Raw genomic sequence first — 72,089 nt, forward strand, 5'->3', positions numbered from 1 at the left:
GCGACTTGGCTTGACTCATGGGGAACAGCTGCGACTTGGCTTGATTCAAGAACTACAGCTGTAACTTGACTTGATTCAGAAGTAACAGCTTTAACTTGATGAGGCTCAGGCGTAGTAGCCATCTTGGCCGGGGACTCAGATGGGGCGGCCATCTTGTGGACTGGCTCTGGGATGGCGGCCATCTTGTGGACTGGCTCGGGGATGGCGGCCATCTTGTGGACTGGCTCGGGGATGGCGGCCATCTTGTGGACTGGCTCGGGGACGGCGGCCATGACAGGTGCAGGCCCTGGAACGGCAGGCATGGCGTGAGCAGGCCCTGGAGCGGCAGGCATGGCGTGAGCAGGCCCTGGTGTAGAAAACATGACGTGAGCAGGCAGTGGCTTGGCAGACGTGATGAGTGCAAGCAGTGGCTTGGCAGACGTGATGAGTGCAAGCAGTGGCTTGGCAGATGTGACGAGTGCAGGCTGTGGCTTGGCAGACGTGACGAGTGCAGGCTGTGGCTTGGCAGACGTGACGTGTGCAGGCTGTGGCTTGGCAGACGTGATGTGGGCAGGCTGTGGCTTGGCAGACATGACGTGGGCAGGCTGTGGCTTGTCAGACGTGACGTGGGCAAGCTGTGGCTTGGCAGACGTGACATGCGCAGGCTGTGGCTTGGCAGAAGTGACGTGTGCAGGCTGTGGCTTAACAGGCATGAAGTCAGCAGGCCTTGGCTTGGTAGGCATGACATGAGGAGGCTGTGGCTTGGCAGGCATGGAGTGAGAGGGCTCTGATGCAACTTGAATAATTCCAGACATGACAGAAAAATTATTGGGTTTGGCAGATACTGGGGGATAACAGGATTCCTCATCAGCTAGCCCCACAGTAAATGGTGAACCAGTCAACCGGAGTGCAAAATCAGTGTATTGTCCAAGTGTCCAGTGTGGGGTATTGCGTGGCATGAAACGTGACAAATCCTTGCTTAGACCATAACGAAAAATGTCCTTCAGAAAAGTGTCATTAAAATCTACCTGGTAGCACAGTCCGCAGAAGTCTGCTACATAGTCCTCTATGGGACGGTTTCCTTGTCGGAGACCGACGAGACGATCTGCTGGGTTCATGGTTGGTTGTGTATAAAAAAGCTGCTGGATCTGTGGTGTGGCGAAGTATTCTGTAACGGGGACTCAACAGACAGCGTGGATAGATCCAAACGCAAGCTTTATTAGAACACGGCGTGGTAAACTTCCGGTTCCGGTCTCCTGTTGCAGAGTGGTGTGCGTTTGTAGCTCCCTAGAGTTTTATTCTTCTGAGGAAATCTCTATTTTACTATTACTTTCTGTTGTTTAAAGCGATAAAATATAGCTTTTTTTCCCCACCAGATTTCTGTTATTATCCATCAAACTAATCCGATCGCTCGCTTTTAATCTATAACCGCCAGTGCAACGCTGCGCTGTGTGTTAGCATTCCGTTTGCCGGTTAGCCTGCCATTTGCGTTCCCACTCACGTCTACTACCGCTTTCCTTTCTTCCCTCGCTCTCGTTGATCGCTCGTTTTTATTCTACAACCGCGAGTGCAGCGTGTTTGTAGTGTGTTAGCCGGTTAGCTTGCCATTCACTTTTAACTTTTCTCTACGCCTTTTTCTACACAAGTTCATCAGACAACAGTGGTGAGTTGAAATCATTCTACATCTACGGTGAGTAATGGCTTCTTCTCCTTTCCTGGTAACCTGCATCACCTGTCATATGTATAGTTTATCAATCTCTGTCGGCAGCCAGGGATTCACATGTGATAAATGCAGGGAAATAGTTAGGCTGACAGAGAAGATTTCAGAACTAGAGACACGCATCCAAACTCGCGGGTCAAAACACCGCTTTTCCGTTCTGATCAGAACATCAAACAGGTTCTCCCCACTCAGTGACGCACCCACTGAGAAACCTGATCAAAGTGCTCTAGTTATTGGCGATTCTATTGTACGGAACGTGAAAATAGAGACACCAGCCACCATAGTCCAGTGTTTACCGGGAGCCAGAGCGCCTGACATCTTGGCAAATTTAAAAGTGCTGGCTAATGCTAAACGTAAATTCAGTAAGATAGTTATTCACGTCGGCACAAATGATGTTCGACTTCGCCAGTCGGAGATCACTAAAAATAATGTTAAAGAGGTGTGTGAACTTGCAAGTATGATGTCAGACACTGTAATTTGCTCTGGCCCCCTCCCTGCGTATCGTGGTGACGAGATACATAGCAGACTGTCGTCACTAAATGGCTGGATGTCTAAGTGGTGCCCGCAGAATAACATAGGTTTCATAGACAATTGGACAAGTTTTTGGGGCAGACCTGACCTGTTGAAAAGAGATGGTCTTCATCCCTCCAGGGGTGGTGCTGCTCTTCTCTCTAGTAATATGGCATATAGTCTTAGAGTTTGCACTTGACTAACTGGAGCCCAGGTCAGGAAGCAGACAGACTGGCTAATCCGACCGTCTGCTAGCCGCCTCACGTCACCAAAATCAGTTAATTCTCAGCACATAGAGACCCTTACACCTAGATATCATGCTATAGAGACTGTGTCTGTTCCCTGAGCTAGACAATACAAAAGACGTCCAAACCAATTTAAGAGTAACAATCTAATCAACGTTCAACAAATAAAAAACTTACATAATACAGAGAAACAAATGATAAAACTTGGCCTTTTGAATATCAGGTCCCTCTCTACAAAAGCGCTTTTTGTAAATGATATGATCATTGATCATAATCTAGATGTGCTATGTTTGACAGAAACCTGGCTAAAATCAGATGATTACATTATCTTAAACGAGTCTACTCCTCATGATTACTGTTATAAACATGAGCCACGTCTAAAAGGTAAAGGGGGAGTGTTTCTACAATTTATAGCAATATTTTTAGTGTTTCACAGAGAGCGGATTTCAAGTATAACTCATTTGAAGTAATGGTGCTTCATATAACATTATCCAGAGAAACAATTGTTAATGATAAATCCCCTATGACGTTTGTACTTGCTACTGTATACAGGCCACCAGGGCACCATACAGATTTTCTTCAAGAATTTGCTGATTTTATATCTGAGCTGGTGTTGGCTACAGATAAGGTCTTAATAGTAGGTGACTTTAACATCCATGTTGATATTGAAAATGATGCGCTGGCAGCTGCATTTACAGACATTCTAAATTCTATTGGAGTTAGACAACACGTGTCAGGTCCCACTCATTGTCGAAATCATACTCTAGACTTAATACTGTCACATGGAATTGATGTCAATGCCGTTGAGATTCTGCAGCAAAGTGATGATATCTCTGATCATTATCTAGTCTCGTGTATACTTCAGATAACTAAAACTGTAAATTCAACTCCTTATTACAAGTATGGTAGAACCATCACTTCTACTACAAAAGATTGCTTTCTAAGTAATCTTCCTGACTTATCTGAATTCTTCAGCATGTCCAATAGCTCAGAAAAACTTGATGAAGTAACAGAAACTATTGACTCTCTCTTTTCCAGGACTCTAGATACGGTCGCTCCTCTGCGCCTAAGGAAGATTAAGGAAAATAGTCCGACCCCGTGGTATAACGAGCACACTCGCGCCCTAAAGAGAGCAGCCCGGAAAATGGAGCGCAGCTGGAGGAAAACAAAATTAGAGGTTTTTCGTACTGCTTGGCGGGAATGTACCCTATCGTACAGAAAAGCGTTAAAATCGGCCAGATCTGACTACTTTTCGACTCTTTTAGAAGAAAACAAACATAACCCTAGGTATTTATTCAATACAGTGGCTAAGTTAACAAAAAATAAAGAACCAACAGGCACTGACTATGCCCATCAGCATAGCAGTAATGACTTTATGAACTACTTTACTTCTAAGATCGATACAATTAGAGACAAAATTGTCACTATGCAGCCGTCAATTACAGTGTTGCATCAGATAGTGCGCTATAGATCTCCTGGGGAACAATTCAACTCATTCTCTACTATAGGTCAGGAAGAATTGTATAAACTTGTTAAATCATCTAAACCAACAACTTGTATGCTAGACCCTATTCCATCTAGGCTACTAAAAGAGATGCTTCCAGATCTCATAGATCCTCTGCTAAATATTATTAATTCATCACTGTCATTAGGATATGTCCCCAAAACCTTCAAACTGGCTGCTATTAAGCCTCTAATTAAAAAACCACAACTTGACCCCAACGAATTAACTAATTACAGACCTATCTCGAATCTCCCATTTCTGTCAAAGATATTAGAAAAGGTTGTATCCTCACAGTTATCTTCCTTCCTACAGAAATATGATATCTGTGAGGATTTTCAGTCAGGTTTTAGACCGTACCATAGTACTGAGACTGCTCTTATTAGAGTTACAAATGATCTACTCTTATCATCCGATCGTGGTTGTATCTCTCTGTTAGTGCTACTGGATCTTAGTGCTGCGTTTGATACTGTTGACCACAACATTCTCTTGAATAGACTTGAGAATTATGTTGGCATTAGTGGTAGTGCATTGGCATGGTTCAAATCGTATCTATCTGACCGCCATCAATTCGTGGCAGTAAATGATGAGGTATCATATCGATCTCAAGTGCAGTATGGAGTACCACAAGGCTCAGTACTAGGGCCATTACTCTTTACGCTTTACATGTTACCCTTGGGTGATATCATCAGGAAATATGGTGTTAGCTTTCACTGCTATGCTGATGATACCCAGCTCTATATTTCTTCGCGGCCTGGCGAAACGTACCAATTTGAAAAACTAATGGATTGTGTAGTTGAGTTAAAAAATTGGATGACAAGTAATTTCTTACTGCTAAATTCTGAAAAAACAGAGGTGTTAGTTATTGGGCCTAAAACCTCAGCGTGTAATAACCTAAAACACTGTCTAATACTTGATGGCTGTTCTGTCAATTCTTCGTCATCAGTTAGGAACCTAGGTGTGCTATTTGATGGTAATCTTTCCTTTGAAAACCACATCTCTAGTATTTGCAAAACTGCATTTTTCCATCTCAAAAATATATCTAAACTACGACCTATGCTATCAATGTCAAATGCTGAAACATTAATTCATGCGTTTATGACCTCACGGTTAGATTATTGTAATGCTTTATTGGGTGGTTGTTCTGCTCGCTTAATAAACAAACTCCAGCTGGTCCAAAATGCAGCAGCTAGAGTTCTTACTAGAACCAAAAAGTATGATCATATTAGCCCGGTTCTGTCTACACTGCACTGGCTCCCTATTAAACATCGTATAGATTTTAAAATCTTGCTAATTACTTATAAAGCCCTGAATGGTTTAGCTCCCCAGTACCTGAGTGAGCTCTTATCGCATTATAGTCCCTCACGTCCGCTGCGTTCTCAAAACTCTGGCAATTTGATAATACCGAGAATATCAAAATCAACCGCGGGCGGCAGATCTTTTTTTATTTAGCACCCAAACTCTGGAACAATCTACCCTACAATGTTCGGGACGCAGACACACTCTGTCAGTTTAAATCTAGATTAAAGACCCATCTCTTTAACCTTGCTTACACATAACAAATCCACATTCTTATAATTCAAATCCGTTAAAGGATTGTTAGGCTGCACTAATTAGGTCAACCGGAACCGGGAACACTTCCCATAACACCCGATGTACTCGGTGCATCGTCAGAAGAATGGCATCTACGCTAATATTAGTCTGTTTCTCTCTTATTCCGAGGTCACATTAACCACCAGATCCAGTCCGTATCCAGATCAGATGGTCACTGCAGTCCCCCGGATCCAGTCCGAACCCAGCCCAGACGGTGGATCAGCACCTAGAGACGACCTCTACAGCCCTGAATGTCAGCGGAGTCCACATCAACTAGATGAGCCCCAGAGACGGATCCACATTAAAGATTTAATAAATCACCATAAATCAACCATTCAAGATATTCCAAATCCGCTCACAATTTAACATCTTCAGTATATTGGCATCATGTTGACAAAGTTTGGTGTAAATTCATTGTTTTTTGTAGGAGTAGTATTCATTCATTCACAGCTATATTTTTCCAAAAATCCACATTTAAATCAAAATAGCAGACTTCCTGTTGGTCGCAGCTAATGAATGTAAATTAGAAAGTTGTCCGGCTTGATGAGACCAATATACATACCGAGTTTGGTGTCTGTAGCTAAAACTAACCCCCCCACTTTTGACAAAAGGTGACGCTATAGAGCGCCTCCTCCACGCCCATTTATGAGCCTTTGCCAGTGTCTAACTATCATTAATACTGATGTGTGTGTTGAGTTTCATGAAAATCCAACCTTATTAAGTGCCCCAAAAACACAGGAAACAAATGTTAAAGTTTGACACGTTGCCATGGCAACAGCATTTAATGTATCAATGACCCCTTTATAGATTCTCATCGGCTGTGTTTTGACATTATTCTGATGAAGTTTGAAGCAAATCGGGTAAAAATAACCATGTGATATCAAAGCACTTTTAAAAGAGACACACTTCCTGTTGCCAGTTGGTGGCGCTATAACTTTGACTGCTAATAGTCACATCTATGTGATCGGCATCATACAACAAACAAACCACTGAAGTTTCATCCGAATCAGACAATGTGTGCAATAGTTATTAGGCATTTCCTGTTTCTCATTTCTCGCCATAATTTTAATGCCTCGCCACGGCCAAACCGTTCGAGATATCAAAAATCCCCTCACAATTTTTGATCCCCAATGTCTTGAGATCAGCTTGACCGAGTTTGGTGGCAATTGGGTAAAAAACCTAGGACTAGTATATCAAATTCCAGAGCATGTGTTTTTCACAAAACCCAGAATAACCAACTTCCTGTTGGGATTAGCTAATGCCATAGAGAGCGAAAGTTGTTCAGATTGATGAGTTCTATATGTGTACTGAGTTTCATTTGTGTAAGTGCAAGTTTGTGTGAGATATGACCCTTCAAATTCCAGGGGGCGCTGTAGAGTCCCCTTGCCACGCCCATGTACCAGTCTCTGTCAGGCCCTAATGGCCGCAGATTCCAAGGTGTGTGCCAATTTTCAAGAGTTTTTGAGCATGTTAAGGGCCTCAAAACCCCCCAAAACCTTGACAAAAAATAATAAGAAGAATAATAATAAAAAATCCTAAGGAAAACAATAGGGCCTTCGCCCTTTTAGGGCTCGGGCCCTAAAAAGAATCCTAAGAAAAACAATAGGGCTCTCGCCCTTTCAGGGCTCGGGCCCTAATAATAATAATAAAGAAGAAGAATCTTTTGAAAAACAATAGGGCTCTCGCCCTTTCAGGGCTCGGGCCCTAATAATAAAGAAGAAGAATCCTTCGAAAAACAATAGGGCTCTCGCCCTTTCAGGGCTCGGCCCTAATAATCCTTAGAAGAACAATAGGGCCTTCGCCCTTTTAGGCTTGGGCCCTAATAATAATAATCCTTAAAAAACAATAGGTCGTATAAATAACAGTAATATGAACCTATTGAGTACTCCTGCCCCAAGAGCAGCGCATAATTCAGTTTAGTACTGTTATTTTTACTCCTGCCCTGAGAGCAGCGCATAATTCAGTAAAAATAACAGTAATACGAATATATTCAGTACTCCTGCCCTGAGAGCAGCACATAGTACATTAAAAATAACAGTAATATGGACCTATTGAGTACTCCTGTCCTGAGAGCAGCACTAATGTTAATGCTAGTGCTAACTGACTAATGAAATGCCACGGAGATTTGAACGAGTTCTGTTGTCGCTCATATCGGCTTCACAGACAACGCGGTAGCATTGGAAAAGCATGTTTTACTCAGTCTACCCCATAAGCAGTTTTGGTGCGATCGACTGATAAAGCAGTTGAATGAAAATGCATATGATATGATATGTAGTCGATGATTGCTTGTTCTGTGCATCTTTGCCGGCTAATTATCTCAGTAAACATTAGAGTTATGTTGATTTATTATTATGTTTTAAATAAAATAGCAAATGCCTCCCACGAAGCCTTAATAACGTTTCTGTCTGAAGTATTCCCTCCACACATCCAAATTTCCTGACCCCGCCTCTCCTTCAATTTCACTGGTTGAATCTGTAAACCGATCATTTTCCTTTCTGCCCTCAGAACATTTTTGTGTAAGTAAAACTCCTATCTGCGTGGTATAACGAGCACACTCGCGCCCTAAAGAGAGCAGCCCGGAAAATGGAGCGCAGCTGGAGGAAAACAAAATTAGAGTTTTTTTCGTACTGCTTGGTGTGAATGTACCCTATCGTATAGAAAAGCGTTAAAAACTGCAAGATCTGATTTACTTTTCGACTCTTTTAGAAGAAAACAAACATAACCCTAGGTATTTATTCGATACAGTGGCTAAGTTAACAAAAAATAAAGAACCAACAGGCACCGACTGTGCCCCTCAGTAAAGCAGTAATGACTTTATGAACTACCTTACCTCCAAGATCGATACTATTAGAGACAAAATTGTCACCATGCAGCCATCAGTTACAGTATCACATCAGATAGTGCGCTATAGATCTCCTGGGGAACAATTCCACTCATTCTCTACTATAGGAGAGGAAGAATTGTATAAACTTGTTAAATCATCTAAACCAACAACTTGTATGCTAGACCCTATTCCATCTAGGCTACTAAAAGACTTGCTTCCAGATCTCATAGATCCTCTTCTGAATATTATTAATTCATCACTGTCATTAGGATATGTCCCCAAAACCTTTAAACTGGCTGCTATTAAGCCTCTCATTAAAAAAAACACAACTTGAATTAATTACAGACCAATCTCGAATCTCCCATTTCTGTCAAAGATATTAGAAAAGGTTGTATCCTCACAATTATCTTCCTTCCTACAGAAAAATGATATCTGTGAGGATTTCCAGTCAGGTTTTAGACCGTACCATAGTACTGAGACTGCTCTTATTAGAGTTACAAATGATCTGCTCTTATCATCCGATCGTGGTTGTATCTCTCTGTTAGTGCTACTGGATCTTAGTGCTGCGTTCGATACTGTTGACCACAACATTCTCTTGAACAGACTTGAAAATTATGTTGGCATTAGTGGTAGTGCATTGGCATGGTTCAAATCGTACTTATCTGACCGCCATCAATTCGTGGCAGTAAATGAAGAGGTATCATATCGATCACAAGTGCAGTATGGAGTACCGCAAGGCTCAGTACTAGGCTCGTTACTTTTTACGCTTTACATGCTACCCTTGGGAGATATCATCAGGAAATATGGTGTTAGCTTTCACCTTTATGCTGATGATACTCAGCTCTATATTTCTTTACGGCCCAGTGAAACATACCAATTTGATAAACGAATTGTGTAGTTGAGTTAAAAAACTAGATGACAAGTAATTTCTTACTGCTAAATTCTGAAAAAACAGAGGTGTTAATTATTGGACCTAAAACCTCCATGTGTAATAACCTAAAACACTGTCTAATACTTGATGGCTGTTCTGTCAATTCTTTGTCATCAGTTAGGAACCTAGGTGTGCTATTTGATGGCAATCTTTCCTTCGAAAACCACATCTCTAGTATTTGCAAAACTCCATTTTTCCATCTCAAAAATATATCTAAATTACGACCTATGCTCTCAATATCAAATGCTGAAACATTAATTCATGCGTTTATGACCTCAAGGTTAGATTATTGTAATGCTTTATTGGGTGGTTGGTCTGTTCACTTAATAAACAAACTCCAGCTGGTCCAAAATGCAGCAGCTAGAATTCTTACTAGAACCAGAAAATATGACCATATTAGCCCGGTTCTGTCAACACTGCACTGGCTCCCTATTAAACATCGTATAGATTTTAAAATCTTGCTAATTACTTATAAAGCCCTAAATGGTTTAGATCCTCAGTACCTGAGCGAGCTCTTACCACATTATAGTCCCTCATGTCCACTGCATTCTCAAAACTCTGGAAATTTGATAATACCTAGAATATCAAAATCAACCGCAGGCAGCAGATCATTTTCTTATCTAGCGCCCAAACTCTGGAACAATCTACCCAACACTGTTCGGGACGCAGACACACTCTGTCAGTTTAAATCTGGATTAAAGACCCATCTCTGTAACCTTGCTTACACATAACACATCAACATATTCCTATAATTCAAATCCGTTAAAAGATTGTTAGGCTGCATTAATTAGGTCAACCGGAACCGGGAACACTTCCCATAACACCCGATGTACTCAGTGCATCGTCAGAAGAATGGCATCTACGCTAATATTAGTCTGTTTCTTTATTATTCCGAGGTCACCTTAACCACAAGATCCAGTCTGTATGAATGTCAGCGGAGACCACATCGACTAGATGAGCCCCAGAGACGGATCCCCAGTGAAGACCTCGTCACCTAGACGGCCATCAGCACAAGACCACGGGAACCAGATGAGTCCTCTGCGTCTGGCCAGAGGAGAACTGGCCCCCCGACTGAGCCTGGTTTCTCCCAAGGTTTTTTTCTCCATTTGTCACAGATGGAGTTTTGGTTCCTTGCCGCTGTTGCCTCTGGCTTGCTTAGTTGGGGACACTTTTTCTTCACACAATATTGTTTTTTATTTGAACTGAACTGAGCTAGATGATGACATCACTGAATCCATTAATGAACTGCCTTTACCTGAAAATTGAGTGTTTACTGTTGTCCTTTTGCATTATTGATGCACTATTTCCTATTTAATACTGTACAGCCGCTTTGTCACAATTCTGTATTGTTAAAGGCGGTATATAAATAAAAGTGACTTGACTTGACTTGACAAGAATAGACATGATCGCGTCTCCGTCCGCCGTCCGCCGTCCTGTGTGGTGCTGCAGTCTGTCTGTGAGTGAATTAAAAAAAATGCCGCCAGCCTTTCGACAGTCTTGTTGTGAAATGCTATTGGCTCTTGGGTGTCTTGTGACCGATTGCGTTATGCTGTTGTGAAATGTCATTGGCTGTTGTGTGTTTCGTGACCGATTGCGTCACGCTAATGTTCGGGAGTATCTTTTTGAATAAGATGTGAGCGCGTGAGCGGGATCGTTTTAGCAATTAAAACCTTCAATCTTTGCATAAAGAGAGCGTATGGCTTCAACAGACTTGGAATGCAATAGGACTTGTTTGTAATGCTTTTATACTGCTTGTTTATGGTCAGTTTTTGCAATAAATACCTGTACTTATAAATACCTCTACTGTACTTATAATTGTCTGCTACGTCTTTTATATTGTTTAGAAATGGGTAGGTTTAGGGTAGGGGTAGGTTTAGGTGCTCCAATGAAAGTATACATTTATATAAAAGTATTTCTATTTTTTACAAATGCATGCAAACCATTCAATTAAGACAAACAACTTAAAACAATGGAGGACGCTGCGTGTCGAAAAATGATGCAGAAAGGGGTACCATGGGCATCAAAAAGTGATGCTAAAGGTGTCCTGACCAAGTGTCAATATGTGACGAGTTGGGAGTGAGAACGTGTTGGTTCTTTACTCACTGCTGTCTGTGTACTCTACTTTGAAATGGTAGTTATATGAGTATTCACAACAATGAACACATTTTTCCAGATGTATCATAACAAAGTAAACAAATTTTGTACCCAGAAAAATGCCAATTAGCAAAACAAAAATTAATAACAATTAATATTTTTTCTATTAATTGCTAATTGCCTGTATAATAATACCTGTATATTTATAACTAATATTATTATTACAGTTTTTCTCAATTACTTAAACGCATTTCTTGAAATTATGCCTTTTTTTTGTGAAACTCCGTAAATCCGTAACTTCTAACTCAATTCCCCAAACTATATTCAGGTCAAAATGAAGTTCTCCACTCAAAACAACTCAATCTTGCTGAAAAAACAAACTTTGCTCTCAGACATGACACACAAACCCTCAAAAACACACACACTACAACACAGTTTTACACTAATGAGATCAATTCAAAACAATACTACGAAAACTGGTAATAAGTGTAGCTTGGGAAAAAAAAAATCACATAATGAACATAACAAATGTATGCTTTTGCAAGTGTTTTAATCCTTAATTTATTGTACTGTTGAGTACAGCACAAAACAGCAAACAACAACAAAATAATTATTCTGCCCCAGCATCCTGTCTTTGGTCTGGGACAGGCCAAAGAACCTCCTCAACATCACAGACGGCATTGGCCCTGGACAGGCAGTGGGGGTAAAATCCTCTTGCATGCCTGATTCAACCCTCAAGTCAAATCAAGTCACCTTTATTTATATACCGCCAAAGGCAACAGTAAACACTCACATTTAAGGTAAAGGTAGTTAATCAAAAACAATAAAATAGAATGCAATATTGTGTTAAGAGAAAGTGTCCCCAACTAATCAAGCCAGAGGCGACAGCGGCAAGGAACCAAAACTCCATCGGTGACAAATGGAGAAAAAAACCTTGGGAGAAACCAGGCTCAGTCGGGGGGCCAGTTCTCCTCTGGCCAAAGTTCCCGTGGTCTTGTGCCGACAGCCGACTAGGTGATGTGGTCTTCACTGTGGATCCGTCTCTGGGGCTCATCTAGTTGATGTGGACTCCGCTGACATTCAGGGCTGTAGAGGTCGTCTCTAGGTGCTGATCCACCATCTGGGCTGGATTCGGGCTGGATCCGGGGGACTGCAGTGACCATCTGATCTGGATACGGACTGGATCTGGTGGTTAATGTGACCTCGGAATAAGAGAGAAACAGACTAATATTAGCGTAGATGCCATTCTTCTGACGATGCACTGAGTACATCGGGTGTTATGGGAAGTGTTCCCGGTTCCGGTTGACCTAATTAGTGCAGCCTAACAATCCTTTAACGGATTTGAATTATAGGAATATGTTGATTTGTTTTGTGTAAGCAAGGTTAAAGAGATGGGTCTTTAATCTAGATTTAAACTGACAGAGTGTGTCTGTGTCCCGAACACTGTAGGGTAGATTGTTCCAGAGTTTGGGCGCTAGATAAGAAAATGATCTCCCGCCCGCGGTTGATTTTGATATTCTAGGTATTATCAAATTGCCAGAGTTTTGAGAACGCAGCGGACGTGAGGGACTATAATGTTATAGGAGCTCGCTCAGGTACTTAGGAGCTAAACCATTCAGGGCTTTGTAAGTAATTAGCAAGATTTTAAAATCTTTATACGATGTTTAATAGGGAGCCAGTGCAGTGTAGACAGAACCGGGCTAATATGATTATACTTTTTGGTTCTAGTAAGAACTCTAGCATGCATCAACTAAAATATGCGAGACTGCTTGTTTCTTGCCCTTGCCCTTCCTATTTCCCTTCCATGTTGTCGTTGTCCTCCTCCTTCTTCTCCTCTTCTTCCTCTTTCACCTCCTACTCTTTCTCTTCGCAATTACACATTACTGTATGCGGGATATTGATTGAAAAAGTCATTGTGAAATAGAAAAGAAAAAGAAATATGGACAAAGGCGGAAATATAAATTAGACCAGGGGTGGCGAACTCCAGTCCTGGAGAGCCGCAGCCCTGCAGAGTTGAGCTCCAACCCTAATAAAAACACAACTGCCTGTAGCTTCCAAGTAACCCTTCATACCTTGATTAGCTTGTTCAGGTGTGTTTGATTAGGGTTGAAGCAAAACTCTGCAGGGCTGCGGCTCTCCAGGACCGACGTTCCCCACCCCTGAATTAGACAGTCCACTGTCAGAATTTGTAACTCTTGCGTTGTCCTCTGTCTATATATGCTTTCCAGTTGAAGGTTCATGAGACGCTGAGATGTACCTTTGAGCTATTTCAGAAAACTGCTTTATCATTGGTTAATCTATAGTCTCTACATTATTGAAAGTCAATATTCACTTGAACAATTCATGACAAATTTACAAAAAGTTTAATAGAAATGTGTAAAATATGCTTGACAGTTTATAACAACTAGATCAAAAATTTAGCATTTACTGTAAAGACATATATGATGAGCTAATGACTTGATGTTTTGAGGGGTAAAACTATAGCACAGAAACTATATACATGTAATACATTTTGAGCAACATGACAATAGGAACCGATAATGTAGGAAACCGCAGACAAATCAGTTGCATAATCAATTGAATGAACAAAGCAAACGCAACTTGTTTTTAAAAAATTAGAAACATTTTATGATGTGCACAAGTGACTAAATGATGTGGAGCTGTAAGCTGACTTTGGCCCTTTTATCTCCATCGAAGGTTCTGATTGATGTGTGATAAATTTTGACTCCTAGTGAATCCACTTGGGTAACTGTGTGCTAATTGAGCTCAAACTTTGCAGACTTGAGTGAACAATACTGAATGCTAGTGCATTCTAAATGACCACATGGTGTAAGCACTGAGAAATGTAGGGATTTGTGCGTAGAGTTTTGCAGTAACAGTTCACCAAATATGACTCATTGTTAAAGCAGGGGAATAGTGTTTATAGTTCAGGGAAATGGGTGTGCTTTTTGAAAAATGGCATTATGGTTTTGAAATTTTAGTTCAAAAGACTGGTTATAGTGTTTTAGCAATTGAGAAATACTGTAAAGTTTACACTGTTTTTCTATCACAAGTGGGTGAATGTCTAACAAATGTATTTGAGAAGATCATTAAATTTCTCATAATATCATACTTATCCACCTTATTCCTAAACGCAAAAGTAAGCCAATAGCCGCTGTAGGGTAATAACGAGAAGAACAACAACATGTAGTAAACGGTAGAACTGTTTGCATTACAAACCAGTGTGTTCATAATTAAGGGTGTGTTCACACTTGTCATGTTTGGTTTGATTGAAACAAACTTTGATGTCATTGCTCTGTTAGTGCATTTGAGTAAGTTCATTTGAGTAAGTGTGAACGTTGCCATCCGAACCCTGGTGCGCTACAAACAAGTGGACCATGAGTCTTGGTCCGCTTCCGCTCTGGTATGGTTGGAATGAAATATGAATGCAACACAGACCAAATACTTCTAAACAAACCAAAAACAGGAAGTAATGACAAGATGCAAAGCTATCTGACATGATTTCATGAAGAGAACAAGCGGTGTTTTCAAAACAAAATAAGCAGAGGGCAAACGTGGAGGTAAAGTGTCTTTTATGAGGTCTTTGTGAGGTCTTTTTAAGTGCTGCAACCAATTAAAAAAAAAAAAAAAATATTGCATTTGCTTGTGCAAACTCATCCCGGTGTGTTGACTTTTCACCGACTACTATGCCAGAGCTTGTTGACGCGTCACACACCAGCTGTTGTGAACGTGCTTGATACAGTTGGACATTCTGATGAATCAGAGGTAAAAATTATATAAATACTGTACAGTTTCTAGCACAGACCGATTGTTTTGTGTCTTTAGACCTCAATATATCGTCATGAGCCGCAGGGTTTAATTTGGTTTTGTCTGTGTATGTTTTTTTGACTCTGAAATCTGTGGATCCCATTGACTGCCATTATATGGCTGACAGACTGCAACGGTTTGAGTAAAAATCTTTGTTTGTGTTCTACTGAAGAAACAAAGTCACCCACATCTTGAATGCCCTGGGGGTAAGCAGATAAACATAAAATTTTTCATTTTTGGGTCAACTATCCCTTTAAAGTGGTGCTGAGCAGACCGAGTACTTTGATGTTATATACCTGCAATGCAACTTTAAGTCGAACGCACCTTTTCCTTATGTTTGGGGTGTTCTGGTGAGTTCTGTAACTAAATATATGTCATTCAACCTGACCAATCAGGTCGTGAATGTACCATTGTGCCTTTAGGTTCGGTATCTTTAGGTTCGCTGTGAAAAATGCCAGTGTGAACGCTAAGCAGACTAGGACCAAATGTATTATTTTCCTTTTTGCTCCGGACCAAATGAATGTGAACACATCCTAATAGATAATACACTAAAAAAAGATGGTAAGACACACCAATTTGAAATATCAAGCAGCAAAACGATCGGTTCTGTACAGCTAAAAATAGCTGGAAGCAAATGAGACCGGAAGCAAGACCAGTACAATTTACAAATGGCCATGCCCATTTTTACATTTAGAATAAGGTGAATTACATGAAAATTCTGTCATCATTTACCTACCCATGTCTTTTCCAACCTGTATAACTGACTTTCCTCTGTGGAACACACACAAATTTTTTTTTTTTTTTTTTTTTTTTTTTTTTTTTTTTTTTTTACACTGTTTACAGAGATTGTGGATACAACGGCTACTCAAAATGGTAATCATATGTGCTTATCCTGCTTGTTGCAACTGATTAAAAAAAATAGTAATGAAATATTTCGTTTGCTTACGCAAACTCATCCTGGTGTGTTGACTTTTCACCGACTACTATGCCAGAGCTTATTTTTTTTTCTTACTTTCTTACTTTTATAGTTTTTTTTTTTTTTCACACAAGTAAATTTTGTAAATGTTGATGGGTTTTTGTTTTTTGGTATGTGTTATAGGGGTGAAATGCTGCTTTCCTTATTCATTTCTTGTGCTGTAATACAGTCAGTAAAATGAAAAGATGTTATTCTTATCCTATAATGAAATACTTAGGTGACAAATCATTCAAACTTCAAAGACAAAAGTTAATAGTTTATGTAATGCTCCCTGTTGTTAGTATTTTTAGATCAGTGTGTTATGAATGAAATGTATGTTTTCTGAATGAGAATTGTTGCCAGTGTTATGGTGAAACAAGCTTATTTTGTGAGACATATATGAAGTGTTTTGTTGGTCTGAGTAAGTTTTGGAGGTGAGATAAACAGTTTAATCAAGATTCATGTCGGTAATACAGACTGTATGAACAGTTCTGAAAATGTGGCTTCAGTATTGAAAACTGTAACACCTCTTTCTTTATCCCCTGTTTTTATTTTTATTTATTTTTATTGATATTTTATCATTATTATAATTATTTTTTGCATAATTGTTATTGCTTTTTGTATACTTCACCTTTTATTATTACTGTAAAGCAATTGTTAAAAAAAAAAAAAAAAAAAAAATTGGAAAACTGCATTTCCTGTGTTGAGTGTATGATTAACCAGGCAGTTATCAGTTTAGGGCCAACCGAAAATATACATGTTCATTTGATAGAATGACAAATTACAGAGTTTTGTTTGTTGTGTTTGGACAAATGGTACATAAATGTCTGTGATTTGTGTAAAACCTTTTCTCATATATTTTAAAGTATTGGTTGGTTGTATTAATTGTATTGTGAAAACATTTGAGAGTTCTGTGCACTTCTCTTGTTTTGAGAAAATGATTTGCATGATTTGTAATTTGTTGGAATTAAACGTAAATCTGTTTAGGACAGTTGCAAAGTGTTTAGCCCACTGTGTTAACTGTTTTGAGAACAGTGACGTGAGTTTGGAGAAATGTGTCAAATCGATCGAGAAAAACTGTAAAATCTTCCTGGTCTACTGACATTTGTTAAGACATTACAATGCTCACGATAACTCGTTAACTCTACAATACATAAATCCACTTTACCAGCTAAATTACTCTTAGACAGCGATGACAGAAATATAAAAGGAGGGAAGTTCAAAGACAATATTGTAAAGATGGTGGCGCGCTTGTTTCTCTGGAGAATAAGGTCATGTTGTCATTCATACTATCACTCATAATAGTGTAAATTATACTCTGTATTGTACTGGTTATTGTAAAATCATTTTTTTTCCTAATAACAGAGTCTGAGTACAGCAAAAACGAAAAATTAACACAAAACACATGTAAATAGGTCAGTTTACACAACTCCCACAAGCCAATGCGCGGAGTCCGCTGAGTCACGTCACTGCTGTGTTTGTCGCCCAGTCCGTCTGCACTGTCTGAAACAGGTAAACTCCAGTTAACCATTATTGGTGAAACAGAGTGTTTGGCGTCCGTCTGTACTCTACACAAATTCGAAGAGGAGGAGAGTGTAGTAAAGTCATTCTCAAAGTGTGCGCGAGACCTAGTCGTTTTTGGTTCATGTTCATTTAAAGGACAAATATTTTTTACCAACTGCGACCTGCAGAACAACTCACCATCCGGGAACTTTGTATCTTGCACAAGAAGGTAAACCTTGTTGAAATCTTTAGTAGACGTGCTTTAGATTTAGTTTTGCGCGCGCTCTCTCTCTCTCTCTCTCTCTCTCTCTCTCTCTCTGTCTCTCTCTCTTCTCTCTCATATAGTAGCCCTGTTTTCTAACTTGGGGAAATCAAGAGTTATTGATTTTTATAAGTCTATTTATGATTTTGCCACATTTGAATGTATTTAGTGTTGTAATGAGGCCTTGTGCTCTGCTTTGTTTTTTGTAATAAAAGTTTTCTCTCTCTCTCTCAACAGTTAAGTTTTTAAAATAAATTGTTATCTTTTCAATCAGCATGTTCCTGACTACACTGGTTTTCTGCAGTGTTAGTCACGCTGTGTTTTACTGTTCTTTCTGTGTCATGTTCATAAGGTCACCTGCAAATCTCAGAATGAACTTTCTCTTGGAGACTCTTCGGTTGATAGTGTTGACCATCTGCTACCACCTAGAAGCCTTCTTAAAAGTGATTGTCCCTCAGAGAAAGAAAAATGTGTCTGGGGAGATTGTGCTCATCACTGGGGCCGGTAGTGGTATCGGCAGACTGATGGCCCTTGAGTTTGCCCCACTGGACGTCTCACTGGTGCTTTGGGACATTAATGTGGATGGTTTGAAGGAAACTGCAAAGCAGGTTAAAGAAAAGGGAGTATCAAGGGTACACTACTACCAGTGCGACTGCAGTGATAGAGAAGTGGTCTACCGAGTGGCAGATCAGGTAAGCCAAGTTTAAACCTGTTGTTGTCAGCTGTTTCCCTAGAATGATGAGTATTAATTTTTAACTTAAAACCATAAGTGGTCTGATTACTTTGTTGAATATAATTTAAGTGATCTGTTGAGTTGTATATTGTAGACAATAAAATTTTATTATAACATAATTACTCATTATCAAAGGTATTGGTGCACTCTTTTTCATCACCTTTAAACTCTCTCGTAAGGAAGCTCTTAATACTTGATTCTGATTGGTCAGTCATGACATTCTGCTAAAAAATATTTTTATATAATGACCCATTAACTATGTATTGGACCATTGTTTCTGGCAACAAGAACTTGATTCTGATTAGTCAGTAGTGGCATTTTGCTGTCATTTTTTTTTTTTTACATAGAGACTGCTTAACTACTGGACCATTGTCCCTGGCAATAGATATTTTATTCTGATTGGTCAGTCGTGGCTTTCTAAACTGTTTGTGTGTGTGTGTGTGTACTTGTTTTTGCTACATTGTGGGGACCAAATGTCCCCACAATAGAGCTTAGATCGGGCCCAAAAAATTAAACCCAATCCTACCCGAGCCCGTGCACCTTGTGTCCGAGCCCGACCCGGTCCGACACATTAACTGTAATTATGAGCCCGAGCCCAATTTAAACCTGACTATTTTTTAATACGTGAGCCGTTATAACAGACGTTCTCAACTACAATTCTAAGTTGTTTGAACTACAGAAATTAGTTTAGATTTATCTTAATGAAAAATGCAACAAGGACGAAGCATGTAAACTGCAATGTTTGTTTATTCAGAATGGATCGCAAATAGATCTGAATGAAAAAAAAAATAGCCTAAAAAAACGTGAACAATGATAAACATAGAAAATGAACAAGTAATTAACTTTGGATGGCATATGTAATAAATATGATAAGTTTTAGAATATTTTTAAATAAAATAAATATTTTAAAGCCTATTATAAAACGTAGTGCAAAACAGCTTCATGACCCTAAAAACTAGATTTTTAGCAATGATCTAAAACATGCAAAACGAACAAGAAAGAACTTGACCAAGTCTATAGGCATATAACAAAATTAATATAAATCGAATAATTTGAAAACACAACAAATAGGCCTATTTTGATATTTTCAAATGTAGGCATTATTGCAAAAACGCCAGTGGAGGAGACGCTGTCGCGGGAGCTAGAGCGTTGCTGCGCATAACACGCGTTGCAAATTGCGCAACTTTGTAGACTTACACGTGTTGCTCAGGCCGACTTTGCTAAAATATTCGTATAATATTTATAATTATGGCATAGCTCTCCACCCAATTAGGCTAATTAAGTAATGATTTAAAAAAAAAAAAAAAAACACACACAAATGCTTGATCATGGCCCCGCCCAGCCCGGCCCAGCCCGAAGATAGTGGCAGGAAATATCGGCCCGACCCGGCCCACGGGTCGGGTCGGGTCAAGTCTGGCCTCGGGCAGAGAATCTAAACTCTACCCCACAAGGATAGTAAAACCTGAAATTTTTGACATTGTGGGGACTGGCTTGAGGTCCCCATGGGTACAAAAGCTTATAAATCATAAAGAATGAGTTTTTTTGAGAAAATAAAAATGCAGAAAGTTTTCTGTAAGGGTTAGGTTTAGGGGTAGGGTTAGGGTAACGGGATAGAAAATACAGTGTGGACAGTATACAAACCATTGCACCTATGGAGAGTCCCCACAAGGATAATAAACCAGACGTGTGTGTGTGTGTGTGTGTGTATATATATATATATATATATATATATATATATAGTTGATAGGAATGTGACGAGATCCGATGTGTCTCGTAAGATCTTGTGACGATAGCCTTGCAAAACTTTTTGCAGTGTTTACATTAGAGCTGCACAATTAATCCTTAAAATATGAAAATCTCGATTCAAACACCCACGGGATCTTATTCCTGAATGACAACGATTTAGCTATGTCTATAAGGACTGTTTCACATCGCTAGTGTCAGTGGAGCATGAGAAGCACGTTTTGTCGCTGCCCATGTTAATGAATCAGAGGGTCGGGGTAAATGTGAATGCAGAAAGAGCAGTCTTTTTAACCACATTATAATCATTATTTATGTGTTGCAGACATTTAAATAATAGAAGTACTGGGATAAAAGTTTATAGTTCGGGTATAAACACTTATTGTCTACAGTAGCGATCAAAACGAAAGTATCTTAACACTTGTACATATTGTAACGCTCATCCTCTTCCGCCAGGAGGTGGCGACAACTGCCCGTTTAAAAAAAGAATGTCACTGAATCATTCATTCAGGAGATTTCAATAGTCAAACAAGTCTTAATGAAGTGACACTGACTCCTTCATTGAATGTGTTTTTTTTTTTGTTTTATTTAGTTTAAATGAATATACGTTTTTAAAAGACTTAAGCAATGAACAGTTTGTCAGAACCACTAGTAAATTCCATGATTTTGTTTAGTTTTCTAATCTTTTGTCTCCAGAAGCTTGAGAGAATTGTGGTCTCCCATTTATTAAAAACAACTGGGATTCCCAATTTATCCAGAATCGAGAAGCTCTTGTTTAAATGTTATTTATTACTGCATATAATTCATTAAAATGGAAGTTTAATTTCATAAAGTTCAAAATGCACCTACATTTCTTTGCATTTTGTCTTTTTCAGTTGAATAAAAGACTGTTTCCCCTATACATTTCATCATTAACATTTTTTTTAAGAAAAATTTAAAAATCTTGTCTCGTCTTGTTCTCGTGAACCCAGTCTCGTCTAATCTTGTGGTATAAGTGTCTCGTCACACCCCTAATAGTTGACGAGAAGAGGCTTTGTAATTTTATTGGTCGCAGAAAAAAAAAATTCCACAATAAGTGGCAAAGTTACGTAGTCTGTAATGGACAGATCATTAACGGCTGGTCTATGTGGTAATATACTACATCGGGCAGGACATCCAAAGGCTCACCTATCATTCATCGACTTCAAATATGGCTGTATGTAGTAGCGACTTTACGTGGCTGCTCAATCTAATGTTAACCCAGAAAAAATATGCTCTATTCAAGTGTCTGTGCGGAGTGTAGAAGCTGCGGCCGACTTTATTTCTTAAGCCGAAAACAAAGAAAGAGCTATAGTTTATCAATAAATTATTAAAACTAGGGATGTAATGGTATGAAAATTTCTGATCGCGATTTTAGTGACCAGAATGATCACGGTTATCAGTATTATCACGGTATTGTTAAAATGTACTGAAAATGTTTAAAATATACTGACACATAAATCACTTCACCAAGTTTTATATTTAAAATCAACAAACAAGAAATAAAACGACTTTTTGTTTGCATAATCACTAAAACAACAACGACAACAATAGCCTACCAATGATGTCCGGATTTTAAATGACAACATGACTGACAACAGTTTAACTACAACAGTTTAAATAATAGCATGTTCAAATATCGAATGTAACTTTTCAAATAAAGCTGTGAAAAAGTTTCATAAAAAGATTTCAGCCTTTAAATAAAGAAAAGGGTTAAGTCAAAATGATAATTGATTAAAAAAATATTATATGTATTTTATCTGTTCCATTAAAGAATCTAAATAACTGGTCTAAGTTGTTTAAATGTGTAGAATCCACTTAAGCTTGTTGTTGCAAGGCATGCAAATTCGGTCCGTCTTTTGGCCAGACAAAAACAGCACACAAGCTGAATGTAAATGTAAGTCTCTGTAAATCCACTGTATGACACTAGATGGCGCTTATGGAAAAGCTAAATTACAGCTGTTTCCGTGAACTCCATGGATAAAGCAGCATTGCGTCATGAACACTTCTTTAGATATTACATGGAGCGAAGGTGAAGACAAAATGCCATAGAGTCTTTTCTGAAGACAGTCAGAACCTTCAGAGGTACATTCATATAATTAATTAATTCATATATTCATTATAATTTCCGATTTATGTTTCTGCCGGTGGGTGCCCAACCCCCATTTGCAAAGTGAAATGTACAGACTGCAAACACATTAGTTACCAAATAATACACGTTCTTTCTTTGAGGGTTGTGCTTCACCAAATAAAATGATTTAATAAATACCTGTTTATAATAAGCACTTATTTGTGCGTACACAGGATGATGTTTGAGGGCGCACACGTAATATCTGAGGGAGCGCAGAGCCATGAGCACTGTATGAGAGAGGAAGCCTGCTGCAAGCCGAGAGATTCATGCTGGCACCCTCTCATACAATAATGTACTCTTGACATTTACCATTAAAATAACGCCAAAAACGGCTTCAAATGAAATATGAAAATGAGAATAAAGTCGCAAAAGCTGCAGTGCATTTCTTATTGCCTAAAATGAACAGAGACTATCTCATGTTTTTCTGTGGGTGCTCGATTATTTCCGTAGGGATTGGCGCCTGTGCCCTTAGCACTCTTTTAAAACATTTGCCGTCTTTTCACACAAAACAAAACTACTCTGCATGCCGTGTGCAAATGAGACTGTTACTTAAAACTGTGCTTCATGCTGTCCAGTATTTATTTATCATCAGTTGTTCAAATCGCGGTAATCAAATACTGCTTTAATGACTAAACTAACCGTGGGGAACTGGTAATCGTTACATCCCTAATTAAAACATTAATGCAGTCTCCTCTTTTTCTGCGTGCCCTTGAGCGCTTATTAGGCTATAGGCAAATTAAGGCTCATTATTATGATTTATGGTTTATTAATGAATTTGCGACTAATAGTGGACTAATGCTTAAAATGAATGAATAAAATTGCTGCCATTATTTAACATTGTTAGCATGTTTTAGCATGATTAGCTTGTTGTTTGCATTTTTATAGGCTGATTACAATGTTACTAGCATGTTAATAGCATGTTAGTAGCATGATAAGCAAGTAACTAGCATGTTTATAGTCTGATTAGCATGTTGCTAGCTTGTTGCTAGCGTGATTTGCATGTTACTAGCATGTTGATAGCATGATTAGCAAATTACTAGCATGTTGCTTATATAGCAGATAAGTTATAAATATTTATATAAATCAAAAAAAAAATCCAGTTATATTATAAATAAATATCCATCAAATGAAAACACCTTAAAATGACAAAAAAATGCATTGTGCCATCTCAGGCTATGTAATTTATTATTTTATGACTATTTTTCTACCTCATGTTTTGGTATTTTTGTCAACACAGTTACCGACACAAGCGTTACTAGATACTATAGAACTCATATGCCACTGAATGATATAGGCATTATCTCAATAATATACCGAGGGTGAACTTTAAAATGTATACATTTTACACATAAAATCTTTAAAAACGGGGTCAAACCTAATCAATGTCATCCCCACATGTCAAAAGCTGTTACTCTAAAAAGTAACAGGTTGACAGTGACAAGTTTGACAAATTCAGACAATAATTTTTTTTTGTAAAGTCAATAACAAAAATGATGATACAAAAGAAAATAGTTGATGCTGCCTATTATTAAAGAAGTCCATTTCTAGAACAAAAATTGACAATGTACTCACGCCTTGTCATCCAAGATGTTCATGTCTTTCTTTCTTCAGCTGTAAAGAAATATGAGCGTTTGAGATTAAAAAGTATTTCAATTGTATTTTTTTAATGAAAATAACAGATCGTTTCACTAGATAAGACCCTTCTTCCTTGGTTGGGATCGTTTACAACTGCATTTGGGGTTGTTTGAAGCTGCATTTAAACTGTATTTTGGAAGTCCAAAATCGGGGCATCACACCTGTCCATTATATGGAGAAAAATCCTAAAATGTTTCCCTCAAAAAACACAATTTCTTTACGGCTGAAGAAAGAAAGACATGAACATTCTGCATGACAAAGGGGTGAGTACATTATCTGTAATTTTTTGTTGTGGAAGTGGACTTCTCCTTTAATAGCATACAAATGGCAAAACACAAAAGGGCTTGTCATGACATTCTAAAAATAATATTTTAGAAATAATAATATCTATTTAGATATTTACAGTTTTATGAGTATATGACAGTTTGACCTCTAAAAGTTTATGGTACATTATAATATAATGACCTTTATGACATTTAACTTTAACTTTAACAGTTATTTTGAAAACTTATTTTACTCATGTTGTTTATTTTTCCGCTTTTAGGTCAAAAGTGAAATTGGCGATGTCACCATACTAATAAACAATGCTGGTATTGTCAGTGGTAAAAAAATTTATGGACACTCCTGATGCACTTGTTGAGAAGACACTCAGAGTTAATGCATTGTCACACTTTTGGGTACGCTGGATATATTTTCTAAATATTTTTTTTCTTTCTATGAATATGCTTATGGCAGTCTTTCTAAATATCTTTTTTTTTAATCTGTTGTTCTGTATAAGTGCTCATTTTTGGTTATACCTCTGTTTTAGACATATAAAGCATTTCTGCCTGCAATGACAAACAAGAACCATGGACATCTGGTCAGTGTTGCTAGTTCTGCAGGCTTAATAGGTGTGAATGGACTGGCAGGTAATGCATTCACCTGTGTCCTGCTATCTTTTACACAACTACTCTCTCACCAGATGAGCTTTTGGAACAGTTTCAAAGTCCTTCAGGACATTGAGTCCATCAAACAACATGTTTGTCAGACATAAATGTTTTTGAAAGTTTTGCAGCAGACATGAATGAACACTCATACTTAATACACAACTTGTAGATTACAGTCTCTGAGTGTTTAAAGGTGCTGTTTGTGACTAATATCTCCTGATTTCATGTTGTGTTTGATCCCTTCAGGTTTGTTTTAAATAAAAGTATGGACTTTGACAGTAAACAATCACCTGAGCAGTTTCATTGCAGCTTCACTGTGTATGTAAAAATGTTTTATATTTTGCCTGTTGTTTCCCACACAGATTATTGCGCGAGCAAGTTTGCTGCCGTGGGTTTTGCTGAGTCTATGGCCCTTGAGCTGATAGCTGCAGGAAAGGAAGGAGTCAAAACCACTATCGTCTGCCCATACTTTATCAACACAGGCATGTTTGATGGATGTGGGACAAAGTAAGTTAACAAACTTCATACCCAACCACATTTTTTTTTTTGAAGCAGCAGCATTTGATTAGGAAACCAAAGACATCACTTAAGAAAAAAACACCTGCTTTTGCTATGATCCATGATAATGATCCATCTGTCAATATTACTTCACTCTCAAATTGTCGGTTGTCAGTTTTTTTTCCTCTGTAGGCAGGATTTTGCACACTGCTTCGTAAAAGTATATAATTAAAATAAAGACAGACTTTTGACTGTGCCTCATGGAGCTTAACAAACAAATCACTGATGATATAAGCTTAAATGAACATGATCAGACTTTTATAAGACTTTTTTTTTATTTTATGTCTCTGATTGGTTTATTGCAGCTTGTTTAAAGTGGAAATGAAGCTGTCAGTCAAGTTTAAATTATTTAGTAAACAGTTTTCCACTTTAGTACCGCACTCGCGTGCGCTTGAATGATTTAAACTGGGGGTGTGCGATTTTTGATTGTGGATGATAAATATGTCTCCGCGATGTACTTTTGAAGAAATGTCGTAGTAGCCCATTCCGTCAGTTGCAGTTCTGCCACCTTCGGCTCAATATACTGCACATTCACATCAAATGTTAACTCAGCAGCAGAGTTACACTTACGGGACACTGCACTTATTCAGGATCACAAAAGTACATTAGTTGCATGTGCTTTAATGCCTTGCCAGTTAACATGTCATTCACATGCTGTTCTGACGTGCGCTTTTTCTGAGTACGTACACCGCCCTCCAAAAGTTTGGAAACACCCCTGACAAAGTGTGGTTTTGGACGATATCAGCATAAATCCTCATCATTTTTTGGTGCAAATACAGTAAAGTAACTTGACATTAGTGATGCTCCGATTGATCGGCCACCGATCATGATCGGCCGATATTGGCTAAAAATAGTTTGATCGGCAAACCCCAAAAGCGCCAATCAAAAAGCGATCACTTGACGTAAATTACTTGCGCGACTTTTTCACACGTGCATGCACGGCGGACAGGTAAACAACAGCAGAGCGGAGCTTACCAGTGGCAACATGAGTTCTCCTGTCTGGAAGTTTTTCAAAGTGTCCGATAAAGACGTAAAGTTAGCCGTTTGCAATGTATGTCGTGATGAAATCCCTCGAGGTGGAAGCAAGCAACGGCATGATTAGGCATCTTAGAACACGCCATACAACTGAATATGCCGAGTATGAGAAACTAAACCAGCCGAAGCCAACAACATCCCCATCCCTCAACCAGCCGACTGTGAGTGATGCATTTAAACGACGTGAACCATACAGCAGGGATAGTACGAGGTGGAAAGACATCACGTTCAGAATTATGGAAGTCATTTGCCTCGACGAACAACCTCTATCCGTTGTGGAGGATAAAGGGTTCCGTCGCCTGCTAAGCTGCCTTGATCCACGATACGACCCCCCAGGCAGGAAATACCTAACTGATGTGTGTCTCCCAACGCTGTACCAAACAGTGAACACAAACATTGACAGGCTTCTGAAGGATAGTGTATATATTAGCTTCACAAGCGATATATGGAGTGCAGACGCCTGTCCAATGTCCCTGCTAAGCTTAACAGCACACTTTATTGACTCAGACTTCGAAAGACACAACATTGTGCTACACTGTCAGGATTTCACAGGGTCATATTCTGCGGAGGCTTTGGTGAACGCATTTAGCGGCATGTTTCAGTCACGGGGGATCCAAAGAGAAAAAATCCACGCAATTTTAACAGACAACGCCAAAAACATGCAGAAAGCAATGAGAGACGCAGATTTCCCTGGCCTGCCGTGTGTGGCACACACTCTCCAGCTTGCTGTGCATGAGGGGGTATTATCCCAGCGAAGTATTTTGGATATCACAGCCTCAGGGAGACGCATCGTTGGGCACTTTAAGCATTCTCCGTTGGCATATACCCGGCTGGAAAATGTTCAAAAGCAACTCGGCCAGCCGATTAAAAAAACTCCGCCAGGATGTGTCCACTCGATGGAACAGTACATTGTACATGTTCCAAAGTCTGTATAGAACAGAAACTGGCGCTTGCAGCCTATGCTGCAGAACACGAATTGCCATGCACGTTCACAATTCACCAGTGGAAATTAATCGAAAATATGGTCTCCATCCTCGCCCCGTTTGAAGAGCTCACACAACAGATCAGCTCATCAACTGCGTCCGCTGCGGATGTGATTCCGTGTATAAGAGCTCTCACCCGACTCTTGGAGAAGACGGTGGAGTCTGACCATGGTGTGAAAACATCAAAAACAGTACTACTGGAAGCTGTCAGAAGACGATTCGCTGACATTGATACACAGAAGCTATATGCAATTGCGACGATGCTAGATCCAAGGTAAGAGAAACTTATTATCATTACTCTTTCCCTGTCTTTCAATCTTTGGCCAACTATCTCTTTGTTTTAAATAGATAATTAGGCTTTTCTTATGCCTTATTTGAAGGAAGGCTTATGGTAATCTAAAATATTTTATATTTTTCATCATAGTTGGAAATGGGTTACTCTGGTAGTATTTAACCCTTTAATACAACAAGTAAAAGATTGTATTCAACAGGGTTTTATGCAAAGTTTATAGCTCATGGTGACACAATGGGTCTCAAATATGTATCAAGTATGATACGTACGACATAGACTATGTAATCTGACACAAATGTATGTGTGTGGCCTGCATGGCATGTCACTATAATTGATTTCACATAGTTTTTCATTTTTATATCTATTTCAGATACAAAGACAGATACTTTCCAGAGGATCTCAAACCAACTGTGCGTGATCTGTTTCGGGACGTCGTTACAGCCCATTGCCACACTGAACTGCCAAGTACAAGCAGTGTTGAGGTGCCCGGTTCCAGCAGGTCAACAGACAAAAGCCCACCAGCTTGCTCTTTACAGGCAATGTTTGCTGAACTGGTGGAGGAGGATACAGGACAAACTGATGAGGAAATCGCGATCGTCTCACAGATCAACCAATATCTAGCAGAGGCCGTAATGCCACGCAGTGGACAGCCACTTGCTTATTGGCAGGCGAATAAAGGCCGCTTCCCTGCACTTGCACAGGCAGCAAGAGCATATCTTTGTTCACCGTGCACAAGTGTGGATAGTGAGCGACTGTTTAGCACAGCTGCAAACGTTATTGATGACAAAATAAACCGGCTGACATCAAAAAATGCGGAGATGTTCATAGTCATCAAGCGAAACTTGCCTTTTATGATTGAGACCTGAAGGATTTTGTACTCTGTGTTAGTAGGCCGAGGCCCAGCATGTTTTGGTTTGAAACATTCTGTGGCCAATTGTTTAATTTTAATATATTAAAAAAGGCTACATTTTACAAGTAGCCTGGGCCTATGTAACCTCATCCCATCCCAAGTTCATCTGTTGGTAACTATCTGTTTGGCCTCCTTGTTTCTCTGCCTTGTTATTTAGGAAGGATGGCATTGGCTTACAGTAGCTTACATTATTTTATTTTTTGGATCTGATGTAGTTGGTTCCTCAACTACATCAGACGTTCATAATAATAACAGAAAAAAACACTTGCCATAGTTTTGTCCTTTGTGACAGTAGCCAGTTTTGGTGTAACAAGTTTTACATTTTGCTGCCAATTATAAAATATAATCAGTGTATTAAGAGGCTACATCCCATTAAGCTGATCTGATGTGTGTTGGTCTGCCTGACCCCTCTTTGTTTGGAATAATTTTAAGTTACTCTGCCTTATTTGGGAAAGATGGCCTACAGTAGCCTTAAGTTCTCATTTTCTAAAATAAACACTTGGTGGTTCTTCAAGATCTTGACTGTAGCCTATTTCTACAGTTTTTTTTTTTCAATATAGTTAATTTAGAGTTAGTTTCATTTCTACAAATGGTGCAAACTCTGCTAGATTATAGATAAAAGATAAGAAAAGGTGTGCTGACCCAAAAATCTTGAGGAAAACATTTGGACTTCAATTGTGCCCCCGATTTTGAATATCCAAAAGTTTAAATGCAGTTTCAAAAGGCTCTAAACGATCCCAGCCAAGGAAGAAGGGTCTTATCTAGCGAAACAATCATTTCGCTAGACAAGTCATTTTTTTTTCGAAAAATAAGAATTTGTATACTTTTTAAGCACAAAAGCTTGTGTAGCACAGGCTCTGGAATATGTGTTCTTGAATGATTTTTTTCATTTTGAACAGCTCTTTAATGTGACTCGGGAAGAACGAGTCGTCTCGGGGGGTGATTCGTTCAGTCGCGCATGCGCAACTTCCTATTTGGTTCTGTACTGGAAGTAGTTCACCTGTTTCGAGTCTTGGGGTTTTTGGAGTCGTTTGTTCATTTTATGGGGCTGTCACGTGATGAATAGTTTTGTCTTGTTCGTAGTGTAATCAATGTTTGTGTAAGCAGTAGATGTGTTAGGGAAGTAACATTTTAACATTTTAATTATATTTTGTTAAAATGAACGAAATGACTCGAAAAAAGTTCATTTTGCTAAACAAGACTCAAAGGTCCGAGTCTCTAAAATGATCCGAACTTCCCATCACTACTGCCAATCACGTCTAAATTCATTGTCTATGTATTCTGGCTCAAAAAGGTAGAGAATGATGAAAAACTCAATCTTATTTTTTACTACAACTACAGGATCATCCGACATTGTTGTAGCTTTTTGTTTGTAAACAGCGTTTGACTTGCACTTTGTTAGTCTTTGCACGTTCGCTTTGTAAACACTGGGTCTGTAGTTTCCACATGACCTTTTGACGTGATTCAATAGTACGTAGTGTCGTGAACGCGCATCTCAGACCCTGTGCTACACGAGCTTTTGTGCTTAAAAAGTAAACAAATTTTTATTTTTCGAAAAAAAAAAAATTGATCGTTTCGCTAGATAAAACCCTTCTTCCTCGGCTAGGATCGTTTAGTGCAAACCATAAGTTCTTTAAGACTGAAGACAGAAAGACATGAACATCTTGGATGACAAGGGAGTAAGTAAATCATTTGTAAACTGTTGTTCTGGAAGTGGAGTTCTTCTTTAATAGCTTCAACAATTGATTGCCAATTAAGTTTAGAATACAATGAATTTAGGCCCAGATTATGCCGAGCTGTAATAGCTGCTAATGGTGGATATTTTGATGAATTGAAAATGTAAGTTTTTTTCCATGTATAAACTGTTTATGTAATAAAATATGTTTTCGTAGTTTGTGTTGTCCCTTATCAGTGCAAAATTATCACAAATTAAAAAGGATTCATGCCAATATTGTCCAAAACCCCACCTTTCTAGGGCGTTTCCAAACTTTTGGAGGGCAGTGTACACCTGAAGCGCGTACATTAAAAAGCCTGTTAAACAGTGCCTGATTATTGGACTAAGTTATCTTTTGCATCTGACTGCGCTAATACTGTCAAAACACAAAGGTTTACATATACACACAGTTGGTTAAAGGGATAGTGCACCCAAAAATGAAAATAAGATGTTTTATCTGCTTCATGTGTGCAATTAGAATTAAGTGACAGACCCAATTTTGAAATCCACGGCTTTGAGAGTCAAAAAAACATACACAGACAAAACCAAATTAAACCCTGCAGCTCGTGACCATACTGAAGGTCTTACGACACAAAAATCGGTCTTTACAAGAAACTTAACAGTATTTATATAATTTTTTTACCTCTGATCCACCGCAATGTCCAACTGTCCTGAGTGTGCTCACAACAGTCGGCGCATGACGCGTCAATGTGCTCTGGCATAGTAGACGCATACGCGGAAGCAATCTGTTGCTCATTGTTTACACAGTGAACAGAGATTGTGGGTACGTCAGCAATTTGGCAAAATGGTAATTACTTGTGCTTATCCTGATTGTTGCAATTGATTCAAACTAAAAGATTATGTTTGCTTGCACAAACTCATCCAGGAGTGTTGACTTTTCACTGACACCCAACTTTTGAGCCTAATCGACTGAAGTTATGGTTGCTTGCTCTTCAGCTGGATATCAACACACACATGAAGTTACTAATTAGAGACCCAGAGGGCGGTATAGCACTACTGAAATCATCAGCTGTGCCTATGGTTTTTACACAACAAACCAAGGTCACGTGCCAACTGTTGCTCAGTAAAAAGTAAACCGTTGAGAGAAAAACGGATGCATGCAGCTCTTAAAGGGACAGTATTAAACATGCTGCTGCTTGTCATTAAAAGGATAGCTCACCAAAAAATTATAATTCTGCCATTATTTCTTCACTTATTAATATTTTCTTTCTGCTAAACACAAAAGAAGATATTTTGAAGAATGTGGGTAACCAAACAGTTGCTGGCCCCCATTGACTTTGATAGTAGGAAAAAAAATATATACTATGGAGGACCAGAAACTGTTTGGTTACCCACATTCTTCAAAATAACTTTTATGTTCAGCAGAAGAAAAAAAACAATTCAAAACAAAAAAGTTAAAACAACTTAAGAGTGAGTAAATGATGACAGAATTTTTATTTTTGGGTGAACTATGCCTTTAATGTTAATAAAACAACAAAACACAAAGAGAAAAACCACTCACTGCTCTTGACTGAACATTTTTTTTTTTATATTTCTCGAATGCTACTGCTAAATACACCTACTGTACCTGAAAAATAAAGCACTGTTTGTTTTATTTGTATGTTATGTGTTTTTGTAATGTGTATCTTTTTGTCTTCGCCCACTTTGGCCTAAATATCTGACATTGTTTTTTATTTTATATTTTGTAACCTTGTAAGACTTATATAACAAAAGTCTTGATATGATATTTTTGCCATATCGTCCACCCCCACGTAAAGGAGAATTTAACTTCCAGAACAAAAATTTACAAATAATTTACTCACCCCCTTGTCATCCAAGATGTTCATGTTTTATGTTTCTTGAGGAAAACATTTCAGGAATGTTCTCCATATAGTGGACTTCTATGGTGTTGCGAGTTTGAACTTCCAAAATGCAGTTTCAGTGCAGCTTCAAAGGGCTCTAAATTATCTCAGCTGAGAAAGAAGGATCTTATCTAGCAAAACAAAAAACTCACATCTCATTTTCTCCTCCAACTTCATCACTACATCACTGTTTTACTTTTTATTTGTAAAGGGCGTTTGACCTTCTTTGCACGTTCACTTTGTAAACATTGGGTTGGTACTTCTGCAGCGATGCAGGGCGATGTTGGAGGAGAAAATGAGATGGGAGTTTTTCGACCTACCCTAACTGTATTGACATGGATTACACAGACTACACATGTACATCGCAGAACTACACTGTGTGCAGAATTATTAGGCATGTTGATATTCTGGTCATATTTTTTTTCCAAACACATTTTACCAATTCCAAACCACATCAGTCTTAATAACTACTGTCAATTTTGTATTTAATCATTTATATGTGATATATAATTGTCCGTGAAGGCTGGAAGTGAAAAACTCCTTATATTTAGGTGTGCATAATTATTAGGCATGTTTTCTTTTACAGATAAAATGAGCCAAAAAAGATATTTAACCCAGACTGAAAAGTCCAAATTATTAAATGCCCATAAGAAGAATGCAATACTAATGCATTACAAGAATTTGCAAAGTTAAGTCTTGACCATTGGACAGCGAAATGCTTGTTGTGTCTGCATGGTCAGAAAAAACAGGTGGAGAAGAAAAGATGGATGTTAACTGCAAAAGAATTAGGAATTAAGGTGAAGAATTAGGTGTGACACCATCAGGAACCGTTTCCAGTTCTCCAGCGCCACCATTTTCCAGAACTGCAACCTACCTGGAGTCTTCAGAAGTGCAATGTGTCAGGTTCTCAGAGACTTTGCTTGGTAAAAAATCTAAAAAATGCTCCTGACTTAATAAGAATAACAAGCTGACGTGTTGTTAAATACATGAAGACATTTTTTTCTTTTTTTTTTTTTTTTTTTTTTATAGGCTTTATAGACAGATGAGTTGAGAGTGACTCTTGAAGGACAAGCATCACATCCTCTTGTACCTCTGATTCAAGAATTTATCTTCCAAAATCTGGCAGTAATTTTTGGGAGTTCATTTTAGTCCATCTCTGCAAGTCAGACTTTTCAGGATAGGAGACTAAACATGAACTCCCAAAACTTACTGCCAGGTTTTGGAAGATAAATTCTTGAATCAGAGGTACAAGAGGATGTGATGCTTGTCCTTCAAGAGTCACTCTCAACTCATCTGTCTATAAAGCCTATAGAAAAAAAAAAAAAAAAAAAACTGTCTTCATGTATTTCACAACACGTCAGCTTGTTATTCTTATTAAGTCAGGGGCATTTTTTAGGATTTTTTACCAAGCAAAGTCTCTGAGAACCTGACACATTGCACTTCTGAAGACTCCAGGTAGGTTGCAGTTCTGGAAAATGGTGGCGCTGGAGAACTGGAAACGGTTCCTGATGGTGTCACACCTAATTCTTCACCTTAATTCCTAATTCTTTTGCAGTTAACATGCATCTTTTCTTCTCCACCTGTTTTTTCTGACCATGCAGACTCAACAAGCATTTCGCTGTCCAATGGTCAAGCCTTAACTTTGCAAATTCTTGTAATGCATTAGTATTGCATTCTTCTCATGGGCATTTAATAATTTGGACTTTTCAGTCTGGGTTAAATATCTTTTTTGGCTCATTTTATCTGTAAAAGAAAACATGCCTAATAATTATGCACACCTAAATATAAGGAGTTTTTCACTTCCAGCCTTCACGGACAATTATATATCACATATAAATGATTAAATACAAAATTGACAGTAGTTATTAAGACTGATGTGGTTTGGAATTGGTAAAATGTGTTTGGAAAAAAAATATGACCAGAATATCAACATGCCTAATAATTCTGCACACAGTGTAGACAAGACGAGCATTTGGGGTTGAAAAGTATATAAATTGTACTTTTTTTTTTTTTGAAAGTTCAAACTTGCAGGCACCATAGAAGTCGACAATATGAAGAACATTCCTAAAAGGTTTTCCTCAAGAAACATAATTTCTTTAAGACTGTAAAAAAGACATGAACATCTTGGATGACAAGGGGGTGAGTACATTATCAGTAAATCTTTGTTCTGGAAGTGAACTTCTTTAAAATGCTTTCCCCCCGTTTTCACAGACAAGAGCCTAGTCCCAGACTAAATTGAGCTGTTTCAACTGAAAGAAACTTGCACTGATTGATCTTTAAATATGTCAGTGTCCTTGTTTTGTCTCAAGATGCACACCAGTAATGTTTTTTTAAGGCATGTTTATAAAAAAAATTACTTTAATGTCCTAATTTAACTATAGCCTAATCCTGGCTTAATCTAAGCCCTGTCTGTGAAACCAGCCTTTTAATGTTTAAAATGTCAAGGCTTAAATATAAGTTTGCTCCAAACAGGATTTTTGGATGTGGATTTTTTAGTTTGAGGGGTGGAGGGGTGGACATTTTTCAAAAGTATATAATTATCTCGCCTAAATATTTTATCATGCAGTACCTTTTTGTTCTTACAACGGGGCAATTGTTGCACAATAGCTTACACACAACACAAGGCTTATTTTGTGAGCTGTATGTGAGGCTGCCAAAAGTATACTTCGGGTGTCCGCATTCCACGTCAGTCCGGTAGCGATCAATCGGAGCACCCATACTTAAAACGTGAGAATGTCGTGTTAACGGCAGGTAAGCTAATTGGTGAACAAGCCAATGTAGTGCAAGCCAGGTCTGACATAACAATAAAATGCTAAATGAATGATATTGTATGAAGTGTTGTTTGTTTACATCACGTATCGCCTCGCATTATGAAAATAATGTTTGGATACCATGATCAAAACGTTGTGATGTAGACAGTTTAATGTAGGATGTTCATCCATATTATTACACATTTGTGTGTTAAAGTATTATTTGTGTTCAAAAAGTAAAGAAATGCTTATATTACTTCACTGGCCACCTGAGCAAACCAACCCTAATGATGTCACACTTGTCAAACATCTTTTTTTTATATATATATATATATATATATATATATATATATATATGTATATATAATTTTTTGTTTTTATTTTATTAAAATGGAAGTTATTTTCCTAAATAATATAAACTGCTTCATTTCCACTTTAAGAGCAAACAATGCTTTATGACTATGAATTTTCCTCCCGAACTGGGCATAGAAATGTATGTAAAATACACTTAATAATCCTATTATTAAGTGCCCCAAAACTTAACCCAATCATACAATAATTTTGAAGGTTCATTCTTTTGTAAGTTCCTGCACTAATTACAACATGTGCCTTGTGTGCAGGTGGCCCCGACTGCTGCCCATATTGGAGCCAGACTATGTTGCTAAGAAGATTGTCAGTGCCATTTTAACAGACCAAGTTTATGTTTTACTTCCAAGGTCCTTATACTTTTTAATGGCTTTAAAGGGGTAAGTTAACTCTGAGTTTCATATGCTTATCTCAGACCTCTTTGGGTGGAAAATGGCATCTCCTGTTTGGAATGTTTAATGTATTTGTAAAATGTTTTTATCTGTAAAAAATATTTCACATTTTAAATATTTTTATAGTGCATCATATCTTTCTAACATACCACTTCTTAGGGCTGCATGCCTTGATAAAGAAATCTAATAGCAAATGAACTTCCGATTTAAAAAAAAAAAAGGGAGTGTTTTTTTTTCCATATAAACAGATTTATGTCAGTGGGATGACACGTGTAAATTGTGTAAATCTTTTTTTTGTTTGTTTTTTTTTTGTCGGGGGTTTTATACGAGTGTCGTCATCATCTGACCAGCAGACTGTATTGACGCTTTTTACATTCTGTGGCGTGCTCATGTTTATTGAGAATGCACAGAACGACTGCTTCATTCAGGGCATAATTCGGGCAAGTCATCTTTATCTTATTGAATCCCAAAAGTCTGTGAAAAATAGACACCAAGCGTAGGTGGATTGGTACTCAATAACATGTAGTGTCAATTTTCTGTAAGTCATTTTCACTTCAGTGGGGAACTGCAAGTTACAAAACATTGTAAAACATCGGTTACTCAACGTAACCATGGTTCCCTGAGATAAGGCAACAAGACATTGCGTAACTATGGGAAAACTCCTTATCTTCGAAATGCTGAAACCTGAAGTTTCAGAAACAAACTTTTGTGATTTCCAGCATAGATATGCAGGACGAGCCTAGGTCGCAAGCATAATAGGCAGGTAGCAAACAGCTTGAGCCCTTGATAGACTAGAGAATAAAAACAGAGCACAGAAAAATGCAGCGTGGATGCATTGGCCATAGATATTAGTGTGAGTCATGGCACAGCACATTGGCTTAAACAATCTTGATGAGAACACGTGCCAGAGAGTGGTGTGGCTAAGAAGAAACTCAGCCATCCAATGGCTGCTCAGCCACCTTCCCCTGCACAGAGAGGACATTTAGTGCGAAACAGGGAATGCTTACAAAAGTGTTGTGAAAGTGTTTTGCAAAGACCATCCCGCTGCAAAACAGATACAAGGCAAAACAGGCCTTTCCTAGTGCCTGAAAAGCAAGCAAACAGTTGTTAAAACATGCGAAACTGGCTGCTTTTGTTCACATAAGCATGCAATGCACAAACAAGGCACAGGGTGCCTCTCTAAGATGCCTCACCAGAAGTTGGGTCAGGGGGATGAAACGCTTGCAGCATTACAACCCGACCCCTGAATGGCGCACTTTAGGTGTATAACTGTGTCTAGGTGTTAGCCTTATCATACAGTTGTTTGGTACAACCTGCATACAAGCACTATTGACCGAGAGAGCTTGCGAATCCCCCACAAGCTGACAGCACACTGAGCACTAAAGATAAATCCCAAACAGGCAACAGACAACCAAAAAAGCTGGTTATTAGAGGGTGTTTTCCCACTGAGCAACCCTCTGAAGTGTTATGATTAGCAGCAATAGTAGCCACATAAACTTTCTGCGTAGAGGGCAAGCTGCCAGCATTCAGTCGGTCCTGTAAGAAAGTAAGCGGGTCCTTATCTTTGACTGCACACCAGCCTACAAACACTTTCCACTAGTGGTCGACCAATACATTGCAAAGGCCACTATATAGGCCAATATTAGACATTTTTCATATATCAGCATCGGCTGATAAGTTTTTCTGTTTTGTTGATATGTTCGCCCATCAGACTTTTATTTTGATTGCACTGAGAACAGCAGCACCTCCGCACGCAGCGCTCACATTCTCCCTCTTCATTGTTTGCTATCATCATTTAACAGTTCTGCCTAATATGGACAAAAGTCTGTCTAATAAACAAATGACTATTAAAAAATGAATTAAAAGGTATACAGAAAACAATTATAATGATTGCTTAAGGCAAACATTATAATACTTTCTCATTTACTGTCAGTATTCAACAAATACAAATTTATGTCTTTCATACAAATGTCTAGTAAACATTTAATTCCACAAACCTTGCAGATTTAGTTGAATCTAGTTGGGAGATCATTTTAAGTGTGCATTTGTATCCTGCATGATCACTTATGCTCTGCGTGACGGTTGTTCCGTGCAAATTAAATGTGGACAGGAGAGTTCAGCTTCACTGGAGATGCATAATCAACAAAATTTAAACTTGTGATTTCAAATGATACTGCGTTTTATGCATTTGCCCACTGTCATATTCATGTCACTTTTACTGCGTGCTGTATGTAAAATGAGTGTTATCTTGGCTAGAGGTCGACCGATGTATCAGTTTTGCCGATTAATCGGCACCGATAGTTGATTGGCGGAGCTATCGGTTATCGGCAAAAATCCATGCCGATAGTTTTTCCGGGTCGGGTCTGTTGCTGGAGCGGCTCAGAATTTCCTCATTATACAACAAAGTCCCTATAGTCTTTGTTATACAGCACGGGAGCAGCCTCTAGTGGCGGAAATCACTGACAGCTTGTGCCGTTTGTTTAGACACGTGACACTGCGTGCTGCACAGAGCGGGACACTTCAAAGGTGGATTTAAAACGTTGACAACGAAACGGTGTGTACAGTATACTGTAGTGCATGTTTTCATGTCATTACAAAGTGATGAATTTGTTGACTAGATGCTGCATTAGTGGAGAAAAGACAGCAGTATACTTTTGCCCATTTGGTGATCAAATAAAGTCTTGTAGACCGCCGCTTGAACTGAATGCGACGCGTCCAGTGTGTGTGATACCGGATAGCTGCGAGTTCTTCTAGATGGCGCTGCACTTTTACCCATTGTGTGACTAATTATTTTAATATTTGAATTAGATAACCACAAATGTTCTAGAATAGAAGCAGTTAAATTGTGAAAGTACACAATATCCATATGTATGCAGTTTCAATACTGTGTACCTTGTATAGATATTTAAAAATGGCCATCTTTAGCTTGATTGTTGATGTAATGGTAACACTTTACAATATGAGTCCATTTGTAACATTAAGATCGATAAAAGGCTGTAGAATAGAAGTATTTTTCCTTAAGTGTGTTAATTTCAACATTTACTGATATATTAAAAAAATGTTAGTTGTTTTTGTTAATATTAATGAACAATTAACTAACGATAATGATCAATATATAATTAATCATAATATTTTTATTAATTTACAAAGTATGGTTCAGTAGGCTACTTTTTTTTTTTTATTATAGAGCACTATTTATTTTCCGTTCAGTATCCATTTTAAAAACTATCGGTCAATTAATCGGTATCGGCCAGTGTGGTCCAACCTAGTTATCGGTATCTGTAAAATCCAATATCGGTCGACCTCTAGTCTTGGCTTTAGTTGAAAAAATATGATTCCCAATGCACGAAATCTTCCCAGATTACAGAGTGCCTTGTTGTTTACAGTGTTTACTTTCTTTTGATTTATATATTTTTAAATACTTTTTTATTTGCGAAAAATACAGAAGTAATAGGATTATAGAATCAGGAAATTGTCATCTAAAGTGTAAGTATGTTTATTTTTTACGCATTTATTTTTCATATAATATAAACATTTATTTTTCATATAAGAGGGACCCTCACCGCTATTATATTCAGCACTTGTTGTGAAACAACCAGTGGGTTATTAAACATGATTATAGACTGGGAATCCAGAACCATGCCCAGGAATGTGATGGATGGAGAGGGCTGAAGCATGCTTCACTGCATGTTCACAGACAGGCCAAGGCACACTAGGTGAATGGAAAAGTTTGCATTTGTGACTCTGCAGCATGTTGCGGGACTGAGCAACAATGAGCCAATTGTCTAGATAATTCAGGGTTTCTGCAGGTCCTTAAAAAGTCTTTCATTTGTGTTAAAATTTAAGTCCATAAAAAGTCTTAAATGATACTATAATGTTTTAATTATGATTTCAAGAGGTCTTACATTCAGGTCCCCAAGGTCCGGACCTAATTCTGCGTTGGTGCTGCAAGGATAAAAAAGCCAAGATAACAGATCTATCTGAGATGCCTTAGCAGTCTTACAGCACTCATCAATGTAAAAGTGTTTGTGATGATGGCCAATCAAATCAAAGTAAGCGCGGTTTATGTTCACAAGCGCTGAGTGTAAAATTCCAGCTCGACTCCTCAGTTACGAAGTGCAAGATGTAAGTAGCTAAACCAAATATTTCTTATTTGACTGTTGTTTTACGATTGAAATGTTAAACGACCGAAATAAATTTTCAGGGATGGAAACTTTTGTCTAATTTCGCTATTTAGAATTACATACGTGATTAGGCTAATGTAGGGTACTATTTTGTAATTGTCAATGTGACGAGGCAAGAGACATTAGCTAACTAATCTGTTTTCATCATATTAGTCATAAGATTAATAAAGTGAGTGCACATATTGTGAATGAATTTAATAAACTCAGTTATAATTCTCATGGTTGCCTTCAGTAAAATCACTTCTTTAAAATTATTTAAAAATGAGCTGCCCCAATATTTACATTCTTCACTTACACAGATGACAATAAAAGACTGTATCAGTCAAAGCTCAGTTCTAGGAAAGGAATAGATGCAGTGAAAGAGAAGGAGACAAGAGGAGAAAGAGAGATGATGGAGGTGAGAGAAAAAGTGCAGGTGCACATTTTTGTTGTTTAAAACATGTTTATTTACTGTTTGAGATATTTATGCTGCTACAGCCCACTGACTGGTTTTTAAACCTATATTGTTATCCAAATTATAAGCCTCAGAACATCAGCTTTGAGTACTGCCATTACCAGGGAAACTGCTATATTTCTGCCGTTCCAAAAATGCCACCTGCTGGCAAAGAATGAATTTGCATTTTCGAATTCATAGCCTGTCTGCTATTTTGGTTCAGACCAAATAGAAAATCAACCCCTGTTTTTACGCTGCAAATACGCAGTTGTAAATATGAACTGGTGGATCAACAAGAAGATAATGCATTTTAACAATCTAAACAATCTTTATTGTCTAAAAGACAATAAAATATAATTATATGCCGAGGTGCACGTACGTTTTTTTTTTTTAGCTTGGTTCTCATAAGAGTACCTGGAGATTTGGTTTGGTCCTCACACTGCATATAGTGTGACCCACTAAGTATAACTAAAATAAATAATAATAACAACAACAACAACAACAATAATAATAATAATAATAGTGATAATAATATCATTGCACTTCATTTATTTAGGCTTTTTTTTTCAATAAAATAATAAACAAAATAATACAGCGTGGTAACCATTATATTTTAAAATAAAAAGGGAGTATTAAATAAAAATACTATTATTTTATTGTAAACAGAGAAATAAAATGATAATATTTACTTTTGTATACAAATTTTCATTATTCAAACCTAAATTAGCAATATCTTATTTTGGTGGTTTGCTGGCAAGTATACACACACCCGCCGGGTTTAGCGCTTCTGATTGATTGAAGAGTGTTCAGTGAAGAGCATCAGTGAATGAAATGTCACATTTTTGCATTGTGCTTTGAAAATGGCAGCGAATCATCTAGAATTATGCTTTCAGTTCGAATAGAAATCTTATACAGTATTACAGTCTATCTAAAATGGTAATTGTGCATTAACAGCTGTCAGCCAAATGCGCACTCTGAACATATTCACACTGCGCATTTTCTTATTTCTGTTCTGCATACGGACCTGCAGACCACTTATGTGCACCCCTGTTTATATGTTATTTAATTAATAATTGATTTATAATAATTGTTTAAATTAATACAATAAATACTTTTTACTCATCCAAGTTTATTATTTTATAAACCTTCTTGATTTTGTGAAAACCTGTATCTGAACTGTAAATCATGCTTTTACATTCATTTTACAGTTTAATATGTTAGCATAGACATTGCCCCAGGTCCCCAGACTGCGACTAAAATGGTCGCATTTGCAACCAAAAATATTAATTTGCAAAAATTTTTTGCTGTAAAATAAATTTGCATCTTGTAATGATTTTAAAATGTGCATGTAATGCCTTTTTCCTTGTTGTTTTGCGTTCACATCATTTATGTTGACGTAATAAACTGAGACGATGAGCATCAAAGTTCTAGTGGAAAAAAGTTTCAAACAGTCCTCATCTGTGCCGAACAGCAGTGTTGATGGCACACCTGCTAAAAGCAGGCTCCATTGTGCAGTACGAGATCGAAATGATGCAGATGTGCGAAGTGAAAGTGCAAAAAAGCAGTGTCTATTCCGTGCAACTTAAACAAACTACAACAGGTAAAGCTGTCAGCTGTGTGGACAAAAACAATATCGTTAGCAATTTTTATTTATAATCGATACTGTGGCTTCCTATTATAAAGATCTTTAGTATATATGCTGTGTTCTTTTAATGCGTGAACTTCATATTATTTGTAGTGCACCTGGCGTCTAGTAATCGCAGTACGTTTTAATAAAGCATCAGCTGTAAAATGTTGTCAAATTCATAACAAAATTCAAACCATAAATATGGTTTTGGCGCAAAGCACTGAATCATTCAGCAATGAATCAGCTGGTTGCTGTGACGTGCACCATGGTTCTGCTGTGTCTTTCTTTGGAATTATTTTCGCTGCCGAAGTAGAACAAAAGCGTGACCTAATATTTTTGAACTTGCTTACTGAACTGTTTATTGAACTATTAAACAGTCGTGATGATGAAAACGTGTGATGTTGCCCAACTACCTGTATTTTAAATATAAAAACTTTACATTTTTAATTTTTATATCAGCATGCAGAGTTTCTTTGTGTTGCGCATTTTAATTTCTTCTGGAAAGGCTGCAAGAGCCTCACCTTAGCAGGGCAAAATTATACCGTCGGTACACGCATTATACAGTAGCTATCCACTATTTGCCACTTACTCTAAATGTAACAAAATTGGAATAATACTTGTGTTTTGGTGATTGCCTAGTTATTTTTGTTTTTTAATCAGGTTATTTGTCTGCCGTTAATGAAGCCGTTAAGGAGTCTATGTGCCAGGGCTCAGCCCCGGATGGCCCTGGCCCTATTTAAACCCTAATCACACATATCCATCAGCGTTAGCCACAGGTGCCACTACAGCACTGTGAAACTGTCCATACAGCTTTCTACTTTTTGGGCAACTCTCTTTGCAGCTCAGAGTACAAGGTCTGGTGTTGTGCGTTCCGGAATCCGGGCCCTCTTCATCCACAGATTTCAGGAGCCTGGTTTGGAAGACTTGCAGAATTGCAAGCATATGAATGGTCGATGCTGCATGTCCCGCAAACACTTAAGCTTTCTCAGTGATGTGGGCTGTCACTCTGCATTGGCAGAGAAGTGGCAAATTTCCATTCCACAGCACAGACAGAGGTGTGTTGTGATGGCATCATTGACAGAGCATAGCCCACACTGTAAAAAATTCCTGTAAATTTACAAGGAAATTTAACAGTAAAATGCTGTTTTCATATAATAAAAGTAAGTTACTGTATTTTGCGATGCATTGTGGGATATGTTGATCAGCAACAGTATGACACTGTTGTTTAACAGCATAATACCATATTTTCCATTGTATATGTGCAGGGAAAGGAAGACATTTTGGTTTATCTGCACGAGGTCATTTCGCAGCTCTGCCTTTTATTGTTTTATTTCTAAAGTACTTATTACTTTTAAAAATTAATGTTTCAACATCCAATTAAGCTTTTGGGATTTAAATTGGATTCGTGACCGTGTTTTAATCAGCAAGTTACCACAGGAGTGTCAGACCTTCGTACAGAATGGCATCATATAACACACAACTGGTAAGAAACTTTTTTTTCTCTAACCCGCACATCTTAAACTTTATCTGAGTAAAAATATGACGTTTTGTGAAATGATGTTTTTGTTTTTTCTTTTGTGGTTTCAATTTTAGCGTGAGGTTCAAACCGGGTACTATCTGCTGCTGTTATTTGCAACCACACTTTTGGTTTTATCTTACCGCGTACAGTTCTAAATATTAACATTATAAAGAGCCAGCAAAGCATAATTTGATGAAAGGATAGCATGTTTTAATCATGGAACAGTAACCAAGTAAGATATGATAGCATTGTTAGCTCGTTAGCATATACTCCGACTGCATTTGATTTGTTATTTATTACCATCACACAATTTATGTCACTGAAACAAATGTATGAACAAAATTCATAATTCTTGCATGATTGTGAACGTACTCAAAGCGCTGCTAGCGATTGCAAAAATAGCAGCAGATGGACGGAAAGAATCTGTCGTTTTTTATTTTATTTTGTAACTTTATTGTAATGTTTTGTGTGTGGGATGTCTGTAATTATTTAACTAGAGAAGCTATCTATTCTTTACATTATGTTTTCCTTATCCTTGTAGTTCAAAGGCTGACTTTGTAGAGAAGCAAATGACTCCTTCTTTAAGAAAATGTAAGTTTGCCTATTGTTTGTTCAAGAAATCATTCACTAAAAATCTCATTATTTACTCAACCTTATGCTGTCTTAAACTCAAAGGACTTCCTCTTGGAGGACAAATGAAGATATTGTCCTGGAGAACTGATGTCTGTTTTGCCCATATGGAAGACCAGTGGGAACCAAACCTTTGAGCTCCAAAAGGAACATAAAGGTATGAGTTATTACCAGTAATTTTGTCTGATATCAAAATATCAGACCAAAGAACCACAAATTAGAACCTGGAACTGCAAAATTCAAAATTGTTTTCACCCAAACAAATTGAATCACTTCAGAAAACTGGCTAAACCATGTGATTAATTACCTTTATCTTCCATTTACTGTATATCTGTTGGTATTAAAGCTTGGTCCCCATTTTCTTTTGCATTGTAGGGACAAGCAGACATTACATCTCCATTAAATATCATCTATTGCATCATCAGAGTTTAAATCACCATATGGGTAAGTAAATAGGAAAATGATCAGTTTTGAATTCTACTCTGAGTATAATAGTTTTATTGCCTCTGTAGAATATTGCAACAAGTAGCACATTAGTTTTGTTGTTGTTGTTGTTGTTGTTGTTGTTGTTGATTTTAAATTGTTTTCTTTACTAACAGATGTCTGCCACTCCTTCTGACCTTGAGAAAATGGGTAACCTGCCTGTGACTCCTAGCTTAATCCTTCTTGGTAAGTATATGTCTGCATTTTGTTTCACTAAAACAAAGCTACTACATTAGTTTCTATGACTTGTGCAGTGTATTCCGAGGCTTCAGTCAAAGGAGAACTCCACTTCCAGAACAACAATTTACAAATAATTTACTCACCCCCTTGTCATCCAAGATGTTCATGTCTTTCTGTCTTCAGTCGTACAGAAATTATGGTTTTTGAGGAAAGCATTTAATGATTTTTCTCCATATAATGGACTTCATTGATGCCCTGATTTTGAACTTCCAAAATGTAGTTTAAATGCGGCTTCAAAGGCTCTAAACGATCCCAGCCGAGAAAGAGGGGTCTTTGACCGAAATGATCGGTCATTTTTTTTTTTCAAAAAATAAAAATGTATACTTTTTTAAACACAAAAGCTCGTGTAGCACAGGCTCTGGGCAGTCGACGATGCTATGAATTAGTGTTGGGTCATTCTTGAACGATTTGTTCATTTTAAACAAATCTTTAATGTGACTCGGGAAGAATGAGTCGTCTCAGGGAGTGATTCATTCAGTCGCGCACGCGCAACATCCTATTAGCTTCTGTACTGGAATTAGATCACCTGTTTCGAGTCTTCGAGTTTTTTTTGAGTCATTCATTCATCTTATGAGGCTGTCACGTGATGAACGAATGACTCAAACCTGAAAACTTGTCAGATAAGATGTGAGGTGAGCTAATCATAGACTACAGACCCAGGTAAACAATAAATGAATCTTTTCTGTTTCTTATAGCGTTATAGTTTTGTCTTGTTTGTAGTGTGATCAACGTTTGTGTAAGCAGTAGATGTGTTAGGGAAGTAACACGTAACATTTTAATTATATTTTGCTAAAATGAACGAAATGACTCGAAAAAAGATTTGTTCATTTCGCTGAACGAGACTCAAAGGTCCGAGTCGATAAAATGATCTGAACTTCCCATCACTACTATGAATCACGTCTAAGTTCATCGTCTGTGTACTCCGGCTCAAAAAGATAGAGTATGTCGAAAAACTCCATCTTATTTTTCTCCTATAACTTCAGAATCGTCTAACATCGTTGTACCTTTTTGTTTGTAAACAGCGTTTGACTTACTTGCACTTTCTTAGTCTTTGCGTGTTCGCTTTGTAAACACTGGGTCTATAGTTAAGCGTGACCTTTCAACGTGATTCAATAGTACGTAGTGTCGTGAACGCGCATCTCAGAGCCTGTGCTACACAAACTTTTGTGTTTAAAGAGTATACAAATTTTTATTTTCCAAAAAAAAGACCAATCTTTTCGCTAGATTCTTCCTCGGCTGGGATCATTTAGAGCCTTTAAAGCTGCATTTAAACTACATTTTGGAAGTTCAAAATCGGAGCACCAATCAAGTCCATTATATGGAGAAAACTCCTGAAATGCTTTCCTTAAAAAACATAATTTCTAACTGAAGACAGAAAGACATGAACATCTTGGATGACAAGGGGGTGAGTAAATTATTTGTGAATTGTTGTTCTGGAAGTGGACTTCTTTAATTATCGGCTAGTTTTTAGTTAGAAAGTTCAATTTGACCAAATCAAATTATACACAAGAATATGTTCTGAAGCTTTTCTCCTCTCATTTTTCAGATACTTTATTGGAATAAATCCGGAAAAGAGGATCAAAGCTGCATGGAGAAAAGAGGTGTCTAAAATAACTGGAAAAACTGCAGAAGAAGACCCAAGATGATGAAGAAGAACATCAGTCCAGAAGTATCTCATCCTTAACTCAACCTTATGCTGTCTCAAACCAGTAGGACTTTCTCTTAGAGGACAAATTAAGATATTGTCATAGAGAAATGTTTGCCCATACAATGGAAGACAAATGGGAACCAAACATTTGAGCTCCAAAAGGAACATAAAGGTATGATTAATTAAAGACACTAGTCATTTCATCTGATATCTTTTATAAACCATTTTGTAAAAAATTAGCTGGTGTTCACTGAAGCCTAATTTGAGCGTACATTTGTATTTTATGAATAAATAAAGACTTTATGCATGTTTGTACGTTTGTATGCATGCCTGTTTTAGGGAATATTGTAAAAGTTTATCTAGTGTTATATCAGAATAAAATAACAAAACATAACTGGACTTTGTTCTTTTTGTAATAGTCAAATAGATAATGCAGCATTGAAAATTGAGATCATGGAGTTATGAATAGTATGTATTTTAACAGATACAGTATACTGTAGTTGTAACGGGGAGTGAGAGGCGAGAGGCGAGCGGATCCATTCGCGAGCTTTTATTAACAGGACGAGACAAAGACATGGTCGTACAGGCAGGGTCGAAACAGGAGCAAACAGGTAAATCACAGGCAAGACGTAGAGAATAATCCAATAACACGAGCGAGAGTCCAGAAGGCAGGCGGAGAACAGTCGAAACGGGGAAGCCAGGCGAGGGAACTAAACACAGGGAACTAGGAAACCAGGAAACTAGGAAACGCTAACAACAATGATGATAACAACAACAACACTCCGTGGCTTGCATGGGGAAAGTCCGGGGCTTTTATAGTGCGCCTGATTGGCTACAGGAGGCAACGCAATCGGCGCGATGGGTGATGGGAGTAGTAGTCCGGGGTGCAAAGCAACAGTCTGTGTATAGTGACAGGGTGAGAGCGACCTCTGGCGGTGAGCGGACCGCAGGACACAGACCAGATTCGTGACAGTAGTTGACAAAACGGCATTTTGCTGTTGATTTCAAAAACAGTAGCACATTGTATTTTTACAGTAAGATGCTGGCAACCACAGCTGCCAGTAGATTACCGTTTTTTTTACGGGGAAATTTTTTACAGTGGTCCATTCCCTTAACCATGGAAAGGAGGTGGGTCCTTGTCCATGTGCTTGGGCAGAATAAAGGCACACCATGGCCTGGCAGGATGTCTGGCCGGCAGCCTATACTGAGGTAGGAGCTGTCCGTCCAACTGTTTGACTGCTGCTCCGGCACTGACCACTTCAGGCCAATGTCAGCTGCAGCCTAGAATATGTCACTGCTGCCAAACACGACAGTGAGGCTTGCGCAGAGTCTTGATTGGCAGATCCTGGCATGAGCAGCAGTCAGACTCTCCCAATGCAGCCTCAGCACAGGTGTGGTCCAGAGACAGCACACACTCGTTGTGCTCAGGGTGCTCGATTGGCCAGCCACAAAAGAGATATTCCTCTTCTTGTCTTCTTTCCTGGATTGCAGGAGGGGATCACTTCTTGTGCGTCATTCATTCTGGTGCGAAGGTCCATCGTGAACAGGCATCAGAGTGAAGAAGAAAAGTTAATTTTGAATCAGAAAGGTTAATGGCGATTGGCATTGAGCAATATAGCACTCTGGTTTTGATACTTTGATGTAGGCATTTCGCGAAGTGATATGGACATAGTGTTGCACAATATATCTGTACTGAAAAGGCATTGCAATACCTTTAATAAAAATGGTTTTAAATGGTTTAATTAAGAATGACAATGTTATAATAAGGGCCATATTTCTTGAGTTGAAGCAGCACACACACTGCCAAACTTTATATAATAGCAATACAATATCTTTATATAAAAAGCATGTGTGTCAATAAATATTGGATCTATACAGCTCTTAAAGTGACAGCAGACCAATATTCCCCCTGCTAACCATATCTAATCAAACAAAAAAAAGAAAAAGAGAAAATCACTCACAGACGTTGGCTGACTAACTTTAGTAGCTTTAATAAGGATCAGTGTATATGTTTTGGTGTGTATAGGCAATCTGTATATTTTGTGAAACAATGATATCATCACCCCACATCTCGCCCATAGTCAGACACCGCTACGTCACCTAACAGCAACAACAACATGACCAAACAATGAGCGACTATCGTTTTATTAACTAACATTAACATAAATTAATAAATAGTGTAATAAATGTATTGTAAAGAACAAGGACCTATCAAAATCTTATCATGTTTGTGAAGTAAATCATGGCACAAACAAAGGAGATCTCTGAAGGACCTCAGAAGAAGACTTGTTGCTCATCAGGTTGAAAAAGGTTACAAAACCATCTATAAAACATTTAGATTGTGTACAAATGGAGAAAATTCAAGACTATTGTTACCCTTCCCAGGAATGGTCGATCAACAAAGATCATTTCAAAATCAAGACGTGTAAATAGTCCGCAAGGTCGTAAAGGACCCCAGGGTAACTTCTAAAACCTTTCTCACATTGGCCAATGTTCATGCATCCACCATAAGGAGAACAGTCAACAACCATTGTGTGCATGGCAGAGTTGTTTCATTCGAGCATAAAAACCTTATCTCAAACCTTATCCCTGTGAGACACATGGTGGTGGTAGTATCATATATGTGGGCCTGTTTTGTTGCATCTGGGCCGGGACGGCTTGCCATCATTGATAGAACAATGAATTCTGAGTTATGCTAGCAAATTCTAAAGGAAAATGTCAGGACATCTGTCCGATAACTGAATCTCAAGAAAGTGGGTCATGCAGCAAGACAACATAAGTCATTCAACCAAAGAATAGTTAAAGATGAACAAAGTTCATGTTTTGGAATTTTTGAATTTTGGAGTTGAATTAGATCTTTACTGAGGAATGGGCTAAAATTCCTACAAGTGGTTGTGCAGTTAGTTGGAACGGTTAGTTCCATTCCTCAACAGCTGTGTTTTATTGACAATAAAGCACAGCTATGACCACTTCACCCAGTGGTTCTGTGTATCACAGCGCAACACCCTTAGCATCCACCATTAGCAACATGAACAATCAATAATATAGCAGAAGAACTGTTCCATGTATTATGTATTTCAGCAGAATTAACTGTTTTTCTACTGTGTTCTAATTTATTTAATAAAGTATGATGACCCCTGCTGGCTTTGTGTTGCATCATTCATCATTCATTTTGAGACCACACCCTTCCCCGTCAGAGAAACTTTTCTCATAAGGCAGATTTGTTGATGTGTGTGCATACACGAATGAGGATCACATACTAGCAGACTTCAAATTCATTCTGATCACAACAAACTCACACAGAAATGTGCGCATTGTTGCTAGGAGACACTTGACAAATGAAAACAATGTGTGTTCTAAAATAGGCTGAAAATATCAAACAGAGTCTGTGACCATCATACACTATGCAATTTTCTATGGAATCAGTTGACTCAAATCTGGAGACTGGCTCTGACCTTTGGCAACTAGCATCAACCTTTCCAGACTGCAAATCATGTTGGGCTTGTGTGTAAATCGTGTGTAAATAATTGCTACTTAGCTGAGCGTGGACTACTCTAGATGTTGCAATGTGCTTAAATGACACTTCATATATAACTGCTCAAATTGCCTTGTTGCTTGATTTTAGTGTTCTGTTGTTTGTTGTTGTTGTTGTTGTGATTGACTTTGTATCTTTAAATAAAACATTTTTCAATTATTCTTTAAAAAGGTTGTTTAAAATAAACAAAAAATTTTAATAAAACATGATGTGAGCTAAATGGGAAAAGGGGTGTGCTTAAAAGGGTACAAACATGTACCCATTAAACACAGCCAGACTTTTTCCATTTAATGATGTACATCTTAAATGAAATGCTTTTGTCATTTAACATAAAATTAAATATTTTTGTGTGAGAGATTAATATTTTATTTTAACATAACTTTTTTTGTATTGAAACCAATATCTTGTGCCCTAAAAATGTCTCAATTTAGATTTTGGTGAGCTTAATAGGTATGTTTACCCTCCTGTTTTTACTGTATGTGTTTTTTTTTGTTTTTGTTTTTTTTTTTTTATTAAATAAATACAGCCTTAGTGACCTTAAAACACTTTTTTCCAAAAATTAAAAAAATTGTGCTGACCAGTAGTGTACATAGTGTACTACTGTCAGATTTTTTTTTTTTTTTTTTGTTTGTTTGTTTGTTTGTTTTTTCCTGAGGTATGTAATAGTCAAGAAAGTACGGAGCCCCTTAAGGGACATGGTGGTGAAAAAAATCAGAGTGAGTGAAAAAAAATTCAGGGTGGGAGGAAAAATATTTTTCAGATTTTTTTGCGTTCTCTCGCAAAACATTTGCGTTCCCTCGCAAAACCTTTGCGTTCTCTCGCAAAGATTTTGCGTTCCCTCTCAAAACTTTTACGTTCTCTCGCAAAGATTTTTGCATTCCCTCGCAAAACTTTTGCATTCTCTCGCAAAGATTTTTGCGTTCCCTCGCAAAACGTTTGCATTCTCTCGCAAAACTGGTTGAGTTCGGACAAACACTTTCTGTTTACTCAGCTCAGTATGTTCACAGCGGAGCGGTTCATAAGAGTTTTATACTGAACTTGAACTCAAGTGGCCTATTATAGAAATACAGTCATTTAATTGCTTATAGTTTAAGGCACGATTTTGGAACATTCTAAAACGCTTAATGTGGATTAATGTACTAAAACAGTGACAGTGGAGGCCCAATTCGGTATTAATAAATGCTATTCATAGTAATAAAAATTTTAATATTAATATCCTTACCATTACTCTCAATAAAGCAGTCATAAATGCAACTTGGTAATGCCTTTTCTCCCCACAGAAAACCTTTAGGATACAGAAAACGCTTAAGGGAAGCTAATGGACGAAGTAAGACGGTATTTGTAGTTACAATGGTTTAAGTATAGTAGCCATGGTTAATTTGTTTGCTGCTTGTTTAAAAAAAAAATAATAATACGTTTTTGAAAGGAAAAATAAAACATATAAGTCACGTAGCCTATTAGTCCCATTTTATTCAGAAATAATACTACCAACAGGCCTGAAATTGACTAGTGTAACTTTGTATCTGTTTGGGTGATTCTGTGTATTATTTTAATAATGAACAGGCTGTGAGGCGCCGGCGCGATCAGATAGCTAAAATATAAAAACTCTTCCATACAGAAAAATACCCTGTGCGAGTTATTGTTTTTCATGTTTAAAATACGAGAATGCAATATCCAAACGACTGCAAATGCAACATTGATTTTATATAGCAGTTCAACAAAAAGGGTAATATTAGTGACATTTTAAATGTAGCCTACATTTAAACACATGATCTTTGTTATATTTAACGAAATAATAATAGTTCCAACGAAATCCGCAACAGAACTGGTGTGTCTCCAGGCAACAGCGGTGTTTCGTTGCTGAATTAATCTGCAGCTTTGAACCATTCGGAGAGTCTGTGATTAATAACCCATTCATAAATACAACCATTTGCTTAGTTATTGAATGAATGAATGAATGAATGAATGAATGAATGACGCGACGCCTTGCTCATTAAAACAGTGACATGCCTCCACCTACTGGCGATTTAGTTTGAATCTACAATATCTCTTCGTTTTTCCATTATTTATTGCTTTATTTATTATATTAATATACTTGAAATGTTAAGAATATGATATGCATGACATACAGTTCATAAGGCTAGAAAAACTTCTAACCTCTCTAACGGTAAAAAATGCACATGTAAATCAATTTAAGGGGGAAAATATTGTAACGGAAAAGGTGACTGCGGTGGGGGTACTCAGAAGAATGTTAAATGCTCTAGGGGGTACGCCACTGTAGAAAGTTTGAGAACCACTGGCTTAATGGATTACTTCATTAATTGCCTATTTTTAATAAAATATAAAATGTTGGCTTTTTATATCACTCTCTTCTTATATTAAGCCAAGTTAAGCGCGGTTTTCTATGAGCTTATATTCTGGGCTCATGTGCTTGCAGGTACATAGAATATATTTTTAATAATTCCATATTTGGTCTTTTTTTGTTATCAACGTCTTCATAAAGCCGCATTTTCTTTATGGGAGGAAAAGGCTTAACATGCAATTTAGAGCTTTCTGTTTATATTCAGGGCTTACCTGCTTTCCTACATTTAAAATTTATTAACAAACTGTATACCGAATTCGGCCTTTTATACTCTATTAGCCCGTTAAGTTACCTTTCTATGGGGGATACGCTTAACATGCAATTTTTTGCGGGTTACGTTTATATACTGAGCTATTCTGGTATATAAGGTGTGTACTGAATTTGGTCCTACAGTGTTTTACATTTTAGAATGTCCCAAAATCGTGCCTTGATGTATTTATATAATAGCCTACTTGATTCCAAGTTCAAAATCAAACTCTATGAATCGCTCAATTGCGAACGTGCAAGCTAGGAACCACTACAAGCTATAAAGTTAACAGGAAGTGTTTGTCCGAACTGGTTTTGCGAGGGAACGCAAAAATCTTTGCGAGAGAACGCAAAAGTTTTGCGAGGGAACGCAAAAAATCTTTGCGAGAGAACGCAAAGTTTTGCGAGGGAACGCAAAAAATCTTTGCGAGAGAAGGCAAAGTTTTGCGAGGGAACGCAAAAAAATTTTGCGAGAGAACGCAAAAATTGTTGCGAGAAAACACAAAAGGTTTGCGAGGGAATGCAAAATTTCTTGAGGGAACGCAAATGTTTTGTGAGAGAACGCAAAAAAATCTGAAAAATATTTTTCCTCCCACCCTGATTTTTTTTTTCACTCACTCTGATTTTTTTCACCACCATGTCCCTTAAGGGGCTCCGTAAGAAAGCATCTTGCAGCCTTGCATATACACAACATGACAGTCCTACTGGCAGCAACAAAACAACTGAATACACATATACAAAACTAGTGGCCGTTGTGTAAATGGATATATATTTTAAATAGGTTCTTTTGACACTGTTTGAGGCATGATCCCCACAGTGGATATAAATAGAAAAGCTCTGCAGAAAGTTAAACCTGTGAGTTTAAACCTTATGAGAATAAGTCGGGGATGTGACATGAATAATTCCATTATAGACTACTGATGTCAAAGTAAATCACCTGTTTGCTAAAGAGGAAACCAGAGGGTTTGAGGGAGGTGTTCTGGAGTAACTTAAACGTCTGAGAGTTTAGCCTTAGGCACTGGTATGAAACATCACTGTTTCTCAAGCACTGACAGCGTTGTGTGGATTTAATCATCTGCTGGGGGACATTAAGACACTGAATGAATGACAGGAACATTGAGATAACATTGCAAATAATTTTCTCAAAACACTATGCACAAAGCTCTCAAATGTTTTCATAATAGTTAATACAACCAACCAATACTTTACAATATTTTTAAAAAGCAAATGCTTCTTTTATTGGTTTTACACAAATCACAAATATTTATGTACCATTTGTCGAAACACAACAAAGCAAACTCATTTGTCATTCTAACAGATGAATGCATCTAATCTATAGCTGAATGTGTTTTATAATCAGTAGAGAACACCCCTATAGTTTTGATGTTAATATTACTTTTAATAAATGCATTATTAGAAAAAAAAAATCTGTGCTTCATTTTGCAGTAAAGTTTAACTGTTTGGTTAAAATAAGCATGTATTTAGATGGCTGTGTTAATTGTTTTGAAAACAATAACATTACATTCGAGAAAAGTGTCAAATCGATTGAGAAAAACTGCATATATAATAGCAATGAGGCAATAATAATTAGTTCAAATAAAGTATCAAAAGCAAGTAGGCTAATCATGGTTTTATTGAACAAAACTGTTCAATTACATAATGTATTATAAACAATAGAGCTAATGTACATTACGAATTATAACAAATGCCTACAGAGGGCGCCAACGGCCTGCCAATTGTTTTTACACTTTACTGCACAATCTAATCCATTGTTTAATATTGACTCAACCACTTAATCCACTTAATCTTTAATATTTGGCCATTTCTCTATGATAGAAAAGCTACAGCCACTGTAATGTATTGATATGTGAACATTAAAACGTGTAAACTCAGAGTGAGGGTTTAAACTTTTATTTTGAAATCGTCATGAACAGTTAGCATGTTCAGAAAGATAATGATATATACCTGTGCTTGCATTTAGCATGTTCAGAAAAGATAACGATGTATTCCTGTGCTTGCATAGGTTTATAAATGATTTACCTTACAAATCTGATTAAATAGTGCACATTGCGTTCCCAGATGAAAGTTATACTAAACCCAAACTCACAGCAATACGCAGAGATGGAGTTTGAGACGCTCCACACATGTAAATGATAACAGTTTGCATAGTAACATTTACTGTGAACTCCTACATAACTTGCATGTAAATAAAGCAAAGTCATGCCAATCACGCTGAAGGTGGAACTTTTTGGCTTTTCTTTGGTATCTCTTACTCATTTGATTTTAGACAAAAAATTCACTTGAAAACAGCACATTGCTGTGTCTGTAGCACAGCATTAGGCTGCTTATTCATATAAATGATTAAGAACATTGTATCTTAGAAGAAACTCTCACAGTGTTATATTGATGCTGCAGCTAGTGTCACAAGTGCTAGGACTTGTATGTGAAATGTTTCATAATGCTGAACTGTAATGCTGCCTGTATTTCATAACACCTTTAATCTGGCCATAGCTTTAACATGAAGGACCTTTAAGAAGCACTTACTTATGCAGCTGTGACAATTACTGATGCCATAACTGACAAACTCGAAAGATAAAGCAACACCTGTTTGTGTGGGCTGTAAGACTTCAGTGCATAAAATTGGCCAATTAATTCCCATCTGTGATTGGTCTTGTCTTTTAAACAGTGCAGTCATAATTGTATAGGCTGTAGCATTTGAATGAGAAGATCTTTTTTTATTTTAATGTCCTCTGTGCTTTTTACAGAAACATGTTTAAACCTGCCTGATGCTAATCTTATCAGTTAAATCATAAAATGAAAAATTACATTATAGTATTCTAGTGTGATGCTGAGAGTGTTGATTCTCAGTGAGGTAATAATTAGGTGTAAATTATTTAATTTGTAGGCCTGATCATTGTGTTCAGTTCTGAAATTTGAAATAAAAAATGTCAGCATGATACAATGATGAGCTCTCTTTGTGGATATCTTTAATGATACAAAAAAAGGATTTTAACAGTTATGAAGTTTTAATGTGAGCTGTTTTTGTTTGTTTGTTTGTTTATCTTTTGTTTTTGTTTTTTTTTTCTTTACAGGTTCGTCCCATTCAAGCAATCAGTCATTCTGGGTATGTACTTTGGGGCCTTCAATTTCATGGACGCTTTCAAAGGACGGGAAAAGAAGAGGGACTAAATGTAATAGTTCTCTAATTTTGATACTTAATATCTTAACACATTTTTCATGATTTGTAACTACCTCTGCCAAGCAGCTATTACAGGGCCTCTTATGGCATAAATCATAATAAAATGGAGTCTGAATTACATACCGTTTTGACTCTTTAACTGTTTTTTTTTTTTATAACATAGTTATAATCTGATGTCATATTTCAAAACCATATGTAAGTGTAATAATACAGTAATAACAATGTCAGATTTTATTTGTGCTCTAGTGGTACACATGACTCAATAATCATGTTTTTTATAAAATAGTTAAGTTTTATAGCGTTGACCCATTTTGGCAGTAGTTGTTAACTGATTCTATGACCTGATGTAAGTTTTACCCATTACCTGTCAAAAAGAACATGATGCTTATATAGTCTAATAAAAATTTAATTATGGTGCTGGAACTATTATGTTTAAAAGGGGACACTGGATGCAAAATTCATTTTTACATTATTTTGCATAGAAATGTGTCTTAGCAGTGTGCATACATTGCATTCAGTTTTGTACAATCCTTTTTAATGGCTAGGATCCCAGATTTGCATGCATATGGCACCATCTAGTGTTGTTAAGCATTGTTTGTGATATTATAAATGCCCTAGAAAGAAAAAATGTTTTTTTCTTGCAGGAACTCTGGGGAAACAAGCATTGCTAACTATGTGTTAGTGAAAGATAAATTAAAAGTTTGTACGGAATAGTTTGGACCTTATAAATAACTCCAAAGTTAAAACAAAAATACAAAGAATTTACTTTTAAATTTACCTTATTAGATCGTTTTTCTTTTTATGCAGATACGTCTTGAGCTATTACATACAGAGAACACATAGTAGCAGTTTTACGCTTTCAATCAGCAGTCCTACAGTAATGCGAGACAGGGAACAGACAATTCATTTCAAAATGCAGTGTCTAAGGCATAAACCACCCTTTACCAGAAGCTTATAGTGTGTCTTAACAGGTGTCAGGTTATGACCTTTCGCAAAAATGAAATCAGAAATTTGAATCAGTTGCTGAGGTTGTGTCTGAGATTTTGGATAGCAGAACACATTTTCAATTTATTGTTTGCCATCATAGCACCTCATTCCACAGCTCATCAGACAGAAAACATTTTCACAAAACACAGCACCAGCCCAGCGCACGAGAGAGAACATTATATAAATTTACATTACATTTAGTATATACATAACTTTTACATCACTTAGTCATTTAGCAGACACTTTTATCCAAAGTGATTTACAAATGAGGACAATAGAAACAATCAAAAACAAAGGAACAATAATATGTAAGTGCTATGACAAGTCACGGTTAGCCTGACGCAATACACGTACAGTAGAAAGGTTTTGTTGTTAATTTTTGTTTTTTTGTTTTAATAAAAAAGGTTTCAGGCCCCATCATAGCACAGAAACTGCACTTGTTAAAATCACTAATGACTTGCTTTTTGCGTCAGACCAAGGCTGCATCTCATTGCTACTTTTACTTGATCTTAGTGCTGCATTCGACACTATAGATCATGACATACTAATAGATCGACTACAAAACTATGCAGGTATCCAAGGGCAGACTTTAAGATGGTTTAGATCCTACCTGTCTGATCGCTACCATTTTCTAAACGGGGAGTCATCTCAATTATCACCAGTAAACTATGGAGTGCCACAAGGATCTGTCCTAGGTCCTCTGCTATTTTCAATATACATGCTGCCCCTTGGTAATATTATTAGAAAATACGCGATTAGTTTCCATTGTTATGCTGATGATACTCAACTATTTCAACACGACCAGATGAAACTTCTAAATTATTGAAGTTAACAGTGTGTTAAAAATGTAAAAGATTGGATGACCAATAATTTTCTCATATTAAATTCAGATAAGACCAAGATATTACTTTTTGGACCAAAAAACAGTACACAGAATCTCTTGGCTTACAATCTACAACAAGATGGATGTAATCTTAGCACACTGACACACATTCATTTACCAATACTGGCTCAAACACACACACTCACACATGAAACACCCACACAAACATACACTATTTATTCACAAGTGTGTGCACTTGAACAAAGCCCAACAAACTCTTCACAACGGATTCACCACGGATCACCACGGATTGCAGTATCAAGCCGCAAAACAGCAGCAAACAGATTTCTGCAGCACAATTGACGGGCCCTCAACAAAAGTGGTACACGACCCACCAATACTGCCTGGATCACGCCTAAAATGCGTTGATACGGTTGAACACCCTCAGGAGTTAGAAAAGAATTTCAGCCTTACACAGGTCTATGTCGTTTTATACGAACTTAACGCATATCAGGTTGCTCTTACAACACATGAATATGCAGCCTGCATACCATACTGGAGGAAAACAGAAGTAAAAAGAAATGCACATGTTTTATACCAATAAGGATGCACAAGCAAAGAGACAGTGAGCTTAACTTCCATTCACCTCCATCCACCCATACCAAATAGACTTCCCACTCAAAGCGGGACCATCCCATTACAAGTAGGTAACCCCTTCATTTAGTAATTTATTTATTTATTTATTTATGATTCCTGGACGAAATCACTTGCCTGTGATCAAAGATAGGAGAGCTGATGTTGGAGAATATAACCAAATTCATGCGGAGTTATCAGCTCTCCAACAGCTTTAACTAAGTTTTGGCTACCTGAAACTAAGGGAAGGACTAGATAATTGGTCAGTCTGATTAAAAAAAAAAAAAAAAAGACAAATTCATCAAATAAAATCAATTGTTTTATATATTTCAAAATACAAACGTATCAACATAGTTGGGAAGGTTACTTTGGAAATGTAATAGGCTACAGATTACAAGTAACCATATTTAAAATGTAATAAGTAGTGTAACTTAATTTGCTTTAAAAGTAAAACATTTGTTAGAAGTTTAGAAAAGTAATCAAAAAGTAATCAAATGATCAGTTACATAACTGATCATTTGATTACTTTTTGATTACTTTTCTAAACTTCTAACAAATGTTTTTAACTGTTAATCCTTTTGAAACTTTTAAAGCAGGCAGGGTTAAACTTACAGTTTCACTCAACACTAATCACTATCAGACTTACAATATCCTTCATCACTTGAATTAAAATTATAATAATTTCATTTTAAAGCACAGCTACCACAAAATCAGACTTCAGTAACTCTTTTTACTTTGAGATCATTCTGAGGTTAAATACAAATTTAAAATCATAAGATATAGTTTAATAGCAATGGTACCATTTTTTAAATCAAATCCTTGCATAGCTATGACTGGAAACACTAACATCTAACAACAATGCCTTGGGGAAAAAAAAAAAAAAAACAGTTAATCTTAAAAAATAAAGCATATACATAAACCCAAACTGGAAATCGAACGTGTCCTAAAATCCTGGAATATTGGTGTATTATATTTTAGAGCAGTCAGTGCAATTTGGGGAAAAAATCAATCAAATCTGTCAACTGGGCAGAGGGGTTGCTGCTGCAAATATTTGAGTGGCTCTTCCCCTAACAGTAATCTCACTCCAAACTTTTGCTAAAACTTGAGAGCCCTGTGTATATGCATGGCAATGACAGCTGCTCTGATAGTCTGTGCGTGTATGTGTATGTGTGTGTGTTATATTAGTTACATCATATCTGCTCTGTTCTACTCCATCATTACCTTTGTGCTGCTGTTTCCTCTTCATTTACTGTTATAGAGAAAAGATAGGGTGAAAGGGAGCGGTTTTACCAAAATGTTTTCTGTGATACAATTGCTGATGTAAATTAAGTTGAGCAGGTTGTCTGATTTGTGAGCACTTGTGCTAAGTCGTTTAAGATCAGTAAGTTTAAGTCTGCAGCATAAGGCTTCTCCAGATGAATGCTGAAATCACCAAAGACTACAAGTGGGCTGCCATCCTCAGGGAATAAGGACAGCAGCCAATCCAGCTCCTCTATAATGCTGCCCATTTGACCAAAAGGGCAATTAATTACTACAGTATGTAGTTTTACAGGAGCTGTTACCATAATAGCATGAAATTAGAAAGAATTATTGTTGCATGGAGAAGAGTGGGTTGAGTATTTACAGCTGTTAGAAATGAGAAGACCAGTACCTCCACTCCTCCAAATCTGACAAGGGATGTGAACAAGACTGATTTTTTATATAACATTTTCATTTAATAATTCCCATTTGTGGTATTATGTTTTTTTGTTTGTTTTTTTAGGAACTGGAATGAGACATACTCTCTAGCTGCAATGGAAGTTTGCTTTTTCTTCCACTAGATGGCACTATTGTAATAGCTAAAAAGCATAAAAGGTTAACACATTGGCATAAAAATGGATCAAATAAACACATATCAGTACCACCTTATAGTCTTTTTTTTCCCAATGAAAAATGTTAAAATAATAATTGTTAACTTACTAAAAAATGAATACATTGATTAAAATTATTAAATACTAAACACTATTAGTGCTGGGATAGAGATTAACAGAAAGTGGTTAGAAGCAAGAACCATTAAGAAAAGAAAATGAAAGGAAGGATGATCAAACTAATGAAAAAGAACTTCTTTATCTTCTATTCTGTTCAAAAATCTTCAATGAGAAAAGTTAACATGCCTAAAATTTACCAGCTAAAATGATCGATCTGATTGCAGTACCTTGAGTAGGCCAAATCTATCCAAGGCCATAAGATGATGTAAATTTGATTTTGTCGACATGCAACCCAGTAACAAGGGAAGGTACAAGTTTTGTTTTCCTTGCCTTTACAGACTGCAATGGAAATGGTCTTAGACATGTGGCAATTGAGCACACACCAAATCAACAAATTAATGCTTTGATCTGACCATTGTTTATTTTGGCCTTTGTTTGCTAAAGCATGATCATGATCATGATACATGTATTGGTAAACTAAAACAAGTTTGCTCCTGATGGTATGGAATCCCAGATTACAACCATCTCCAACAGCTGTGGGGCTATGTCCACCAGTCTTAAGGCAATTTGCGAAAAGGCTCAAAATTAAACTGCTTTCCTCTAGGTCTGTTTTCCTTTCAGGCTGACTGCTGCCATCTCTGAGGGACAAATTCCACAAGGATGTTTGGTCCCACCTACACCAACTTACACACACAACAAGGAGATGGGTGGAGAGATACTTCAAGGGGTCATTCACACCTCATAGCACTGCAAGTACTTACATGACCTCCCAGTGTAGCACTGGAACTAAATTACACAACACAGATTATGGTAGACGAGGCATCACCCATCTCCTATACACAAACATACATACATACAAACATACACAACACATTTTTACTACTATGACCACACAACATCCATAACCTGGCATTCATAAGAATATCCAGGTCCAAATTACCCATAGCATTCAAATCTATTACTTCACACATATAGTTCAAAAGAAATTATTTTTATAGTTTCATTTCAATTATAGCAAGCATTGCTGCAACTTTAAAGTCTTGGGAAATGTTATGGTCTTGCGAACTTGTTGTATGCAAGCACTGTAATGTGCATAGGACTTGCACAGCTACAGTCACACATCAACTGATTCAAATTCTATCTACAAACTGTAAAATGAGACCTATTCAGCAATGCAACTGGTCTCTTAGAACAAATATTTATGTCCAATCATTGGCATTGTTGCAAACTAGGGGGCCCACTAGTTTACAGCATATGTCTAATGATAATACAAATTTATCTAAATAGATAAAGATCAACCAATTATAAGAATTCCAATCAAACTGCATTATCAAGTGTGACTTTAGCCTGCATATCAAATGCACAGAGGATGATTGAGAAAAAAAGCTACACAACAGAGTTGAAATCTCTGTTTCTGTGAATTTCATTCTCTAATTGACTTGATTAAAACCTTAGGTCTGCATTAATGATTTGCAATTAAAATGATTAATATAGGCAATTTTATGATGGTAATTATGAAATTGTGTATTTCTATGTTTAATTATATGATATATTTTAATTATGCATACCATGGTAAACATACCAGTTATATTGATTTTGCTACTTCCCTTTTATTCATCCAGACCAAGTACCTAAATCCAAATTACTTTTTTTGCATATTGGTAGTAAACAATCTGGCAACCAAATGAGACCTGTTCACTAAATATTTGACTCTGAAAAAATGGAGACCTTATTTACCACTCGCACTTTTGACATGATTGTTTTGTTTATCTCATAACCCTCTTCTCATTCCATTACATCACTAAAGTCATCAGCATTCAGTTTTTGCATGGTCACTCAGGGGTTGTATAGATGTCTCGCATGCATCGGAACATCGTCAGTGAAATAATTCCTTCACCTATGGAAATCTGACAAATTCTGCAAAATACACCTTCTACCTGAAGGTGACTGAAGACTTCTTCAGGTCAGATAAACATCCTGGGGAGGATGGCACTTGACGTAGATGCTTCCCCAGAATGGAAGGACACTTTCAGCTCATGCTTGATCGACTCAACGGACCTGATACAAGAAGTAATCCTGCAAACTGACTACCACCACTGTCAGTGCAGGTGAAAACGCACCTGACCAAAAGACTGCAGCAACGCAGAATGCCTTCCTTCAAAGAGACTTTGTTTCACTGATGTGAATTCTGCAGTGCTTTCATCAATGTGTCTTAATGTTATTATTTTAGGTAATCACCATGCTCCTGCACTCATCAACTAATGCTGACAGTAGACATAATTCGGAAATCATCAAATTGTGACCCCTTAGGGACTGCTTGGGATTTGCCCCAAGGGGTCAGGGAAGGACTGTAAGATGTGAAATTATTTCCTCATGAATTCAAAGTCCAGGAACCCCGACAAAAACAGATGCCATGCAACAAAACAATAAAACTAATCTGGAGAAGAGATCTTCAAAGAGGGCAAACAACACCACCCCTATTGCTCATTTACAACCTCCTTCCTCCCTCTCCTCTCCCCTCCCTGCATCTCACACTTTTCCCCCAAAAGGTTCCACTGAAAGTCACTAAGAATGTCCATATACTACATGTGTTACATTTTGTGAATATGTTGAATTTTTCCCTTTCATGTTTGGTATCATTCTAAAGGTCTTAGTGCGATTGGTAAAATGGTCTCAATTTCACAGAAGTCACTTATATTATGAGAAAGACTGAACACTTTTGTAGAATTGTGTTTTGCTGCTGAGGGGTGTGTTTTCCCCTTAGGGTCGGGTAAGAATCTCCAGTCAGGTGTGACCCAGGGTCACGAGATCTCCTGACGAACCAAAAGGTCTTTATGTTTTTACAACTGATTGGAAGATTTGTTTGTTTTGGTCTGGTATATAAGCGAAGTGACAAAACATTACGGGGGGATTCTGTATTCAGAAGAACCCCACACTGTGTGTGAGAGTCTCTGGAGCTTTTGCCTCCAAATCTCTCACATGCTGCTGTGTATCTCTATGCGGTCAGGTATGCATCTCTCACTCTTAGATTTGTCTTTGCGTAATTGATGTTATGTATTTATTTTAATTGGAACTGAATTTAATTCTAAATTGGATTCTCATTGTTAAACTATGTAATTGGCATGATACATTTTTACCTGACAAATAAAATGTTATTTTTGATTCATTTTAGACTCTTCTGAAATCATTATTTATAGATTTGATTTTGATTAAAATCGACCAGGATAGAGCAAACTCTTGAATGGAGAAATCATTATTTCCAGATTTCTGTAGATTAAAAGTTGTACGTACTAAAATAAACTACACTTTTTGTGAATAATCAAATATCCAAAAAGGGTAAGACATAATCTGTATTTGTGATTAGTTTAAATTAGAGAACCCGCCTAAATTTACGAGAATCAGATATCTAAATAAAAACAATATTTGTGAGTCAGATTAAACATGGAGCTAGATTAAAAATTGAAACATTAAACCTGGATAAACTAAAATTGGACTTTGCAAATTAAGTGAACTTTGCAGAAGCGCTGTGAAAAGACCGAACATGCATTAAACCTTCAACCAGACAACTGGACTCATCGAGGTCAACCCTGTTTGGGCCAGTGGATGGATCCTTATACAGACCAGGCTAACTTTATCACTGTGCCCAACCTGCCCATTGAATATTCTGACCTCAGAGAGGCCTTCAATAAGACCAAGGCTTCGCAACTTCTTCCTTACTACCCGGTCAATTGCACTATTGATCTCTTGCCAGGGCAAGATACCACCTGGAGGTCACATTTTTATTTTGTCAGAATCTGAAGCAATGAAGACCTACACTGAAGAGGGGTTGAAAAAACTTCATATGACCATTGACTTCACCTGCATTAGCTGGGTGTTTTTTTGTGAGTAAGAAAGATGATGGGCTTTGTCCTTGCATCGACTACTGGGGTTGTAATGAATTCACAGTGTTTCAATATCTTTTACCTCTGGTCCCTTGAAGAGTTAAGACCCACAAAATATTTCACCAAACTTGACCTCCCCTGTGCCTATAATCTCATTTGCATTCGGGAGGGGACAAATAGAACAATGCATTCTCTAACAGCAGCAGGCTGTTGTGAATTTTTGGTCATGCCATTCAGATTGGTTAGCAGTCCCTCAGTCTTCCAATCCTTCATCAGTGATGTATTCAGAGACATGCTAAATCGATGGGTAATTATCTACATTGATGGCATCCAAATCTACTCAAGTTCCCTCAGGGAACATGTTGCTATTGTCAGAGTAGTTTTCCAATGATTGATCTCTCATCGACTATATTCCAAGGCCAAGTAATGTAAATTTCACCAGACAGCGGTATCCTTCCTGGGCTAAATAATTCGTTTTGAGGGATGGCTGTGGACGACTGCAAAGTATTTGTGGCTTTGAGCTGGCTTGAGTCCACCACAAGAAAGGAATTACAGCATTTCTTTGGATTTGCAAACTTTTATAGGTGTTTCATCAGAGATTTTAGCACAGTTGCCGTCCGCTTACCTCTATGTTAAAGGGACGGAGTAAAAGGCTCTGTTAATCACCAGCAGAAGTCACATTTCACTTCTGCTCCCATACTTTACCAACCTTGATATCCCCTTCGTAGTCAATTCCTCCATTACAGATATCAGAGGCATTCTTTCCCAGTGCCAGGGAACACCTCCTAAACTCTACCCTTGTGCCTATTACTCTCATAAACTGTCCTCAGCTGAGCAGAATTACAGCATTTGTAGCCAAGAACTGACTGGCTATGATGGTAGCATTTAAGGAATGGTGGCATTGATTAAATGGGGTAAGTCATTCTTTCCTTGTGCTGACAGACAACCTAAAATATCTACACTCCACCAAGCAATTAAACCTAAGACAGGCAAAGGTAGGCCTTATTCTTCACTTGTTTCGATTTCACTATTACTTACCACCCCAGTACAAATAATTTTAAAGCAGGTGCTCTATGAAGACAACATGATTCCAGGCCACAGAATCAACCAACTGAACCCATCATTTCCATGGCTCCTCCAGACTGTCTGCCAGATAAGGTCTATGTGCCTCAGATGATGCAGCAGAATGTTCTTCAGTGGGTTCATTCCTCTCTCAGCTTTGTCCACCTAGGTATCACAGCCACTCTAAAAATGCTCAGAAACCAACATCTGTGCCATAACCAAGTCTTCCTAACAACTTCCTGTTGCTTTTTTTCCCTCAGTTGATCAAACAAAAATGGCAGATATGTTATTTGTTCAGAACACATTTTCCGGTGAAAATTCTTATTTGGGTCATAGTTCCAAGACTTAGAATCTGTGATTACGAAAAACAGTGTATATCCACACCAGTGTGGTGTGGTGACTGACAGCCACACATAAACCTCAAAACATTAGATTCATCTACGCTGAGGAGCCATGTCGATGCACAACCCATGCAAAGAAGATAATTCTGCAAATAACTGCAATTGCAGGTTTCAAACAGAGATGGCAACAAAGAGACAAAACTTACGGACTGCAGCTTTAACTAAAACACTAACTCATACCTAGTCTGCACACATATAAATACACACTCACACATATATACATGAGGAAAGGAAAAGTAGAATGAATAAAACTATTACAGAAATCAGGGGAATAAAGCTATGGAAAGGAGTCAGTTAACCACCTGAACTGAAGACATCACTGACAAAGGGGTCTATGGCTTATACTAAACCTTTGTTTTGTTTAGTTAAATGTCCAATACTTGCATTGACTAACAGTAAATCACAGGAAAGCACACCTCTTTTAATATTTTAGATTTTGTGCTATAACGCCTAAATTAGCAGTTTATTTTCTTATAATAACACATTGGCTGATGAGATGAGTATCACCGAAGCTCCTTCCCCCTGATTTTGCATAACACCAGCTGCAATATCTTGATCAGAGGAAATGTATGGAACCTGGCTGCTGGCCAGTGCAATGTCAAAGCGTCCCCTTCCAGCGGGGAGTGAGACAGGGAGAAAAACAGCGGGCAGTGCGCATTCTCGCTCATGGTGAACAGATCTACCTCCGCTCTCCCGTAGCGGGCCCAAATCATCCAAACTGACTCGGGGTGCACTATCCTTGAGAAATCCTTTTCCTCAACAGCATGTCCGCTTCGCTGTTGAGGAGACCGGGGATGTGCGTTGCTCTGATGGAGAGCCCATAGCAGGAGATTCACTGCCTGTCTGTACAGAGCCTTGGGTCGTACGCTTCCTTGGTGATTTATGTACAAAACCACAGACATGTGTTGGTGCAAATCAGTACATGTCGCTGTTCCAGCTGCGGCCTAAAATCCTGTAGAGCTAAGAACACTTCCAGTTCCAAGCAGTTTATGTGCCACTGGCTCTGATGTTCTCAAACCACCAACACCGCCCCCACCCCAGCAAGTGCTGCGTGGCTATAACCGGTGTGGGCGACAGCTTTGCACTGCTCTGAGACGGGGCTGGTATCATGTGAATGAGAGGGTGTCCTCTAAACTCAGCAGACCGCTGATGTGGGGCTGGTATCGTGTGAATAAGAGAGCAGTATCTTCCAGACACGGCAGCCGCTGATGAGGGACTGGTAATGAGGGGGTGAGAGGAATATGGACATTTAGTCAGCATGAGCTCATCACCAGAGTCCTTAAGGTCCACCACTGATTGAGGGCAGATGGACTCATCTGGCATCTGAAGAAGAAATGTCATACTCACCTGAACGCTGCAGAGGAGTGGCAATCCAGGCACCACCCTCTGATCAGCGAATCTCAACTGTGAGTGTTAAATAGTTTATAAGACACATTCTTAGGAGGCTCAGCAAAGTGAAGGAGAAGATTTTGACGTAATTGTTGCATGCACCGCATTTTATACTTCCACTGGAACTTGTCCATATTTGCATGTGATTTGCATACTTTGCGACAATTGGCCAGTCATTTGGACTGGCGTGAGCCAATAGGACTTCAGAAAAGGTTGGAAGGAAAGGAGTTCCCATAGCGGAGAAAGTGCTGCGATGTCTTGTGAAAGCTCAAAATGGAACCCTCCCTTATATAGATTTATATTGACAAGCTTAAATTTTATTTTATTTCTGGAGAAAGTGCATCAGAATTTTACTTGCTCAGTTACAGTGCACCTGGAAAGTATTCACAGCACTTCACTTTTTTAACATCTTGTTATGTTATAGCCTTATTCCAAAATGAATTCAATTCATTATTTTTCTCCAAACTCTACAAACAATACCCCATAATGACAACGTAAAAAAAAGTTTGTTTGAAATATTTGCAAATTTATAAAAAAAAAAAAAAAAAAAAAAAAATTCACATGTACATAAGTATTCACAGCCTTTGCTCAGTACTTTTGGCACCAAGTACAGCCATAAGTCTTTTTGAGTATGATGCTACAAGCTTTGCTTATAATCATTTGGCAATTATCTGCCATTCTTCTCATCTCTTCGCCTCTTAAGCTCAGGTCAGGTTTGATGGGTGCAGATCCACTCGAGGACATTCACAGAGTTGTCTATAAGCCACTCTTGCTTAGGTTCATTGCCCTGTTGGAAGGTGAACCTTCTGCCCAGTCTGAGCTTCTGAATGCTCAGTATTTTGGTGCACTGAGCTTTTCTTCTACTCTGATGAGTCCCTCAGTTATGGAGTGAATTTTGTGCCGACATTCATCAAACAAATCCAGCATTTTGCAAATAAACAATCTGATTTGCAAAGAAAAAACACGACTGTCACGGAGACAAGACAGGAAATGAATGATCGAGGAAAGGTCCCTGTGTAGCGTGGTGGAGAACTCAAACGCGGAAACACACGAGTGAGCAGGTTAGCCACGCGATTGATCTGAGAACGCTCCGTCTACGGAGTAGAGATTCCCACCAGGAAATCCGCGTTCCCACACGCACACAGACGAGTATATAAAATAGATCCGCTGAGCGGTACTCACGTGAGTAGAGAGATGGCGATGAGAGATGACCTTCACAGTAGTCCAACATGAACTCAATGTCTGGTGCAAACCAAACCTTACTTCCTGTTTATATACCCGCGGAGATTACTTCCGATGCCTCGTGACCTCACGTGATCCGGTGCGTGTGACAACGACTTTCAAACAAACACAAAGTGATTTGCAAATCTAAAACTCTATTTGAGAGAAAATGCAGCGCTATAGACAAATATATAGTGTATTACAACTGTGAGACTCAGTTGCCTTTTTATGAGGAAAATTGGCTTGATTTTCTCACAAATGCATGCAGGTAGATTTTCTCACAAATGCAATTGAGCAACTTCCTTTTCCAAAAAAAAAAAAAAAAAAAAAAAAACAGCAGATGGTGCTGTCTGTCAATTTACACTAGTCTCCTGAGACCCAAAACACCCATTTACCTTTTCAGGGAATACAGCAGACCAACGTAAGTGGGGAACAGGTGAGTTTCTGTTTTACAGGGTGCACTCTCTCTGTCTCTGGGAACATTCTTCACAGGCACCTGAATAAAACAACCTGAATCTCAGTGAATATGTGCTTTTAAATAAACCAATTAAATTGAAAACAAATATTCTCTGATTATATAATCCGAGTGAAAATAAGGAGAGGTACAGTTCCTCCTGTCTCATCCCATTATTGCTAATGTGATCCCGCCTCACACTGACTGCTCTGTTCTCATGTTAATGATCTGAGGTCAGCCAGGTAAACATGTAGATGCCCCTGAAAAATGGCATCAAAACATCAAGCTTCATTACAGAATTCTGCCTATATTCTTTTTCTGTGCACTGGATGATGGCACGCTACATGGGTGAAGACACGCTCTAGACAGCAAGGACTCTTCTCAGAGTGACTCAAATAACTAATGTTTGCATTTTGAAGAGCCACTAATATAATTCCTGACAGTAGCTTTTGGTTCTTAACTTCATGAGTTAAAATGTTGCTCAGATATATATATATAAAAAGCTACATATTTTTAGATGGATTTTTCCAAACAGGCTATTATCAGACTAAAATCTGTATTTAGAGTAAAATATTGGTTGAAATATGAAATATCTCCTTAAAGGCCACTTTTAGTTTTAAATGTGGTACAAGGCGTGTATATAAACTATGCTATATGTAAACATAAATATAATAATAAATTATGGTTTTACTATAGTAAAAGTGCAGTAACCATGTTTTTTGCAGGTTACCATTTCTTTAATGGCATCTTTACTACAAATACCATGGTATTTATTTATTTAGATTATGTTTTGGTACATTTACATAGCTGAATAACAATAAAGCTCACCTGAACTTAAACTAATTTGATTATAGTAGCCTATTTGTATAATTAGATTACTTATAAATTATATTTCTCTCCACTGTAGGCTATGTCTCAACATATAAAGCAGAATTACAATAAATGCTCACAATAAAGGTGTTTCTGGTCTCAGCAAACTAGCGTAAATTGACCGACAGCACCATCTGCTGTTTTTGGGAAAGGAAGTTGCTCAATTGCATTTGTGAGAAAATCTGCTGCACTTTTCATTGCGCCTTCCTATCTTGACCAGGTATGGGCTGAAGCAGTCCACGCCTGTTGAGTAAAAGGGTGGACAGAGCAGTCGGTGGCGTTCTGGTGATAAATCTGCCATTTGCGGGACCTTTGGCTGGGCTCTCCAGCACTTACAGGACAGACAGTTGAGTTGATGATGCTTGATGGCCTGACGTCCCCTTAGAATCCAATACTGTCTCCGCATTTCAGCATAGACTCTCTCGACTCCTGGATGTAATAGCTCATCAAATTCTTTAATAAGGAGCTTCGTGATTGGGTGTTTAGGATCCAGCACAATGGGGTGCATCTACTCTGGTTCTGAGCCCACCAGCCTCCTCAATCTCCCCCCAACTCTTATCAGGTTAGTCAGTGAGTCCCACTCGGGAGCGAGGTTGACTAGTCGACCGTGCACGGGCAGATTTCTGTGCTTTCAGGGCAGCTACTTCTTCGGTGAAGCTCTGGGCTTGACATGATCTCAGCAGAACAGCTTCTGCTTCTCTGTTAGTCATGGGTACATCACTTGATGTGGCCGCCCCTTGACAGGCTTGTCGAGTCACCTCCACCAGTTCTCGCCAGGTACTGAATTGGGTGACATCAGGAAGACTGGAATTAGCTTCAGTTGTCATTATGGAGTAGCAGGATAAGGCTTTCAGTTCTGATACTCTCTCTGTTGGTGTAACTGCGGGTTTCTTAGGCCAGTGTTCTGGGCTCTGTCTTAAAAATGCAGGCCCTTGGTTCCATCAACTGGGCTCGGACAGGCTTTGGAGGGTTTTACCCCTAAGGCAGCACAAAGCTCCAGGCGAGGCATAGATTGCTGCCTCTTAGGAGCAACTCGTGACCTGGCCATTATAAAGGAGACATGGATGTCACTGAGGCGTCGCAGACATCCAAATATGCCACAGCCCTGTATGCCTTCTCAGAGGCGTCGCAGAACACATGGAGGGAACTGTGCTGTACCGCAGCAGTCGTGGAGGCTGGTAGGTAACAGCGAGGAATCAATACCTAACAGAGATGTGCAAGTATTAAGAGTATTAGCCTACTTACATTAGTTCTTGTGTCACTGTGATATATAACTTGTACACATTAGAGTAGTTTGACTTTTTCCAAACTATAATTCCTGACTATGTGCAATCAAGTGAAACGTTATGAAGTATGTTTCATTTCATTGCATCGAAATGTTTCACGACGCCAGGATGTTTTTAATGTTCTATAAAATAAAAATGACGCAATATAAAGGTAATAGTGTTTACACTGTAACACTTAATGATAGAGTCTAAGATTTAGACAAAACTACTGTCATAGTCTGTTCACGAATAAATGTTTATGACGTGCTTAACAATAATAAATTAGTTTCCCAGATATAAAATGGTTTTGTATTGTATAATACATACAAAGCATGCTTGTGTTTATGACTATGAAATCATATTTATTTATTTATTGTATAACAATAGGATATAAAAGTAATATTAGTGTATTATTAATACTCTGTTTGTGAATAGATGTTTAACCTGCTAAATTACAGATGTAGTTTTGTTTTGTTTTCTAGTGATCTGATACCTGCACCACAGATGAATGCTACATGAATGCCACATGAAGAGTGCTGTACCAACATCAGATGTTCAACTACACTGATATTCCAATGTTAAAACAAGTTCCTGGACTACTGATGATGAATTTTGTTTCTTGAATCCATGGAAAGAAGCAGAAATTACTTAAATATCAGGTATAATTTACTTGTTTCACTTGTTGAACAGAATCCAGAAAACAGTTTTCAGGAATGACACAAAAAATCTGTTCACATCTCTATGGTTAAATCACTGTAGTCAATAATGTGACATAATGACCTTCATTATGTATGTTTTGATGATACTGTGTTGTAAATAAAATACAAATAGTCTAAAACTCCATTCTTTGAATCTTCTCGCACTGTTTCTACCTAACAGTCACAGTCTCATTGATGGGCCATTAGAGGAGGGCCTTTTGTCTCTCAGGTGTGAATCACTAAATATTCATGGCCGTTGTCACCCCTCGCATATTCCCTTTCAATCACAAAACATGTCTTAGAAAATTTAAATCAATATATTGTTTTCTGTAAACGAATGAATGAGATGATTTTCACATCATT

General features: G+C 37.8%; 2 protein-coding genes across 2 annotated transcripts; both read left to right on the forward strand.

Annotated features, from left to right (window-relative positions):
* Positions 1 to 17,620: 17,620 nt before the first annotated feature.
* sdr16c5a (short chain dehydrogenase/reductase family 16C, member 5a) lies at positions 17,621 to 56,195 on the forward strand. The gene is given in 8 exon segments (XM_051128311.1): positions 17,621 to 17,891; positions 18,277 to 18,616; positions 24,726 to 24,785; positions 24,787 to 24,858; positions 24,990 to 25,089; positions 25,470 to 25,614; positions 35,832 to 35,957; positions 55,969 to 56,195. Coding segments are annotated over 7 exon segments (921 nt in total). The 5' UTR covers positions 17,621 to 17,891; positions 18,277 to 18,295; the 3' UTR covers positions 56,066 to 56,195.
* LOC127176568 (zinc finger BED domain-containing protein 4) lies at positions 25,621 to 30,400 on the forward strand. Its single transcript, XM_051128322.1, has 2 exons — positions 25,621 to 27,957; positions 28,346 to 30,400. The coding sequence occupies exons 1-2, from the start codon at positions 27,584 to 27,586 to the stop codon at positions 28,839 to 28,841; spliced, it is 870 nt and encodes a 289-aa protein (XP_050984279.1). The 5' UTR covers positions 25,621 to 27,583; the 3' UTR covers positions 28,842 to 30,400.
* Positions 56,196 to 72,089: the final 15,894 nt, after the last annotated feature.

Source organism: Labeo rohita, chromosome 2 (assembly GCF_022985175.1).
Source record: "Labeo rohita strain BAU-BD-2019 chromosome 2, IGBB_LRoh.1.0, whole genome shotgun sequence".
Taxonomy (NCBI): Eukaryota; Metazoa; Chordata; class Actinopteri; order Cypriniformes; family Cyprinidae; genus Labeo; species Labeo rohita.

Excerpts from the sequence above, each read along its gene's own strand:
- LOC127176568 (XM_051128322.1), top strand. The coding sequence starts at position 27,584 with ATGTGTCCACTCGATGGAACAGTACATTGTACATGTTCCAAAGTCTGT. Across the intron at positions 27,958-28,345 it reads GCGACGATGCTAGATCCAAG|ATACAAAGACAGATACTTTC; the intron begins GTAAGAGAAACT and ends TATCTATTTCAG.